General features: G+C 42.8%; 2 protein-coding genes across 5 annotated transcripts in view; one reads left to right on the top strand and one right to left on the bottom strand.

Annotated features, from left to right (window-relative positions):
* Window positions 1-30442: 30442 nt before the first annotated feature.
* On the bottom strand, window positions 30443-47919 carry LOC118385484 (TNF receptor-associated factor 2-like). 4 transcript variants are annotated; one of them, XM_035772655.2, is made up of 12 exons: window positions 47723-47919; window positions 44672-44882; window positions 43272-43350; window positions 41078-41176; window positions 40650-40811; window positions 40419-40493; window positions 40130-40204; window positions 39889-39975; window positions 38624-39100; window positions 34439-34616; window positions 34054-34202; window positions 30443-33852 (listed from the first exon to the last, which is right to left on the bottom strand). In XM_035772655.2, exons 2-12 carry the CDS (start codon window positions 44857-44859, stop codon window positions 33634-33636), a joined length of 1788 nt encoding a protein of 595 aa, XP_035628548.1. In that variant the 5' UTR covers window positions 44860-44882; window positions 47723-47919; the 3' UTR covers window positions 30443-33633. The 4 variants fall into 4 exon arrangements, with proteins under 4 accessions (XP_035628548.1, XP_035628546.1, XP_035628547.1 ...); XM_035772653.1 differs by lacking the exon at window positions 47723-47919 and adding an exon at window positions 47210-47405; XM_035772654.2 differs by lacking the exon at window positions 47723-47919 and adding an exon at window positions 47017-47112.
* Window positions 47920-68474: 20555 nt separating this feature from the next.
* The window catches only part of LOC118385699 (ankyrin repeat domain-containing protein 34B-like), a 13910-nt gene continuing 10295 nt past the window's right edge, over window positions 68475-72089 (top strand). Inside the window, exon 1 of the mRNA XM_035772910.2 lies at window positions 68475-68708. The gene's annotated coding sequence lies outside the window, so the exon portion shown is untranslated. The remainder of the gene's footprint in view (window positions 68709-72089) is intronic.

The raw sequence follows: 72089 nt of genomic DNA, 5'->3' as shown, positions 1-72089 counted from the left end.
AACGTTCAGGTGGGTAAATAAAGGCCTGAGTTGAATACATGTCTCATTGAGGATATTAGGGCCAAAGTTGAACAACATTTTGTTATGGTCAGAAACATGACCTTGACGACCTTGTGAAACTGCCTCTGTGCCTCGCTGCTGGGATTATGTTTGCAAAACTATAGAGGGATCAAATGTCTGTCACACACACACGCACACATAGAGAACACACACACACACAGAAAAGTGAACAATGGAATCTGAATATTAGGCGGGTGAACCACTCTCTGTCTCTCACTCTTTTGTCAAAACGTTGGCTTAGAGTCCCGACCACACACATACAGTGTTTCGTGTCAGTTTCACAGTCCCCTAACTGCCCTCTGATGCCTTAGTCCATCAGAAATATGATTAGGGAACCTCAAACATACAGCTGTGCTCTATAGTTGAGCACCTCTGGGCGACATTGTTTTGAATTCTACTTTTGACAAGTCACAGGCACGGCGGTAAATCTTAATGGTAAGCACTGTCATTACAGCATTGTCATTTTACAGCCTAAACTCATAAACCAGACAGATCCAGGTGTCTGATGACCTGTGAAAAGCTGGTGGTCATCCAATATAACTACTGCTGTACACGCTTTTTTCTATTCATTTTCTGTCCATACTGTTTATGCAAACCATTAAAAATAATATACAGTGCATTTGGAAAGTATTCAGACCCCTTACCTTTTTCCACATTTTGTTACGTTACAGCCTTGTACTAAAATGGATTAAATATTTTTTGCCCCTCATCAATCTACACACAATACCTCATAATGACAAAGTGAAAACAGGTTTTTATATATTTTTTTACAAATGTATTAAAAATAAAAACACAGAAACACCTTCTTTACATCAGTATTCAGACCCCGTGAGTCTCGAAATTGAGCTCAGGTGCATCCTGTTACCATTGATCATTCTTGAGATGTTTCCACAACTTGATTGGAGTCCACCTGCGGTAAATTCAATTGATTGGACATGATTTCGTAATGCACACACCTGTCAATATAAGGTTCCACAGTTGACAGTGCATGTCAGAGCAAAAACCAAGCCATAAGGTCTCAGGAATGTTTCGTAGCACTCCGAGACAGGATTGTAAGTATTGTGTCGAGGCACAGATCTGGGAAAGGGTACCAAAAGAATCTGAATGCCAAGTGTCAAGTCTGGAGGAAACCTGCCACAATCCCTACGGTGAAGCATGGTGGTGGCAGCATCATGCTGTGGAGATGTTTTTAAGCAGGGACTGGGAGACTAGTCAGGATCAAAGGAAAGATGAACGGAGCAAAGTACAGAGAGATCCTTGATGACCTCAGACTGGGGCGAAGGTTCACCTTCCAACAGGACAACAACCCTAAGCACACAGCCAAGATAATGCTGGAATGGCTTAGGGACAAGTCTCCGAATGTCCTTGAGTGTCCCAGCCAGAGCCCGATCGAGCATCTCTGGAGAGACCTGAAAATAGCTGTGCAGAGATGCTCCCCATCCAACCTGACAGAACTTGATAGGATCTGCAGAGAAGAATGGGAGAAACGACGAGCATGTCATCGAGGTAGATGAAGACGAACATCATTAACCAGAGCATGGAACACAGCAGAGGAGTTGGTAAGGACAAATGGCATGATACTCGTAGTGACCACTGACTGTGTAGAAGGCAGTCTTCCACTCGTCCCCTTCCCGTATCCGCACCGGGTGGTAGGCATTCTGTAGGTCCAGCTTGGAGAACACAGTGGCTCCCTGGAGTGGCTCGAAGGCCGATGGGGATGAGAGGTAGCGGGTAGCGGTTCTTCACCGTGATGTTGTTGAAACCTCGATAGTCGATGCATGGGCGCAGGGTTTTGTCCTTCTTTTCCACAAAGAAGAACCTTGCGCTGGTGGGGGAGGCAGAAGGACAGATGAACCCAGCAGCTAGGGAGTCCTTAATGTAGGTCTCCATAGCCTTGGTCCCCGGACCCAACAGAGAGTACTGTTGTCCCCGTGGCGGAGTGGTGTCTGGGAGAAGGTCAATCCAGCAGCCATATGGTCGGTGCGGCAGCGAAGTGGCCCGGGCCTTACTGAACACCTCCTGTCACATAGAGTAGCCAGAAGGCTAAACTGAAAAACCCAACCTCTATCAAATAAAAAGATGGCGGAGCCACAAAAGTACTTCTGTGCAAGTATGTTTATTTACAGACTGAATCTGGAAGAAAACAACAGTACTACCATCCAAAGTATACATTATGGGGACAGCTTAAAAACAATGCTGCCCCCATCTACAGCTCAATCCAAAATGGTTCCCCCCTTGAACTGAAAGAGAGGTTCCTTTTGTAGGGGAAGCCCCTGCCATTAGAACATTCCCAGCACTAATTAATTAAGCCCACATTCAAAGCCTACATTTTTCACTCAGCTAAACATAATGAATTGTATACTTCTTGTGACACAATATACCAATATAACACATTTACAAAATCCCATCCCTACTGACATAGAGCCTTTCAATTTGCCCATTCACATGAATGAGCCATTCGGGACAGGCACTACAAAAGCCAGCCCGATTATCGTAGCTCTGGTCCTTTTCCCAGCATACCCGGAAGCTACAGAGAGAGGAACAGAACCAAACAAACAACACGCTCATCCATAACATTGATAAGTACAATAAACGTTGCTTAAATTAAACATGAGTGCTTGTCTGTATATTCTATATACCATAAACTGTTACTGACGGGAGGTAAGAATAAAGTAAATAGTTTTTTTTACCAACATAGAGAAGTTAACTTGTTTGTCGACCCACATTGTTGACGTGGCTGATAACGGAGCAGGGAGGTGCAATAAATGTGTGTGTGTTAGTGTACCAAGCGCTTCCCACGGCCAGTGACGGACTTCTCCGTCACACCTCCCGAAGGTCCTGGTACTCCGCGGGAATAGAGAAGAGGTCCGGGGCAACTTCTCAGCCCCCAGGAAGACGTTCCGGGGCAGGCTGCACTGACGTCAGGCAATGGGTGTGGCAGAACGGGGTATTGGAGAATTCCAATACCCCGGGAACCTGGGTAGGTTGATAGGGGTGGTATTGTGGGTGACCCAGCCTATAGAGCGCCCGTCCAGTACTCTAACGTTCATGGGAATGGATAGGGGCTGAGTGGGGATATCCAGCTTGGAAGCCAGGGTAGCATCCAGAAAGCTCTCATCGGCCCCAGAATCGATGAGTACCCGGAGAGATTTTGACTGGTTCCCCCAAAGCAACATGGCATGAAATGGGATGCGAGTAAGGGGAGAGGAAAATGTCTCTCTCACCAGAGTACTCGCTTCTACCGTTGAGCCTGGTCTTTTAGTGGAAAGGTGGAGACTAAATGTAGTCCCGCAATACAGGCAGCTCTTAGTGTGAAGCCTTTACAGCCATTCAGCTGGAGACAGCCTAGCTCTGCCTCGTTGCATGGGCTTGGGAAGTGATGAATCGGCAGTCTTCGGAGGCTCTCGTGGAAACTTGGGTAGCCTCGGGTTCTCTCGGCAACGGAGCTGTTGTGGACTTCCGGGATATCTCCGAGGCGAGGTGGAATCGATTCTCCTCTCCTTCCTTCATTCCCGTAGTCGCCCATTGATCCGAATGGTCAAGGTAATGAGCGAGTCGAGATTCGTCTGTAGTTCCCGGGCTGCAAGCTAGTCCTTTACTTCCTCCGATACTCCGTGTAGGAACATGCCAAACAGAGCTTCCGGGTTCCAAGCACTCTCAGTTGCCAACGTGCGGAGATCCATTGCGTAGTCTGCCACACTACCGGAGTCTTGACATAGCTGGAGCAGCTTGCGAGTAGCCTCTCTCCGGGACAACGGAGAATCAAACACCTTCCAAACCTCCTCCCTGAACTCCTCCAGACTGAGGCAGACGGCCGATTGTTTCTCCCACACCGCCATGGCCCAGGCGAGTGCCCTCCCAGACATCAGCGTTATGATGTACGCTATCCTCCAATGGGCTCAGGGGAACGAAGAAGACTGCAGCTCGAAAATGAGGGAGCACTGGGAGATAAAAGTCCAGCAGGTTCCGAAATCTCCAGCGTAGCGCTCCGGAGGAGGTAAGTGGAGTTCTCGGGACACTGGGGTAGGCTGGGAGATCACCATTGTGGTAGGCTGCCTAACAGACAGACAGACGGAATTGCTCCATCAATGTGTTAAGCGCTCGGTCATGGCATTCGGCCAAGGTCTGGAACCCTTCCATGAGACCACTAAGCAACTGCTCGTGCCTTCCAATGATGGCTCCTTGGGAGGAGAGGGCGTTGCGGAGCTGGTCTGAGTCTGCTGCGTCAGTCATGGCCAGTTCGTACTATCAGATTTCAGGTATGACCCAGATGTAGACAGTGTCGAAGAAACAACAGTTATTTCTAATACATGGGCAGGCAAACGACAGTTCAAAGGCAGGCAGGGGTCAATAATCCAGTGAGGTGGGGCAAGGTATAGATCGGCAGGCGGGCTCAGGGTCAGGGCAGGCAAAACTGTCAAAACCGGGAAGGACTAAAAAACAGGTGTAAGAACAGACAGGATCAGGGAAACGAACGCTGGTAGGTTTCACGAAACAAAATGAACTGGCAACAGACAAACAGAGAACACTGGTATAAATACACAGGGGATAATGGGGAAGACAGGCGACACCTGGAGAGGGGTGGAGACAAGCACAAAGACAGGTGAAACAGATCAGGTTGTGACAGAATATTTACATTCATGCACTTCAAAATTCATTTCTTAACTTTGTCCAATAAGCATTTAACTGCAGGGTACTCCCACATCATATGAAGGATGATTTAGGGAACACAGTGAACAGTTGGGACTTGGGGCCAATTTCATCGTAAAACTGTGAACAAACTTAAAATGTAAGAGTTGATGGTTCGGATTACATCATATTGGTCCATATTCTATTCCAGTTAAAGGGTTATTCAGATTCACTTAGATCCGTGGACCATACTTTTTTAATGGCTAGCTCAGAATATGAGCTTTCCAAATGTTGTTTACATCAGTCATTTTGGGACCCAAGATAATTTATTTAGATAGTTTGGATGGTTCGGTAGTTGGATTTCCCAAGGGACTCCATAGGCCAGCATGCTGACCTAAATTCAGGGCCTAACTGTTACAATATTGTGTCTAGGTGTAGGTGAAAGAGTCAAGCGCAGAAGAGCAGAGATGTCCGAGTAGTGTTTTTTAATAGCCAAGTCCACAAAAACATATAGGTCAGGTACAATACCTAAATAAACGTTCTCGACAAAAGAGAAACCCGTTACTCACGGAAGGAGAAAAAAACAACGCTCCTAGCACTATTATACACACTCGGTATAATACATGAAAATAAACAGGCACAACCTCAACAAGCAACATAACACGAATTATCCCGCACAAACCTAAGCAGGCAACAGGGGTAATTATACACACATAAATTAAAGCAAATGAAACCAGGTGTGAAAGACAAGACAAAACTAATGGAAAAAGAAAAAGGATCGTTGATGGCTAGTAGGCCGAGCACTGCCCGAACAGGGAGAGGAACCACATTCGGTGGAAGTCGTCATTCAGTCAGGTTTTATACCAGCCCCAATTTTTTTGCCATAATTACAGACAAATGGATGGCCATGCTTAGTAATGTTTCTAAAACAATAAATGTATAACTAGTAAGAATAAATGTTGTTTATTGCTCGTTTCAATTTAATATTCTGTGACCCTGTCTTTTAAACAAAATATCAGAGACAAAAATGTTTTGTGTAAATTAGACCAACTTTTATGGCCATATGAATTTTGAAACTGCACTATTTCATCCCAATTTCCAGAAGGAGGAGACATGGGAAGCATTGAGCTACATTGTTTAGATATAGTAACATTTTGTCAGTGTATAATGAGATGAAGTGATCAGTGTATTTGAGGGAAATTGGTGTTGTTTCCTTCGATTAACAAATTGCTTGGGCCAGGGGTTCCATGGATAATAAAAATAGCAAAGCAGAAATCGGATCGCCTTGTCTGCTGCTTCTAGTGATTCTGAACTGAGCAGAACCGCTATTGCCTGGTATAACTATGGCTAAGAGACTGGCATATATTATTTTAATCATATTAATGAAATTGGAGACAATTCCTATATGTTCCAAGACAGACCAGATATATGACCATTCTAGTCTATCAAAAGCGTTTTCTGCATCGAGAGATAAAACAACCCAAGGAGCTATTGTTTCTGATGAAGCATTTAAGATATGCAATAGTTAACAAAGTTTATCCAACAACGTTTATTTAACTGCTTTGGTCAGTGTTACCAATTCGGGTAAATACGTTTCAAGACAGGATAACAACATTTTGGAAAACAGTTTATCTGTGTTTATCAAAGATAGGGTGTGATAGTGAGTACACTGGGTGGCATCCTTGTCTTAAAAAAAAGGTGAAATCTCTCCCAAATTAATAATTAAAAACTGGATATAATAAATGTATCACTAGTCACTTTAAAACAATGCCACTTTATATAATGTTTACATACCCTACATTACTCATATGTATATACTGTACTCTATACCATCTACTGCATCTTGCCTATGCCGTTCGGCCATCGCTCATCCATATATTTATATGTACATATTCTTATTCATTCCTTTACACTTGTGTGTGTATAAGGTAGTTGTTGTCAAATTGTTAGATTACTTGTTAGATATTACTGCATGGTCAGAACTAGAAGCATAAGCATTTCGCTACACTCGCATTAACATCTGCTAACCATGTGTATGTGACCAATAACATTTGATTTGATTTGAATTTTTACAGCCAGGTAATGGTAGGGCAATTTCTGCCATTGATGATTGTGAGGAGATAACCACGCCTCTAAGTGATGCTGATTGAAGAGAGGAGGGTGCAGCCTTCAGATTTGACCAGACAACTCAGCAAGACAAATAAAACAGACAGTAATCATTGGAAAATAGCAAATGGTAATGATAAATGATTCTATGGATTTTATTCTATGGTGACATTTGGCTCCTTCTACAGTGCATTCAGAAAAAATTCAGACGCCTTGACTTTTTCCATATTTTGTTACATTACAGCCTTATTCTAAAATGGATTACATTGTTTTTCCCCTCAATCTACACACAATACCCCAATCTTGAGTCTTCTTGGGTATGACGCTACAAGCTTGGCACACCTGTATTTGGGGAGTTTCTCCCATTCTTCTCTGCAGATCCTCTCAAGCTCTGCCAGGTTGGATGGTGAGCGTTGCTGCACAGCTTTTTCCAGGTCTCTCCAGAGATGTTTGATCCGGGCTCTGGCTGTGTCACTCAAGGACATTCAGAAACTTGTCCCGAAGCCACTCCTGCATTGTCTTGGCTGTGTGTTCAGGGTCGTTGTCCTGTTGGAAGGTGAACCTTCACCCCCAGTCTGAGGTCCTGAGTGCTCTGGAACAGGTTTTCATCAAGGATCTCTCTGTACAGTCTCCAAGTCCCTCTGCTGAAAAACATTCCTACAACATGATGCTGGCACCACCATGCTTCACCGTAGGGATGGTACCAGGTTTCTTCCAGATGTGACGCTTGGTATTCAGGCCAAACAGTTCAATCTTGGTTTCATCAAACCAGAGAATCTTGATTTGCATGTCGTTTAGGTGCCTTTTGGCAAACTCCAAGCAGGCTGTCATGTGCCTTTTACTGTGAAGTGGCTTCCGTCTGGCCACTCTACCATAACGGTCTGATTGGTAGAGTGCTGCAGAAATGGTTGTGCTTGTGGAAGGTTCTCCCATCTCCACAGAGGAACTCTGAAGTTCTGTCAGAGTGAAAATCAAGTTCTTCCTCCCTGACCAAGGCCCTTCTCCCCTGATTGCTCAGTTTGGCCGGGCTACCAGCTCTAGAAAGAGTCTTGGTGGTTCCAAACTTCTTCCATTTAAGAATGATGGAGGCCACTGCGTTCTTAGGGACCTTCAATGCTGCAGAAATGTTTTGGTACCCTTCCCCTGATCTGTGCCTCGACATAATCCTGTCTCAGAGCTCTATGGACAATTCCTTCGACCTCATGGCTTGGTTTTTGTTCTGACATGCACTGTCAACTATGGGACCTCACAGTATATAGACAGGTGTGTGCCTTTCCAAATCATGTCCAATCAATTGAATTTACTGGACTTGATTGGTGGACTCCAATCAAGTTGTAGAAACATCTAAAGGATGATCAATGGAAACAGGATGTACGTGAGCTCAATTTAGAGTCTGATAGCAAAGGGTATGAATACTTATTTGAATACATTTGCAAAATGTTTAATAGAAAAACTGTTTTTCGCTTTGTCATTATGGGGAACGTCCAGTCTCTAGATAACAAGGTCGACGAAATTAGGGCACGGGATTGTAACATACCCTGTTTCAAGGAAACATGGCTCTCTCGGGATATGCTGTCAAGGTCTATACAGTCACCTGGATTATTTGTATGTCGTGCAGACAGGAATAAACATCTCTCAAGGAAGAAGAAGGGCGGGGCTGTATGTTTTATGATTAACTACTCATGGTGTAATAGCAACAACATACCGGAACTCAAGTCCATTTGTTCACCTGACCTAGAATTTCTCAATCAAATGCCGACTGTATTATCTCCCAAGAGAATTCTCATCGGTTATTGTCACAGCAGTGTAAATTCCCCCTCAAGCCGATACCACAACGGTTCTGAAGGAACTTCACTGGACTTTATGCAAACTGGAAACCATATATCCTGAGGCTGCAGTTATTGTCGTTGGGGATTTTAACAAAACAAATTTGAGAACACGGCTACCTAAATTCTATCAGCATATAGAATTTAGTACTCGCACTGGCAATACTCTGGATCACTACTACTCTAACTTCCACGATGCATACAAGACCATCCCCCGCCCTCCCCCATTTTGCTCCTCCCTTCCTATAATCAGAAACTCAAACAGGATGTACCCGTGTTAAGAACTATTCAATGCTGGTCTGACCAATCGGAAACCACGCATCAAGAGAATAATATTGACGTATACGCTGGTTCGGTGAGTGAGTTTATATGGAAGGACAATAAGAGATGTAGTTATTCTGTTATTATTCCACTGCGACTATTCACGCAAAATTGAAAGTGCAAACCACCTCATTTAACCATGGAAAGGTGACTGGAATTATGGCTGAATACAAACTATGTAGTTATTCCCTCCGCAAGGCAATCAAACAAGCAAAATGCCAGTGTAGAGACAAAGTGGAGTCGCAATTCAACGGCTCAGACACGAGATGTATGTGGCAGGATCTACAGACAATCACGGACTACATAAAGAAAACCAGCCACGGACACCAACGTCTTGCTTCCAGACAAACTAAACACCTTCTTTGCTCGCTTTGGGCTCTCCTTCTCCATAGCCGATGTGAGTAAGATATTTAAAAGTGTTAACCCTCGCAAGGCTGCCGGCCCAGACACCATCCCTAGCCACGTCCTCAGAGCATGCTGGCTGTGTTTACGGACATGTGCTGTCCACACATGCTTCAAGATGGCCACTATTGTTCCTGTACCTAAGAAGTCAAAGATAACTGAACTAAATGACTATCGCCCCATAGCACTCACTTATGTCATCATGAAGTGCTTTGAGAGGCGAGTCAAGGATCATATCACCTCCACCTTACCTGTCACCCTAGACCCACTTCCATTTGCTTACCGCCCCAATAGGTCCACAGACGATGCAATCGTCATAACAATGCACAATGCCCTATCCCATCTGGACAAGAGGAATAACAATGTAAGAATGCTGTTCATTGACCATAGCTCAGCATTCAACACCATAGTACCCTCCAAGCTCATCATTAAGCTAGAGGCCATGGGTCTCAGCCCTGCCCTGTGTAATTGGGTCCCGGACTTCCTGACGGGCCGCCGCCAGGTGGTGAAGGTAGGAAACAACATCTTCACTTCGCTGATCCTCAACACTAGGGCCCTGTTCACCCATGACTGCATGGCCATGCACGCCTCCAACTCAATCATCAAGTTTGCAGACGACACAACAGTGGTAGGCTTGATTACCAACAACGACGAGACAGAGTACAGGGAGGAGGTGAGGGCACTCGGCGTGTGGTGTCAGCAAAACAACCTCTCACTCAACGTCAACAAAACAAAGGAGATGATCATAGACTTCAGGAAACAGCAGAGGGAGCAACCCCTATCCACATCAACGGGCCAGTAGTGGAGAAGATGGAAAGTTTTAAGTTTCTTGGCGTACACATCACAGACAAACTGAAATGGTCCACCCACACAGACAGTGTGGTGAAGAAGGCACAACAGTGCCTCTTCAACCTCAGGAGGCTGAAGAAATGAGGCTTGTCACCTAAAACCCACACAAACTTTTACAGATGAACAATCGAGAGCATCCTGTCGGGCTGCATCACCGCCTGGTACGGCAACTGTTCCGCCCACAACCAAAAGACTCTCCAGAGGGTGGTGCGGTCTGCACAACGCATCACCGGGGGCAAACGCATGCCCTCCATGACACCTACAGCACCCGATGTCACAGGAAGGCCAAAAAGATCATCAAGGACAACTACCACCTGAGTTACTGCCTGTTCACCCCACTACCATCCAAAAGGCGAGGTCAGTACAGGTGTTCAATGCTGGGACGGAGAGACTGAAAAACAGCTTCTATCTCATCTGACTGTTAAACAGCCATAACTAACACAGAGAGGCTGCTGCCTATATACAGACATGAAATCATTGGCCACTTTAATAAATGGATCACTTGTCACTAGAATAATGCCACTTTAATAATGTTTACATATCTTACATTACTCATCTCATATGTATATACTGTATTCTATTGCATCTTGCCTGTGCTGCTCTGTCATTGCTCATCCATATATATACATATTATTCTTATTCCATTCCTTTACTTAGATTTATGTTTTGTAGGTAGTTGTGGAATTGTTAGATTACATGTTAGATATTGCTGCACTGTCGGAACTAGAAGCACAAGCATTTCGCTACACTCACAATAACATCTGCTAACCATGTGTATTTTGACCAATATATTTTTATTTGATTTCTTGTGTGTAGATTGATGAGGAAAAAACGTTTATTTAATCCATTTTAGAATAAGGCTGTAGTGTAACAAAATGTGGGGAAAGTAAAGGGGTCTGAATACTTTCCGAATGCACTGCATACTCTACTGTTTGAATACTTTCTTAACTTATTCCAAAGGCATGATTGAGCCCTAGACTGATACCCACATAATCCTTCTGTCTATGATTCCAACCCAAGGACACACATTTTGCCAACGCAAGTCTATTTGGCAACCTTTCCCTGACAGTCTTACAGCGTCGGGGCTATGACTGGAAGTCACCTCAGCTGCCCTCTAACATCTCCCAGAGAGTGATACTCTAGCCTAGTAGTGGTTGGATGAGTCATGATTCATGATGAGACCGTGGAACTGAACTGGCAGTGCCAAGGCTTTCCTACAGGAAGTGGTGGGAAGGGAAGAGGACTGGCCCACACAAATGTTGAGGCTCCTGTAACTTTATTATTGGCAAACCTCCCCATTGGCCCTGGACTATAAGCGCTTGGAGGCTGGACTAATCCGTTTTTGTCCCTCAGGGAGCAGTATGTTTATTGCCTAATTGAAATGAACGAATGAGTTTGAAAAATGTCTAAAGATTTTTATAATCTCCTAGATTCATTTTTTCAACTTTGTTCTGGACATGCTAGAAAGGATGAAAGTACACTATATTACAAAAGTATGTGGCCACCCCTTCAAATTAATGGATTCTGCTATTTCAGCCACACCCATTGCTGACAGGTGTATAAAATTGAGCACAGAGCCATACAATCTCCATAGACAAAAATTGGCAGTAGTATGGCCTTACTGAGGAGAGCATACAATTACCTTCTAGACGATTTTGTGCTTCCAACTTTGTGGCAACAGTTTGCGGAAGGTCTTTTCCTGTTTCAGCATGACAATTCCTCCGTGCACAAAGCGAGGTCCATACAGAAATGGTTTGTGGACAGTGGTTTGAAGAACTTGACTGGCCTGCACAGAGCCCTGACCTCAACCCCGTCGAACACCATTGGATTGAATTGAAACACAGGTTGAGAGCCAGGCCACCCAACATCCAAACCTCACTAATGCTCTTGTGTCTGAATGGACGCAAGTCCCCGCAGCAATATCCCAACATTTAGTGGAAAGCATTCCCAGAAGAGTGGAGGCTGCTATAGCAGCAAAGGGGGACCAACTCCATATTAATGTCCATGATTTTGGAATGACCCGAGCAGGTGTCCACATACTTTTGGTCATATAGTGTATGTGTATGATGCATAACTGCGGTGGTCTTGTTAATAGCGCCACTTCTGTCTATTCTAGCATGGCCTATCTGTTGAGCCAATACCCAAGCCTTGGATAGGAGTCCAGTCCTCTGGCATTTTGTTGATGGGTAGGAGTCAGGGAATAATAAGGTTTGCAGGACTGCCTTCCAAAAAGAGATACCAGTTTGCTGATGATAATTGATTAACTCTGTACTAGACAAGTGGATGGACGGGACAATGAACTCACACCTGGTACCTATCATTATTGGGTTTACAGCACCAACTGGTTAGCAATGAGTCAGTAAGACATACAGTTGAAGTCCGAAGTTTACAATATACCTTAGCCAAATACATTTAAACTCAGTTTTTCACAATTCCTGACATTTAATCCTAGTAAAAATGTCCTGTTTATGGTCAGTTAGGATCACCACTTCATTTTAAGAATGTGACATGTCAGAATAATAGTAGAGAGAATTATTTATTTCAATTTTAATTTCTTTCATCCCATTCCCAGTGGGTCAGAAGTTTACATACACTCAATTAGTATTTGCTAGCATTGCCTTTAAATTGTTTAACTTGGGCCAAACGTTTTGGTTGCCTTCCACAATAAGTTGGGTGAATTTTGTCCCATTCCTCCTGACAGAGCTGGTGTAACTGAGTCAGGTTTGTAGGAATACTTGCTCGCACACACTTTTTCAGTTTTGCCCACAAATTATCTGTAGGATTGAGGTCAGGGCTTTGTGATGGCCACTCCAAAACCTTGACTGTTGTCCTTAAGCCATTTTGCCACAACTTTGGAAGTATGCTTGGGGTCATTGTCCATTTGGAAGAACCATTTTCTACCAAGCTTTAACTTCCTGACGTCTTGAGATGTTGTTTCAATATATCCACATAACTTTCCTTCCTCATGATGCCATCTATTTTGTGATGTGCACCAGTCCCTCCTGCAGCAAAGAACCCCCACAACATGGTGCTGCCACCCCCGTGCTTCACTGTTGGGAGGGTTTTCTTCGGCTTGCAAGTCTCCCCTTTTTCCTCCAAACATAACGATGGTCATTAGGGCCAAACAGTTCTATTTTTGTTTCATCAGACCAGAGGACATTTCTCCAAAAAGTACGATCTTTGTCCCCGTGTGCAGTTCCAAACCGTAGTCTGGCTTTTTTATGGCGGTTTTGGAGCAGTGGTTTCTTCCTTGCTGAGCGGCCTTTCGGGTTATGTTGATATATGACTCGTTTTACTGTGGATATAGATATTTTTGTACCGGTTTCCTCCAGCATCTTCACACGGTCCTTTGCTGTTGTTCTGGGATTGATTTGCACTTTTCGCACCAAAGTACGTTCATCTCTAGGAGACAGAACGCGTCTCCTTCCTGAGCGGTATGACGGCTGTGTGGTCCCATGGTGTTTATACTTGCGTACTATTGTTTGTTTGAACGTGGTACCTTCAGGCATTTGGAAATTGCTCCCGATGACGAACCAGACTTGTGGAGGTTTACAATGTTTTTTTTCTGAGGTCTTGGCTTATTTCTTTTGATTTTCCCATTATGTCAAGAAAAGAGGCACTGAGTTTGAAGGCAGGCCTTGAAATACATCCACAGGTACACCTCCAATTGACTCAAATGATGTCAATTAGCATATCAGAAGCTTCTGAAGCCATAACATAATTTTCTGGAATTTTCCAAGCTGTTTAAAGGCACAGTCAATTTAGTAAACTTCTGACCCATTGGAATTGTGATACAGGGAATTATAAGAGAAATAATCTGTCCGTAAACAATTGTTAGAAAAATTACTTGTGTCATACACAAAGGAAATGTCCTAACCGACTTGCCAAAACTATAGTTTGTTAACAAGACATTTGTGGAGTGGTTGAAAGACTCCAACCTAAGTGTATGTAAACTTCCGACTTAAGCTGTATGTGGCTCTATGCTAATGATAATTAATACGCAGATCTGGTTTCCCTACTCTGGTTGGAGGGCATTCTACCAGCAGATTACACCCTCAGCGGGCAGAAGCCATATGCCATTATGTCATTTTATCATTCATGTTTGTGTGCATGTCTGTGTGTGTCTGTGTACATGTGTGCGCACATACATGTTTTGTGTGCGTGTTCGTGTGAGAGCCACTATGACAGTGAGTCAAATCAACATCAAATCAAATGTTATTTGTCACAATAAGGTCTACACAATAGGTGTAGACATGACAGTGAAATGCTGACTTATACAAGCCCTTAACCAACAACAAACCAAAAAAAAAGAAATAGAAATATAACATATAATTAAGGAAGCAACAATAAAATAACAGTAGCAAGGCTATATTCAGGGGGTTCTGGTACAGGGTCAATGTGCGGGGGCACCGGTTATTCGAGGTAATTGAGGTAATATGTACATCTAGGTGGAGGTAAAGTGACTATGCATAGATGATAAACAGAGAACAACAGCAGCGTAAACATGGGGGGTGGGAACAATGCAAATAGTCTGGGTAGTCATTTCATTAACTGTTTAAGAGTCTTACGCCTTGGGGGTAGGAGCTGTTAAGAAGCCTTTTTGACCTAGACTAGGCACTCCGGTACCGCTTGCCGTGGGGTAGCAGAGAGAACAGTCTATGACTAGGGTGGCTGGAGTCGTTGGCAATTTCCTGGGCCTTCCTCTGACACCGCCTGGTGTAGAGGTCCTGGATAGCAGGAAGCTTAGCCCCAGTGATGTACTGGGCCGTACGGGGTTTCTGTGACAATGGTGTTGATGTGTGCCTTGACCAGCCTTTTCACTAACTCTGTGCAGCCTATAACCTCTTCATCTCATGCTAGCGGACAATTATACAGGCCCAGTATGGCTGTGGAATGGAGATTTTATTTTAATAGACATGTGAGTGGATATGATCCTCCTTGTACGTTGTGGTGGTTATTGTTCGTGAAATTGTTCCATTGAATTACTTATTGTCCATATTCACATATTCATCTTTTAACATCCAGCCAAAACAATATTACTGCAACATACTGTAAATCACCAACCCCATATACCAGCCATAGGAAATGAACCTGGGTTATATCAAGGCACGTTCCGATATCTTGCAGAGTGTTTCAAAGCTGCAGCCAGATGCCGGCCAATAGGTTTTACTGTTTGTTTCTGGGCAAACTTGAAAGGAGTTAGTCTGACCATCTGCGATGTATATTTCAATATGACAATGTTTTATTAGAGAACAACGTAAACTGTTTTTTTGAGTCTGAAATTTAAACCACAGGATTATGTCATCATCAAATCAAATTGTATTTGCCACATGCGCCGAATACAACAGACCTTACAGTGAAAAGCTTACTTACAAGCCCTTAACCAAAACAGTTTTAAGAAAAATAAGTGTTAAGAAACTATTTACGTAAAATAAACCGAAGTTAAATAAATAAAAAATAAAAAAGTAAAGGAGAAAATAAAAAATCATTAAGAATTAAAGAGCAACAATAAAATAAGAGTAGCAAGGCTATATACAGGGAGTACCGGTACAGAGTCAATGTACAGGGGCACAGGTTAGTCGAGGTGATGCAACCAGTCAGGATGCTCTCGATGGTACAGCTGTAGAACATTTTGAGGATCTGAGGACCGATGTCAAATCTTTTCAGTGTCCTGAGGGGGAATAGGTGTGTCATGCCCTCTTCACGCCTGTCTTGGTGTGTTTGGACCATGATAGTTTGTTGGTGATGTAGACGCCAAGGAACATGAAGCTCTCAACCTGCTCCACTACAGCCTCATCGATGAGAATGGGTCCAAACACACCAAGACAGTCGTGAAGAGTGCAATAGAGATTACATCATCGTTGGGGCGGTATGCAAATTGGAGTGAGTTTAGGGTTTCTGGAATAATACTGATGATGTGAGCCATGACCAGCCTTTCAAAACACTTCATGGCTACAGACATGAGTGCTACAGGTCATAGTCATTTAGGCAGGTTACCTTAGTGTGCTTGGGCACAGGGACTATCGTGGGCTGCTTGAAACATGTTGGTATTACAGACTCAGTCAGGGACAGGTTGAAAATGTCAGTGAAGACACTTGCTAGTTGGTCATTTAAGTTTCCCTGCATTAGTCCCCGGACACTAGGAGCGCCACCTCTGGATTATCATTTTCTTGTTTGCTTATGGCCTTATACAGCTCGTCAAGTGTGGTCTTAGTGCCAGCATCGGTTGGTGATGGTAAATAGACAGCTATGCAAAATATAGATGTAACCTCTCTTGGTAAATAGTGTTGTCTACAGCTTATCATGAGATACTCTACCTTAGGCGAGCAAAACCTTGAGACTTCCTTGATATTAGATTTCATCCATCAGCTGTTATTTAGAAATAGACACAAACCGCCACCCCTTGTCTTACTGGAGGCATCTGTCCTATCTTGCCGATACACGGAAAATCCAGCTAGCTCTATGTTATCCATGTCGTCGTTCAGCCACAACTCAGTGAAACATCAGATATTACAGTTTTTAATGTCCCGTTGGTAGGTTAGTCTTGATCGGAGCTCATCCATTTTATTATCCAATGATTGCACGTTGGCTAATAGGACTGATGGTAGAGGCAGATTACCCACTCGCTATCAGATCCAAAGCACCCCAACCTACGTCCCCGATATCCCCTTTTCCTCTTCATGCGAATCACGCGGATTTCGGCTTTGTCCAGTGTCTGAAGTAAATCCTTTGTGTCCGACTCGTTAAAGAAAGAATCTTTGTCCAGTATAAGGTGAGTAATCGCTGTCCTGATATCCAGAAGCTCTTTTTGGTCATAAGAGATGGTGGCAGAAATATTACATACAAAATAAGATACAAATAACGCAAAAAAAAAACACACAATGGCACAATTGGTTAGGAGCCCGTAAAACGGCAACCATTTCCTCCGTGAGGAAATGGTTCCGTGATCCCAAGATCATGGTAACCAATTTTCAACATAGGCAAACCTTATATAAAATATGTTGAATTTGTACCTTTGAAACAGCGTCAGATCTTCAACTTTATATTCACTATCAGAAAAAAACAATAGTCCATTATTAGAATTAAATGAATTCCATCTGGTTATTGGGACAGACATGAATGCCATTTTGGACATGTGAGACAATCCACACACAACCAAGGCTCTCCAGCATATCTGATTACAACCTCATTGATGCCTGCCGATCATATAATTCTAAAGCAAAAGAGTAAACACTTTTCTACTCAAACGGCATAAAACATTTTCACAAGTTGATTTATACTATCATCTACACCTCCATGTTCTTTAATGAAGAAAAATAGAAATTCAACATACGGAGAGAGTCACAAGATGGCGTTTCATGTTTCATTTCTACAAAATCCTACATTCTGTGATCAATTTGAAACAAACTAAATTAATTCATAGTGATGAATAAAAATTAAGTTGATGATCCCCAGCTTCAATAGGAAGCCACCAACGGTATAATAAAGAATAATGCAACTACATTTGCATCTGGCTTGAATAAATCACAATTAAAGAAGATATAAGAATTTGAAATGTTAACTGCATTCTCAACAAACAATATTTTCAGACCAGGTAGCTATTACTCTTTCCAAAGTCAAGACAGAACTTAATTTACTGATAGGACAGAGAGCAGCATTTTCCATCCATCAAGTTATACTCAACCATTACCTCCATGGTAACAGTCCTAGTCATTTACCGGCCAACAAGCTACGCAGTAATGATATAGTAATGATATAGCAACTATTGCATCTGAAACGGGGGAATTACTGATTACAAATTAATCAATCTAAGATTCTCCCGCTTCTATATGGAACTGATTGTAAATCACACTAAGCCAGACAAAGAGGAAGCCCCCTCACTGGAAACCCAAATCTCTCTCAATAAACTCCAAAGGGCATTGGATAGCATGAATAAAGGCAAATCTCCTGCGCATCGCCTGTTTTGTGCGTGTGTGTGTGTGTGTGTGTGTGTGTGTGTGTGTGTGTGTGTGTGTGTGTGTGTGTGTGTGTGTGTGTGTGTGTGTGTGTGTGTGTGTGTGTGTGTGTGTGTGTGTGTGTGTGTGTGTGTGTGTGTGTGAGAGAGAGAGACATTATGACATGGTCTCACTTGGGTCCCTGCTTATACTCACAACGTGGCGTCTTCAGTAACAGGCTTCCAGTGAGTCACTTCCTCTGTGCAGCCGACAACCTCTTCATCTCATGCTAGTGGACGATTACACAGGCCCAGTATGGCTGAGGAATAGAGCTTTCATTTCAGTAGACATGTAACTGGGGATGATTCTCCTTGTACGTTGTGGTGGTTATTGTTTGTGAAATTGTTCCATTCCATGACTTATTGTCCATATTCACATTTACACATATTCATCTTTTAACATCCAGCCAAAGCAATATACTGCAACATACTGTAAATCACCAACCCCATATACCAGCCATAGGAAATGAACCTGGGTTATATCAAGGCACGTTCCGATATCTTGCAGAGTGTTTCAAAGCTGCAGCCAGATGCCGGCCAATAGGTTTTACTGTTTGTTTCTGGGCAAACTTGAAAGGAGTTAGTCTGACCATCTGTCATGTATACTTCAATATGACAGCGTTTTATTAGAGACCATGAGAAGGAGCTGCCCACTGTCCACACACTGGATGAATAAACATTGTTTCAATGTAATTTGTCAATGTATTGTGATGTGGAATTGACACGGATAATACATTGGATTTGAAAAAAAGTAATCAACTGTTGTTTTGAGGGTGAAATTTAAACCACAGGATTACGTCAACATGGTAACCAATTTTCACCATAGACACTTGTACAGAGAATTTGTACCTTTGAAAAAATGTCAGTTATTCAACGTTATATCATTATCAGAAAAAAACTATAGCCTAACGTTAGAATTAACTGAATTGCATCTGGTTATAGGTACAGACATGAATGCCATTGCGGATATGTGAGACAAACCTAATAAGACAAACTACAACCCACACGCAACCAAGGCTCTCTAGCATATGCTCTCTAACTACAACCTCATTGATGCCTGGCGAGCACATAATCCTAATGCAAAAGAGTACACTTTCTACTCAAACAGGCACAAAACATCCTCACGAATTGATTTCATGCTATTATCTTCATGCTATTATTTAATCAAGAAAATAGAAATTCAATATATGCCTAGGCAATTTTTCAATCGATGGAATTAACAGCAATTTCCTAAAATGTACTGATCACTTCATCTCATGATGATATTTTAGTATTTTTTACTAGGCAAGTCAGTTAAGAACAAATTCTTCTTTTCAATGACGGCCTAGGAACAGTGGGCAGAACGACAGATTTGTACCTTGTCAGCTCGGGGATTTGAACTTGCAACCTTTCGGTTACTAGTCCAACGCTCTAACCACTAGGCTACCCTGCCGCCCCACTATGTCTACACAATGTATCTCAATTGCTCCAAAACACATTGAAGATCATAGATACATGCAGCTTCATCTCAAATGATAAAGTTAATTTGACAAATTCTGCCCTACTGCCTCTCAAGACCCTCTTGGAGGACCATCTCTACTTAAGGAATTACAATCGTTTCCCATTTTAAATATTTGGGAGTAGATGTATTTCCTTCCTAAGATAAAACCATTGACAGAAATAACAGAAAGCTCAAATCAATTAAATCCAACCTCAGTAGATTGAATAACATCCCATTTGTTTTACCTGGATAATACCTATTGACAAAATGTATTTCTTGCCAAGGCTGAATTTCTTTAGTTCAATGTTTACCATGGCTCCCTCTTCTGGCTATTGAGATGAAATTCATAGAAAAAAACAACTGTTATTTTCTATTTTTTTGTACCATCATCTTCGAAATGCAAGAGAAAGGCCATAATGTAGAATTCAAGCCCAGCTGCAATTTAAATGTGTGCCACTAGATGGCAGCAGTGTATGCGCAAAGTTTTAGACTGATCCAATGAACCATTATATTTCTGTTCAAAATATTGTATCAAGACTGCCCAAATGTGCCTAATTTGTTTATTAAAGGGTTGTTCCGATTCAGCTAGATCTGTGGACCATACTTGTTAAATGGCTAGCTCAGAGTATGAGCTTTCCAAAAGTTGTTTATGTTCAGGAGTTTGGTTTCTCAAGGGACTCCATAGACCAGCATAGCTGACTTAAGATGTAAATACAGAAAAAAAGGAGTTGCCTGGTAATGTGCATGTATCTTTCAAATCTTGGAATGTTCTTTCCATGACATTGGTAAGGGTATGGATTTCACATTTTGACCATTGGGGGGGGATGCAAAAGGCCACCCACCTGATCGCAAGGCATTATTGTGAAATATTGGAGTATGGGCATACCATTTAGAATCCGGTCTTATTAACTGTAACAGAAAATTAAAAATCTGACCTTGGCATCCCATAATCCGAACCATAAACTTGTACATTTTAAGTTGCTTCAGGGGCAAAGTTGGAAAATGTATTTCGAAGTGCATGAATTAAAATATTGAATGCTTTGCATCTATTATGTTACTTAACGACATCAATCAATCAGAGAAGATGACTGCTAGCAGGTAGCACTGCTGCAAAGTTTTTTGTTGTTGACCAAAACCAAAAGTAAAACGTTTTGGTACACCAGCTGAAAAACATATTTTTTGGTTTAGACTTTACAATGATTCCCTACACTATTCAGTGTTTGTTTTCTCACATAAACTGAAATTGAAGTGTAGAATTTTTTCAAACAGGAAATGATTTCCACTAAATAACACAGTCACAAAGTCAGAACTGAATTCCCATTTTGACAACATATGATGCTCCGGTGGGAGAAATCTTTCTCTGAAATTACAATTAAAACATTTTTAAATATCCTGTGTAGCACATTTAAAGAATAGGACGGAATCAAGTCAAACTTGATTTAAAGTGCATTTCAAGTTTGATTTCGATTTTTGTTTGAGATGGAAATGTGAATCCAACGTATCAATTATTAATTTGTAGAAAATCTGGATATTGAATTGAGTTTGGTTGTCAACGCAACCAAATATCAACATTTGAAGGAGATGTATCTTTGCTTGGATATTTCCATCTGTGCAGCTGTCTAAGTCCAGCTTTAATTCCAGTTTGTCTACAAATGAACTATTGATATGTTGGATTCACATCTCCATCAAAAATCTGAGTTAAAGAAGTACGACTAAATAAAAATCTAACTTTAAATACATTTTTTCCCCAGAGGGACACATGATGCTGTTTGGATAACGCATTGGAATGATAGAACCTTTTCAGCTAGTTGTGTTATACAGATCATGGGAAAAGAAAAGCATGTGCGTGTGTGTGTGCTTGTTTGAAAAGGCAAATGAATAAGTATGGAAATGATGTGTCTAGTTACACTATCTGATTCAAACTGCGCACTGTGAAGTTCAAACAAGTTCAAAACACCTACAGTAACTCATCCTCTTCAAAAGTGACATTTAAAAACAGCTACAAAAAGTGCACACAATATGAGACTGTATTGAAGAAGCAATAACTATACAGCTGATAGGGTAGTGACACTAACATTTGATCACACTTTGGGCAGTTGCTTAAAGTTTTCTAAGAAAATGTCCTTTCCTAAGGCTCTACACAAAACTTTCAGTCTCAAATCACCTTATTATCCAGGTCGCAATTGTAAATGAGAACTTGTTCTCAACTTGCATACCTGGTTAAATAAAGGTGAAATCAAAATAAATAAATAAAATCATGTAACACCCTCAGTCGCCAACCCCCATCTTTATTAGGGCAATAACCAGCCCCAGGTATGGTCATTAAGAGGCGCTGTTCCCTCTAACAAGCACTCTGATTGGCACTCAGAGAAAACGTGATATCACAGACTGCCCTCTATATTACTTCCAGGTCACAGGTCAGCCATGAAATTGGGATACAACTGAGCGTTTGTTTTAAAAGAGGTAGTTGTTTCTAAAGTGTCAGCAGGTTTCTTGGAGTTGAGGGACCTTGGTTTTGGGATAGGAGAGATACCTAGTTGGTTTAGAGGACCGGTGTCTTTCATAAAATCAAGTTGAGGGACCTTGGTTTTGGGATAGGAGAGATACCTAGTTGGTTTAGAGGACCGGTGTCTTTCATAAAATCGAGTTGAGGGACCTTGGTTTTGGGATAGGAGAGATACCTAGTTGGTTTAGAGGACCGGTGTCTTTCATAAAATCAAGTTGAGGGACCTTGGTTTTGGGATAGGAGAAATTACCTAGTTGGTTTAGAGGACCGGTGTCTTTCATAAAATCGAGTTGAGGGACCTTGGTTTTGGGATAGGAGAGATACCTAGTTGGTTTAGAGGACCGGTGTCAATCATAAAATCAAATACAATTTTACAGGTGTAGACTAACAGTGAAACACTTACTTATAGGTCCATTTCCAACCACGTAGAGTTAAAGATAAGATAAAGAATTGAATACAAATAATACAAAAAAAGTGACACAAATAATAAATAACAAATCAAAATGGCAAGTGGAAGAAAACAGACTGAAATAGAGAATGACTACTGGATTTGTCCAATTAATTAACATACTGTATTTTTTTATTTTTATGTTCCATTGCATGCCCTAATGAACACAATAATGGCTTGCTGGGTTTCACTTTCTGTTCGAGAGAGAGAGAGTAACTTGATCTGCAGCAGTCAGAAGCTAAAGGCTCTACTAAATCCATTCAGAGTTACTGGATGATTTCAATGTAACGGCTAACGTAGCGGAGACTGCATTCACAGCTGCATATGACGGCTCAATCGGAAATGACGGCTCAATCGGAAATTACCTTTAAAGTGTCAATCAGCAGTTGAAACTAGGACAAAGCTTATTCCCCGCCCCTGTTTCAGTAAAAAACTGAGGGATGGGGCTGGAGAAATGTAACCACTCATAGACAGAGCACTGGATGCAAAGTCTGACCATCGACGATATCAAAATTGTAGTTTTTATCATGTTTTTAGGCTACATAGTGTTTGTTTACATTTACATTGTTTACCAAAAATTGGAGTAAAACAAGCTTATGTTTTGGGTTCTGATGGGGTACGATAGTTTAACTAATAACTCATAAATCTCATAAATTATATTCTTCAAGAATAAATGGGTACATTTCAATAAATGTATGTAGCAACTGCAGATTTCCCCTTTCAATTGCGCAACCTGTAATGCTTCAGCGATACAGATGAAATAGTCTCAAGTTCCATAGGAACACTGCTTGCAAAGCCATACTTTTCATGGAATCTCTATGTAACATGGTTAGCTGGCAAAAATAGGGATATCTTTGAAGTGTGCTGTATGTCACCATAATGAGGCAGTCGGAAAATGGAAAAACAGAATGCGTGTAAGTCCCTAGTGCGATAATGATCCCATAAGACTGCCATATATCTATGGTTCCACATGCAGGGGCCGGGTGGGAAACCTCCGTTTTTGGCCTGCATACTAGACCTACGGGCCCTCCTCAAATTAATGAGTGGGAGCACTGGGGTGATAGGCCCTGACACAGTCCCCCATTCCTCATGGAAATAACACATGGTTACCCATAGCAACCACTTTTACAAGCCCTCTTCCCAAATGTAAAACACCTGGCTGAGTTTTCCAGTGCTTTGGGTCTCATTTTAGACCTCAGTAGAGAGAGGCGAGAAGGAGGGTCAGTCGCTCATACACTATCAGCAATTCCTAGACCAAAAAAGTGACATGTCAAAGGCAATAAAGCATGAGTTCCCCACTGTGATGATTGGGTACGTGTTCAGGTCCAGGCACCAGATGTACTGTACTGAGGTGAGGAGGGCTATAGAGGGTACATTGTTGATTTATTTGCCAGCATTTTAAAATTGGTTTCACTGTAGATTATTCATACATGGCTATGTTCCAAAAGGAATTAAAATGTTTTATTTACCGTGGATGGTTATTTGAGAAATACTAACTGTTTCCGTCTGAATTCTCAGTACAGTTGAGTTATTTAGGAAAAAAGAAAGTCAATGTTTTTCCACTTTCGAACCGACAGGTTCCTTGTCTTAATTCCCTGATAATTCCACCACCTTAACGGACAAAGGGAATTGTGAGTAAGGTCAAGGAACCTGTCGGTTTGAAGTGGAAAAACATTGACTTTATTTTTTCCTAAATAACTCTAATCTCCATGCACTGTCATTTTTAAATTGATAAGAGCTAGGTAAATGGGTACAGCATTGGATACAGCATTATTCTTTTCCCCTTTGAGAACTTTACTTATTTGTTTTATTTATTGATACCTTAAAGGGAAATCAACGTCATACCCTACATCAACGTATGTGAAAATGTTTTGTATTAAAAAATATAGAGTATTTACAGTAACAGTCAAAAGTTTGGACACACCTACTCATTCAATGGTTTTTAATTGAGTTTGACTATATTCTACATTGTAAAATGATAGTGAAGACATCAACACTATTAAATAACACATATGGAATCATGTCGTGACCAAATAAGTGTAAAACAAATCCAAATATATTTTATGTTTGAGATTCTTCAAAGTAGCCAACTTTTGCCTTGACGACAGCTTTGCACACTCTGGGCATTTTCTCAACCAGCTTCATGAGGTAGTCACCTGGAATGCATTTCAATTAACAGGTATGCCTTGTTAAAAGTTAATTTGTGGAATTTCTTTCCCTAATGTGTTTGAGCCAATCAGCTGTGTTGTGACAAGGTAGGGGTGGTATACAGAAAGACCTATTTGGTAAAAGAGCAAGTCCATATTACGGCAAGAACAGCTCAAACAAACAAAAGGAAGCTCCAGTCCATCATTACTTTAAGACGTGAAGGTCAGTCAATGCGGAAAGTTAAACATTTTGTGCAATTGCAAAAACCCTCAAGCGCTATGATGAAACTCGCTCTCATGAGGACTGCCAAAGAAAAGGAAGAGTTACCTCTGCTGCAGAGGATAAGTTCATTAGAGTTACCAGCCTCAGAAACTGCAGCCCAAATAAATGTTTCACAGAGTTCAAGTACCAGACACATCTCAACATCAACTGTTCAGAGGAGACTGCGTGAATCAGGCCTTCATGGTTGAATTTCTGCAAAGAAAACGCTACTCCCTCATTAAGGTGCTCCATCACGCTGGAAAATGCATTGTTCATCACCAAACTGTTCCTGGATGGTTGGGTGAAGTTGCTCTCGGAGGATGTGTTGGTTCCTCTCTTTATTCATGGCTGTGTTCTTAGGCAATATTGTGAGTGAGCCCACTCCCTTGGCTGAGAAGCAACCCCACACATGAATGGTCTCAGGATGTTTTACTGTTGGCATGACACAGGACTGATGGTAGCGCTCACCTTGTCTTCTCCAGACAAGCTTTTTTTCCGGATGCCCCAAACAATCGGAAAGGGGATTCATTAGAGAAAATGACTTTACCCCAGTCCTCAGCAGTCCAATCTATGTACATTTTGCAGAATATCAGTCTGTCCCTGATGTTCTTCCTGGAGAGAAGTGGCTTCTTTGCTGCCCTTCTTGACACCAGGCCATCCTCCAAAAGTCTTTGCCTCACTGTGTGTGCAGATGCACTCACACCTGCCTGCTGCCATTCCTGAGCAAGCTCTTTACTGGCGGTGTCCGATCCCGCAGCTGAATCAACCTTAGGAGACGGTCCTGGCGCTTGCTCGACTTTCCTGGGCACCCTGAAGCCTTGTTCACAACAATTGAACCGCTCTCCTTGAAGTTCTTGATGATCCGATAAATGGTTGATTTAGGTGCAATCTTACTGGCAGCAACAGCCCTTTTTGTGCAAAGCAATGATGGTGGCACGTGTTCCCTTGCATGTAACCATGTTTGACAGAGGAAGAACAATGATTCCAAGCACCACCCTCCTTTTGAAGCGTCCAGTCTGTTGTTCGAACTCAATCAGCATGACAGAGTGATCTCCAGCCTTGTCCTCGTCAACACTCACACCTGTGTTAACGAGAGAATCACTGACATGATGTCAGCTGGTCCTTTTGTGGCAGGGCTGAAATGTAGTGGAAATGTTGTTGGGGGATTCAGTTCATTTGCATGGCAAAGAGGGACTTTGCAATTAATTGCAATTCATCTGATCACTCTTCATAACATTCTGGAGTATATGGAAATTTCCATCATACAAACTGAGGCAGCAGACTTTGTGAAAATAAATATTTGTGTCAGTCTCAAAACGTTTGGCTATGACTGTACATTCCATTGGAAGAGCATGGGCTCTCAATTTTTTTTTTCCGGTTAGTTTTTTTCTCACCATAATTTGCAAATAAATTCATAAAAAATCCTACAATGTGATTTTCTGGATTTTTTTTCTCATTTTGTCTGTTATAGTTGAAGTGTACCTATGATGAAAATTACAGGCCTCTCTCATCTTTTAAATGGGAGAACTTGCACAATTGGTGGCTGACTAAATACTTTTTTGCCCCACTGTATACATCGGCTTAAAGATAAACTTCTTGTTAATCCAGCCGCAGTGTCAGATTTCAAAAAGGCTTTACGGCGAAAGCATACCATGCGATTATCTGAGGACAGCGCCACGCTTACAAAAAACATTTTCAAGCCAAGTAGAGGAGTCACGAAAGTCAGAAATAGCGATAAAATTAATCGCTTACCTTTGATGATCTTCATCTGGTTGCAGTCACAAGAGTCCCTGTTACACAATAAATGTTTGTTTTGTTCGATAAAGTCCCTCAAAAACTCAGTTTTGTTGACGCGTTTTGTTCAGTAATCCACTGGCTCAAAGGTGGTCACAACATGCAGACGAATACATCCTAGTAGCACCGGTAAAGTTCGTCGAAACATGTCAAACGTTGTTTATAATTAATCCTCAGGTTGTGTTCAATAGAAAGGAAAAAAACGAAGGACGCGCAATCGGTCACGCACGCAAACCAGCTCTGCTTCATTCTACAGTCCACTTACAAAATGGTCTCATTCTTCCTCATTTTTCAGATACAAGCCTGAAACAATGTCTAAAGACTGTTGACATCTAGTGGAAGCCATAGGAACTGCAATGTGTGTCCTAACCCATTACATACTGCATGGGCATTCAATTGAAAAGTTTTTTTTTTTAAATATCCCACTTCCTGAATGGATTTTCCTCAGGTTTTCACCTGCTATATCAGTTCTGTTATACTCACATACATTATTTCAACAGGTTTGGAAACTTTAGAGTGTTTTCTATGCACATCTACCAATTATATGCATATCCTAGCTTCTGGGCCTCAGTAACAGGCAGTTTACTTTGGGCACCTCAGTCATCCAAACTTCCGAATACTGCCGCCTATTCCAAAAAAGTTAACAGTCTGATGGCCTTGAGATAGAAGCTGTTTTTCAGTGTCTCGGTCCCAGCTTTGATGCACCTGTACTGACATCGCCTTCTGGATGATAGCGGGGTGAACAGGCAGTGGCTCGGGTGGTTGTTGTCCTTGATGATCTTTATGGCCTTCCTGTGACATGGGGTGGTGTAGGTGTCCTGGAGGGCAGGTAGTTTGCCCCCGGTGATGCGTTGTGCAGACCTCACTACCCTCTGGAGAGCCTTGCGGTTGTGGGCGGAGTGGCTGCCATACCAGGCGGTGATACAGCCCGACAGGATGCTCTCGATTGTGCATCTGTAAACGTTTGTGAGGGTTTTTGGTGACAAGCCTAATTATTTCAGCCTCCTGATGTTGAAGAGGCGCTATTGCGCATTCTTCACCACGTTGTCTGTGTGGGTGGACCATTTCAGTTTGTCTGTGATGTGTACACCGAGGAACATAAATCTTTCCACCTCCTCCACTACTGTCCCGTCGATGTGGATAGGGGGGGTGCTCCCTCTGCTGTTTCCTGAAGTCCACGATCATCTCCTTTGTTTTGTTGACGTTGGGTGTGAGGTTATTTTCCTGACCTGGATCTAGGGTGACAGGTAGGGTGTAGGTGATATGATCCTTGACTAGTCTCTTAAAGCACTTCATGATGACGTAAGTGAGTGCTACGGGGCGATAGTCATTTTGCTCAGTTACCTTAGCTTTCTTGGGAACAGGAACAATGGTGGCCCTCTTGAAGCATTTGGGAACAGCAGACTAGTATAGGGATTGATTGAATATGTCTGTCACGATTTTCATATGATGAAGGAGAGTCGGACCAAACTGCAGCGTGTCGATTGCGATCCATGTTTATTTAAACAAACGTAAACACGACTAAACACGAACACTACAAAACAATAAACGAAAACCGAAAACAGCCTATACTTGTGTCAACTAACATCGAACAAGGACATCAAGACACTCAGGACAATCACCCACAATACAACCAAAGAATATGGCTGCCTAAATATGGTTCCCAATCAGAGACAACGATAAACACTTCAGACAGCCATAGACTAACCTAGAACACCCCACTAAGCTACAATCCCACTATCTACACACCACATACAAAACCCATGTCACACCCTGGCCTGACCAAATACATGAAGAAAAACACAAAATACTACGACCAGGGCGTGACAATGTCCGTAAACACACCAGCCAGCTGGTCTGCGCATGCTCTGAGGACGCGGCTCGGGATGCCGTCTGAACCGGCAGCCTTGCCAGGGTTAACACATTTAAATGTTTTACTCAAGTTAGCTGCGATGAAGGAGAGTCCCCAGGTTTTGGTAGCGGGCTGTGTCGGTGGCACTGCATTGTCCTCAGAGCGAACATGAAGTTGTTTAGTTTGTCTGGAAGCAAGACATTGTGGTCTGTGACGGGGCTGGTTTTCTTTTTGTTGAATTGCGACTCTACTTTGTCTCTATACTGACACTTGTATGATTGCCTTGTGGAGGGAATAGCAACACTGTATTCGGTCATGTTTCCGGTCGCCTTGCCCAAATTAAAAGCAGTGGTTCGTGCTTTCAGTTTTGCGCGAATGCTGCCATCGATCCAGTTTCTGGTTGGGGAACATTTTAATTGTCGCCGTGAGTACAACATCACCGATACACTTGCTTATAAACTCGCTCACCGAATCAGCGTATACACCAATGTTGTTTGATGCTATCCGGAACATATCCCAGTCCATGTGATCGAAGCAATCTTGAAGCGTGGAATCAGATTGGTCGGACCAGCGTTGAACAGACCTGAGCACGGGCGTTTCCTGTTTTAGTTTCTGTCTATAGGCTGGGAGCAACAAATGGAGTCGTGGTCAGATTTTCCAAAAGAAGGGCGAGGGAGGGCTTTGTATGATTCGTGTAAGTTTGAGTAACAGTGATCCAGAATGTTTCCAGCCCAGGTCGCTCATTCGATATGCTGATAACATTTAGGGAGCCGTGTTTTCAGATTAGCCTCATTAAAATCCCCAGCTACAATAAATGCAGCCTCAGGAAATGTGGTTTCCAGTTTACATAGAGTCCAATGAAGTTCTTTCAGGGCCGTCGAGGTGTCTGCTTTGGGGGGAGATGTACACAACTGTGATTATAATCTAAGAGAATTCTCTTGGTAGATAGTGCGTTCGGCATTTGATTGTAAGGAATTATATATTGTTCGCCTAACTCCTATATAATTCTATATTGTTCACCTAATTTCAGTGTATGTGAAAAAACAAGCAATGTGTAGAGAATCATAGTACCATCTAAACCGCTGTGAAATATATTTTCAATAACCGAAAGTAAGACTGAAAAGTGTGGGAGGGGATGGGGAGTAAATCCAGGAGGGGGGAAGAGTTGTTTGAATTCAGGTAAGTATTGTTGCAACTTGCCTAGCTTCCACAAGGGGCTGCGTGTAGACAAAGGGCTCTATTCAATCCACATCTTGGAAGTTCCGCTTTAATATGGTAATTTGAACAGCAACGTTCCCGCTTTTGCAGAGATTACATTCCTGATAAATGCTGCATTACCTTTACATTTCTATTGCATAATCTGTAACACCTCAATCAGTTTTACAGAGTGAACAGAGCACATAGTTCCTTTAGAAGGTACAGAATACGGTCAAGGGGATATTTGCCTCAGAATCTCTGGCAGATGACCAAATCTCATCAAAAGGAATGAAATAATTCCTGTTTGAAGATCATGCATGATAACTGTAGTGATGGTGACCAGTGACAAATAATGGTGAGCAGCACCCCCTTCTGGTTGAATACAGGAACAGCAAAAATCAATGACAACTACCTCCCTCTAACATGGAGGAAGAGATGGAACTCAGAGGCTGTCCTACTGTAAATGGCACCCTATTGGCCAGGGCCGATAGGGGTCAGATCAAAAGTAGTGCACTATAGGTTCCATTTGGGACACAGGCAGACGGTTGGTAAAAGACAAAACAAAACCCAGAAATCCAAAGACAAATTTATTGCATACTGCATGTTCTGTAAGAGCCTTTATAGCGTATATAGAGAACATCAATGAACACATTAGAATGTATATAGATCTGACTTCACAGTTTACCAATCACAGAACAAAGTTGTACCCTGTGGATACCTTTAAATTATACAAAGTGCACAATTAAAGTTAATTCAATTCAGCTGCATCAACAACTGTTAAAACGGAACTGCCGACCTGTTTTCCTCTCACAGAAACAGTGGAGAGGACCACTGCATTAAGGCTTTACATTCAGACACCTAAAGATATATGATTGTACTGTAAGGAGATATTTTGCTTAACATACTAAGTTGATGTCTTCATCAATCTAGCTGGTTCCAAAAGTGACCCATGCATCATACTGGAATGAAACGAGAATACAAACCATAAACCTTAAATACACATTATTCTCCAAGCATATTTGGCACCATATTTGAGCATAGAATACAAGTACAACTTACAATACATCGTTTGTAATAATATGGAGGTAATATAGCATTTTGGCACAACACAAGAATAAGTATTTATGCAAAAGACTGATCGTTGATGTGCACTATACTTACTGATCAACTTTCCGTTTCAAGCTAAAAAGCTGCAGTAACGATTCTTCCTATAATAAACATGGTCAGAATATACAGAACCAAACCCTGTCTATAACCATCAGAGGACCAAACAACAATGTATTCACTGACTGAGGCCAAATACTACCCATTTAACAACCAAAGCACCCTTTCTCAGAGGAGAATTATATCAGTGGTCCTCAACCTCTGGTCCGAGGACCGGCACTGGTCTCTGGGATGCTGCTGACTGGTCCCTCAGGTTGTTAGCTGACAACAACGTAGCCAGAAGTGCCTTCAAGGACCATAGCAGCTTGTCAGTTCTTGGTACAAGAGGGTCCGTTGTTTTCTGGTCCCAGTGGCATATAAAAGGTTGAGAAACAGAGTTAAATTACACAGAATTACTGCAGGAACCTTTAAAGGGTCATTTTGATGAATGTAAATATTGTGTTTTTTCCCCACCCACAGTTAACCCAGAAGAATAGGGTGCCATGGTTGGTATTATGTGGCAGAGCTTTTGTTGTTGCACCATAATATGGCAATTCAACTTTACGGGGGTTTCCAGACCTGTCTTAAACCATCTCATAAAAACAAAAAGTAGGTATATAGATATCATTAATAATATATTCAACAATACTATGTTTATTAATAACAATATGTGTATAGTAACATCAATATATTGAATTGCTCAACATTATGATATTATATCTATAAATTCTTATGAATATATATAGGCATCTGCTTGTGTTATACAGAAGCAGTGAGAGATATGACATAATAATAAGTTATCTTTATTTATACTCCTCCAAACGAATGCAAATCAATGCGTTCGCCATTGGTCTACAAGGTAAGACAATAACGAACTGCGATACTGAATATGAATTGAACCCTCCCATGCACAGAGAGGTTTCAACACAGGTCAAGACTGGTTTCAAAACAGGCCTGTGAAAACCCTGGCGCAAGTCCAGAGGGGGAAAACTATTGGGGTAAATCAGCACCCCCTGGTGGACATGCATAGAACCTACCTATATTCAGATCTAAAGGATTTCCTCTGATTTAGCATTTTGGTCAGTGCCATTTGTGGGGCTTCATGAATAATAACACCACCTAGGCTAAGAGGATTCACTGTCACCCACAGGTTAATGGGATTTATGTAGAGTTACATCAAACATCAATGAATGATTTTCAACCACTATGGTCCAATGGAAAATTATACCATCACATTCACTTGTTTTCACTTCGAGGCTACATCCCTCGTTATCCTTCCACTTTAACCTCTTCAACTAACGCTCAACTGTCTATGCCAAAATTCGCATTGATCGCCACACATTTGTTTTACACCGGAAACAAAGCTGAGAGAGCAGCAAAACTACATACAAATGTACCGTACTGTAATATGGACAGAAAACAAGGAACACACCATTCCTTCAGTTCATTGAACCTGTATTAACCTCCATCTGTGGTGGGGCACAGTACTATGTGTTGAGATGTGAGCTACTGTACTGAGCATATCCTGGGGGGGAAAGCTCTTCCAGGTTGGTGTATTTACCAGTGACAGAAATACACTTGTCGTATGCCTCAGGCTTTGATTGGCAAGCTGCCTTATAACACCCTGATAACTCCACTGTATCTTCCACAGATGTACCGAACCACCAATCCCGTAACCCTCGACCCCTAAAGAGAAACAAGAAACGCAACACTAAGTATATGTAAAAAGTATATGCCTGGATACAAGACATGCAGGCAATGTCCACCATCACAGGTGGTTTAACTCACTAACAAGTGTAACAACTAACAAGGAAGAGCCCTCCAGCAACTCAATGAAGGGAGAGAGAGCACTTCAACACGAACAGGCCAATAAAAGGTAGCAGGCATGCAATTTGCGCAAAAAGGCAAACAAATGCCCATATTCTTATTCATAACATAACTCCACGTTTGTCTATGCAAATGTACTCAACAATGGCATTGAGAAGCTCACGAAATCCACAATCAAAATCACTCGCGTTGAGATCGGAAACAAGAAAGAACATGTTAATACCCTGCTACGCCAAGACCAAGCTCTACTTCTACGATAAGCAGTGGGTCAGTTTTATACACTGACAGGGAAAACAGGGTTCATATCCCTCTTTTTACTATCCTCTAAAGGCTACAAGTCACTCACTCCAAGGTCTTATGAAAAACAAAGAGAGAGAAAAAAGATGTCCTCCAACCGCAACATATCCCCAATTCAATACCACAGGTTCTGTCCTACTCAATATTGGGACTATATTCTGGAGTCACTTGTTTGTTCAGTTGCCTTTTCCATGGATTCAAATAATATAGAGCTAAAGTGGGGTTCAAGCACCATGAGGAACCAATATGTAGAGCTACAACAGAATTGCTCTGCAAAGGACCGCCTTGTACAACAGTGCAAGGGCCTCCGGAGCTGGGCAAACTGGAGCCGCATGCAGCACACAGTAGCAAACATGTCAGTCTCCCTACAACTGGAGGGGACTGAAAGAGGCCAGAATGGATCCCAAATGGACCCAAATGGAGCCAAAATGGAGCCTGCCTGAATTGCCACAATGCTGCTTAGTTGCCTTGCACTTCCACTTCAAAGGTTGCATCTAAAGGCCTGTGAGATCCACAATGGCCTTGATGAAGATTATGTCGTCGCGGATGTAGGAGTTCTTGGCGTCAAGCTTTGAGAGCGGGCAGAACAGCGGGCAGCCGCTGGCGATGTTCATCTCGCTCACAGGCCTCTGGAAGGAGGAGGAAGTGATGTCAGGCCGGAAGGCGTCGATGATGTGCTCCCTGCTACTCTGGTCCAGCAGCATCAGAGTCACCTGGTGAGAGGGAGAGAGAGAGAGAGACAGAAAGTGTGAATTCCACATGAGCATGTCTGATTTATTCATCAGAAATCTTCATGCAAAATCTACATTTATTATACATTTAGATTTATAAATTACAAGATTGCCGTGAATTTCAGTATGTAAAAAAATCTGATCAAATCTGTGCATTTTATAAATGAGTTCACCGGTCCTTGCCTTCTGGTTAAAGGGCCATTTTAGCAGAGCATCACTCAGTCCTCTCATCACCACAAAGAAAAGAGAAAGGTGACTGCCACGCCCCGTCCCGTCCCCATTCAGGTAGATCCGCAGACACATCTTATAGCCGTATTTACTGGTGTAGAATGCTGTTGGGGAAAAATACATATTTTATAGCCATATTTATTGGTGTGGAAGGCTGAAAGAGGAAAATTGGGATCGGAAACACAATAGACTACGTTGTGTGCTGTTCTCATGACTTGCACCACTACGGAACAATGTGGTCTCGAATTAGACTCTGTTTGTTCTGGCTCCAGTCTTGACTCGGACTGGAATAGCTCTGGTCTCACTTAAGCTGGTCTATAGCACTGGTTCTGGGAGATACCTGGTGAGAACATGGCGGGGGCTCGGCCAGCGATGGCGTCCTGTCTCTTCTTGGTGAAGTCAGAGATCCTCCAGACGAAGACGCCGTCGAATGTGGTGGCCGACATCTCTCTCAGCCTGCCCTCCATCTCCGCTACCGTCAGGTCCTTCAGTCCCACCGTCCTCTCCAGCTGCCGCACCTGAGACACACGCACGCACGCACACACACACACACACAACAGTGTGCTAGCTTCTATGAATAAAAAATAAAAAAACTCTGAATCTCCAGCTTTATACCCCATTATACAACACGTGGTTTGGAATTCCCATTGTTAGAGCCTCTCCCACCCATGATATATGAGACAACACACACATGGCCACATTCATATGAAGTGGCATCGCTTAAGTCGTGACCTAGAAACCCCACTACCACTAGTCTTAGCACCTGCCATTCGTCATGGATGGTTTTAAAAGTTACTTTTGATTTGTCTTATCTACTAATGTTTAATGAATGGTGCCAAGAAGAAGAGTAAGGAGGATTTTAAAAATAAATTAAACAAGAAGAAGAGCAAGTGGACCAGCAACCTGAGCCTAGCGTTAACATTAGACATGCAGAAATCAGTAACATTTAGCACTGCTATAGACGACATAGAAAAATAGAGAAAATTAAGAAGCTAGCTCCATCAAGACAGAACAACTGGGCAGTGTAGTGCTTTCTGGAATGGCTATCAGACAAGGGAATAAACATCAATCTGGCAACCGTTTCAAAACACGAGATGGGTGAGTTTCTACGCCACCTACTGAATAAGGTGTGGTTTGATTTGCAGTTGAACTTTGGCCGAAAAGGCAATGAAGGAAATCGCAAACTGAAGCCAGACTCATTCGTAATAAAAGAATGAGCTCTGTCCCACGTAGAACTGTGCAATTCAGCATCAGAAATAAAGCTGTCGATGCTGTGATCATCTGAAAAACGATGTCATTGTGGTTTCTTTTCTGATCTGCCTCATCAATGTCTTTGCTACAATGTTTCAGCTCTGTTTTCAGAACCATGGACGGCGTCCGTAGAAACCAAAGTTCTGGAACTATCAACATGGCAGTCAATACGAATATTACTAACAACCAGAGAACGCCTAAAATGTCACTTGACAACCAGTGTTAGTGAATATAGCATCAAGTATTGTTGAAAAATGTATGGTTTGGGAAATAATCTAGATTTTTAATGCTGGTAACCCATTGTATAAAAGCAATAATACACTCAAGGTCATGTGTTATGACATTTTTATCATGGCTGTGGTTTGTACGCCCCTCGGCTTCGCCTCGGGACTATGCTCATATCATTGCCATGATAGAAATGTAATAGCACTTGGCCTCTCATGTATTATTGCTTAAGTGAGTGATGCCATTGAATTTAAAGTGGCACTGCAGTCCCCTTTTCACCATATTTAACACATGATTTACTTAACAAAATGGCACATCTCAATAGGTGGTCCAGGTACAGTTGAAGTCGCTATTTCTGAAACTATCTGCCGCCATTGTCGCAACCCCTATTACCAGCCTGTTCAACCTCTCTTTCATATCGTCTGAGATCCCCAAGGATTGGAAAGCTGCCGCAGTCATCCCCCTCTTCAAAGGGGGAGACACCCTGGACCCAAACTGCTATAGACCTATATCCATCCTGCCCTGCCTATCTAAGGTCTTCGAAAGCCAAGTCAACAAACAGGTCACTGACCATCTCGAATCCCACCGTACCTTCTCCGCTGTGCAATCTGGTTTCCGAGCCGGTCACGGGTGCACCTCAGCCACACTCAAGGTACTAAATGATATCATAACCGCCATCGATAAAAGACAGTACTGTGCAGCCGTCTTCATCGACCTCGCCAAGGCTTTCGACTCTGTCAATCACCAAATTCTTATCGGCAGACTCAACAGCCTCGGTTTTTCGGATGACTGCCTTGCCTGGTTCACCAATTACTTTGCAGACAGAGTTCAGTGTGTCAAATCAGAGGGCATGCTGTCCGGTCCTCTGGCAGTCTCTATGGGGGTGCCACAGGGTTCAATTCTCGGGCCGACTCTTTTCTCTGTATATATCAATGATGTTGCTCTTGCTGCGGGCGATTCCCTGATCCACCTCTACGCAGACGACACCATTCTATATACTTTCGGCCCGTCATTGGACACTGTGCTATCCAACCTCCAAACGAGCTTCAATGCCATACAGCACTCCTTCCGTGGCCTCCAACTGCTCTTAAACGCGAGTAAAACCAAATGCATGCTTTTCAACCGATCGCTGCCTGCACCCGCATGCCCGACTAGCATCACCACCCTGGATGGTTCCAACCTTGAATATGTGGACATCTATAAGTACCTAGGTGTCTGGCTAGACTGCAAACTCTCCTTCCAGACTCACATCAAACATCTCCAATCAAAAATCAAATCCAGAGTCGGCTTTCTATTCCGCAACAAAGCCTCCTTCACTCACGCTGCCAAGCTTACCCTAGTAAAACTGACTATCCTACCGATCCTCGACTTCGGCGATGTCATCTACAAAATGGCTTCCAACACTCTACTCAGCAAACTGGATGCAGTCTATCACAGTGCCATCCGTTTTGTCACTAAAGCACCTTATACCACCCACCACTGCGACTTGTATGCTCTAGTCGGCTGGCCCTCACTACATATTCGTCGCCAGACCCACTGGCTCCAGGTCATCTACAAGTCCATGCTAGGTAAAGCTCCGCCTTATCTCAGTTCACTGGTCACGATGGCAACACCCATCCGTAGCACGCGCTCCAGCAGGTGTATCTCACTGATCATCCCTAAAGCCAACACCTCATTTGGCCGCCTTTCGTTCCAGTACTCTGCTGCCTGTGACTGGAACGAATTGCAAAAATCGCTGAAGTTGGAGACTTTTATCTCCCTCTCCAACTTCAAACATCAGCTATCCGAGCAGCTAACCGATCGCTGCAGCTGTACATAGTCTATAGGTAAATAGCTCACCCTTTTTCACCTACCTCATTCCCATACTGTTTTATACTGTTTTTATTTATTTACTTTTCTGCTCTTTTGCACACCAATATCTCTACCTGTACATGCCCATCTGATCATTTATCACTCCAGTGTTAATCTGCAAAATTGTATTATTCGCCTACCTCCTCATGCCTTTTGCACACATTGTATATAGACTGCCCATTTTTTTCTACTGTGTTATTGACTTGCTAATTGTTTACTCCATGTGTAACTCTGTGTTGTCTGTTCACACTGCTATGCTTTATCTTGGCCAGGTCGCAGTTGCAAATGAGAACTTGTTCTCAACTAGCCTACCTGGTTAAATAAAGGTGAAATAAAAAAATTTAAAAAAAAACAGTTGAAGTCGGAAGTTTACATACACTTAGGTTGGAGTCATTATAATTCGTTTTTCAACCACTCCACAAATTTCAATCCCATAGAAAATTTGTGGGCAAAACTGAAAAAGCGTGTGCGAGCAAGGAGGCCTATACAAACCTGACTCAGTTACACCAGCTCTGTCAGGAGGAATGGGCCAAAATTCACCCAACTTATTATGGGAAGCTGGTGGAATGCAACCTGAAACGTTTGACCCAATTTAAAGGCAATGCTAACAAATACTAATTGAGTGTATATAAACTTCTGATCCACTGGGAATGTGCTGAAAGAAATAAAAGCTTAAATAAATCATTCTCTCTACTATTATTCTGACAATTCTCATCCTTAAAATAAAGTGGTTATCCTAACTGACCTAAAACAGGGAATTTTTATGAGGATTAAATATCAGAAATTGTGAAAAACTGAGTTTAAATGTATTTGGCTAAGGTGTATGTAAACTTCTGACTTCAACTGTACATGTAAGTCATGACATAGGACCAGTTAGGGGGTGGGGCCTGTTTTGCTCTTTATTTATCCTCTTTGGTTCATCAAGTAAGGAGAAGGCTGATGACATCACAGATTCCAATCAGACCAACTCCTTGAATGCCCTACTGTTTGAGGTTTGCAGTTGTGTAAAATCAAAATACCTATTTTTCTCAAAAAAACGTTTTACCCTAGTGTGTGTACTTTACTGTATTTATACTTGGGAAATCGCTTTTCAACAATAAAAGTAAAACAAATCGCTGGAGGACATCTTTAAATGTTGGAAAGGGACTCTATAAAGCAAATGACAATTTAATCTCTGCTTCAGGGTCCTCATTCCTACCTTGTTGCTCAGGGCCTCAATCTTATCCTGGTCCAGTCGATGCTGTCTGTTACCTGCCTCCATGGTGGTGGTGAAGCGTTCTACCTCTCGGTTCAACACACACACCACATTCTCAAACGTCCCCACCTTCACCTCCAGGTCAGTGCACCTGCGTCCCAGCTCCGCCACCTTGGTCTTCTCACTGTGGAGCTGCAGCTCCAGGGCCGCCCCCACCGAGCTAGGCAGGGGGGTGAAGGAGGTGGACACGGTCAGGGTTGGGACCGGGGCGGGAGGTGGAGGCAAAGGAAGAGCCGGGGTAGGAGGCCCCGGGAGACCTAAGGAGGAAGAGGAGGAGGTGACCCCCTGCACGGGAGGCCCGATCGAGGTGGTGCTGATCTGGGAGACACGGACCTCCAGCTCCCTGAGGGAACGGTGGAGGTCCAGGAGCTTGTGTCCAGCTAGCTCCAGTCCCTGCGGCTGCAGGCCCTCCATGCTCACCTTCAGGGATACATAAGTAAACACTGAGAAAATAACCACTCCCTCAACAAAATAAAAAGGAGTTGATAGTAGACTAGGAGACAGAAGATACTGTGTTATTTAAATACTGTATTCTCGACAAAGCTCATTCTAATACTTCTCGACATAGTTCACTCGAATATATCTACTGCGTACATACCATTTTTAGTATATCTTGGGGGAACCCATCCGGTGTACATACATATAGATTGCATTTGGATTACTGTTACTGTGCTATTTCGTGTTAATTCAATTTGTCTTCCGATGTTTCTTGATTTACAATTTTTTATTTGAATTATTTGTCTACTTCATTGACATTTTACTGCATTGTTAGGAACTAGTAACAAACATTCTGCTGCACCCGCTATAACATCTGCTAAACTGTGCACGCGACCAATAAACTGATTTGACGAGGCAAGTAAATGCTAAAGCTAATCTAAATGCTAACGCTAATGTAACTGCTAAGTAAATGCTAAAGCTAATCTAAATGCTAACGCTAACGTAACTGCTAAGTAAATGCTAAAGCTAATCTAAATGCTAACGCGAACATAACTGCAAAGTAAATGTTAAAGCTAATCTAAATGCTAACGCGAACGTAACTGCTAAGTAAATGCTAAAGCTAATCTAAATGCTAACGCTAACGTAACTGCTAAGTAAATGCTAATGCCACCAACCATAATTTAGCGTAATAGGTGTGTACACTGCTATTCACCAAACAAAAAGGTATACAAACAGCATTTCCGCTCCACTACATCCATGCTCACCCTCACCTTCATGCCCATAATGTAGTGTAGCAGCAGGTTGAGGTGTTCGTAAGCGCAGGCCCTCTCGTGGTCGTGGATCCTCTCCTTCTCCACCTGCACAGAGAGCAGGGGAGAGGACAGCTGTTTTAACAGTAGCACCTTAACCAGGTATTAACATGGTCAAATGGTAATTACACAGTAACAACCTTGTTTGTTTCATTAGGATTGGTTAAAACCATAGCTCTGAAAAGCTAAAAAAGTTACTTACTGACATATCACACCCAACAACATGGAATCTGCACGGCGTTCTGAATTTGCTGCAGAACTTAATGTGGTCTACATACTTGGGGAAAAAGCCAAAGAAGAAAAAAAGACAATGATTTGACAAGTTCTACAGCCATTTCAAACATCATCCTTCTTAAAATAGTGTGGATTATTTTTCTCTCAATACTGTGCTTCCTTTTCTGTCATGCATTTTCCAAATGCATTCAGTCACAAGTTCCCAATGACAATATAAAATTGGCTATATTGTGTGTGTTGAAGATTTAAGAACTCACCTTCTCCCTGGGGATTTTCTTCTTGGCACAGCCTTCACAGATCATGGGGTACTTGGGGCAGATCTCGTCGTGGGCCTAAAAAGGACATGTTTTTGTATAGCTTCTTACACAAATTGACGCTAATACTCCTTGCAATCTTGACGCGATCATAAACCAGCCATTTGAGAGATTGAACAACCAACAGACGGATGGATGGGTGGGTGTTCTCTCAGAGCCTGCGTTATTTCTCACCTTGATGTTTTTGAAATGAAATGGTTCCTTGCAGTACTTGCAGTTGAGGGTTCTCTCAGGGCACTCTCGCTCGTTGTGGCGTTCCTGTTCGTTGAAGCGGATCCGCTCTTTACAGGAAGGGCAGGGGATGATCATGAACTCACACTTCTCTTCGTGGCTCAACTGTAAGAGACCGAAAATAAAGTTAGGATTCACTTGGCTTTAGTATATACATTCATAACAGTGTAACCAAGGATCTTCGGTCAAACTGATCATGACAAAAGAGCAAAGCAAAACCCAGACATACACTACAGTACTGAGATGCATTGCTTACAAGCATTTCTGGCACATTGGTGGTGCTCCTTCTTTTCAAGAACGCATGTCTGTCTAAATGCCTCGTCTGAACGATGAAAAGGTTGATTAATCAGTCTAAAAAACAAGCAACTAACCTCGTATTCTTTAATATTGCCTTTCCAAGTGCAACCTTCGTTGATGCAGACAGCAGAGAGGTTTTCGACCTCTCTTCGAGCTGCGTTGTCAGGAAAAGCCTGCAGAAGTGAGAGCAAACAAAAATGGAGGCTTTTGCTGTTACAGTTAATCTGTCCTGTTTTCCAAACGCATCATTTATGATTGTGAGGTGTGTGTGTGTGTGTGTGTGTGTGTGTGTGTGTGTGTGTGTGTGTGTGTGTGTGTGTGTGTGTGTGTGTGTGTGTGTGTGTGTGTGTGTGTGTGTGTGTGTGTGTGTGTGTGATAGAGATAAGTGCACACGCTCCAAATAGCGAGGACGCACTGGCACTACCTTTGCATTATACAACACAAGGAGAAGCTACTGTACACACGGATAACACCAGCTAGACATTACTTCTGAATGACAGGGCTTTTATAAAACCAGTGTAAACAAGGTCCGATTCAAAAGTTGAATGACATCACCAGTATTTAAAGGATACATTTAGATCTCACTTTTTCTTTGGGACGATGAACTGACAATGGAATAAAAGACTGAAGAAGAAGCTCCTAGAGATTAACATATTTCAAATACAGTGCATTTGAATACCCCTTGATTTTTCCCCACATTTTGTTACGTTATAGCCTTATTCTAAAATGTATTAAATCGTTTTTTCCCCCTCCTCAATCAACAAACAATACCACATAATGACAAAGCAAAAACTGTAAGATATTTTTGCACATTTCAAAAAAATGTTTTTACTGAAATATCACATTTACATAAGTATTCAGACCCTTTACTCAGTACTTTGTTGAAGCACCGTTTGGCAGCGATTACAGCCTCTAGTCTTCTTGAGTATGACGCTACAAGCTTGGCACACCTGTATTTGGGGAGTTTCTCCCATTCTTCTCTGCAGATTCTCTCAAGCTCTGTCAGGTAGGGTGGGGAGTGTCGATGCACAGCTATTTTAAGGTCTCTCCAGAGATGTCTGATCAGGTTCAAGTCCGGGCTCTGGCTGGGCCACTAAAGGACATGCTGAGACTTATCCCAAAGCCACTCCTGCGTTGTCTTGGCTGTGTGTTTAGGGTCATTGTCCTGTTGGAAGGTGAACCTTTGTCCTGAGCTCTCTGGAGCAGGTTTTCATCAAGGATCTCTTGGTACTTTGCTCCGTTCATCTTTCCCTCAATCCTGTTTAGTCTCTCAGTCCCTGCCGCTGAAAGAAATCCCCACAACATGATGCTGCCACCACTATGCTTCACCGTAGGGATGGTGCCAGGTTTCCTCCAGACGTGATGCTTGGCATTCAGGCCAAAGAGTTCAATCTGTTTCATCAGACCAGACAATCTTGTATCTCATGGTCTGAGTCTTTAGGTGTCTTTTGGCAAACTCCAAGCGGGCTGTCATGTGCCTTTTACTGAGGAGTGGCTTCCATCTGGCCACTCTATCACAAAGGCCTGATTGGTGGTTGTCCTTCTGGAAGGTCCCCCCTTCTCTACAGAGGAGCTCTGGTCACCTCCCTGAGGCCCTTCTCCCCCGATTGCTTAGTTTGGCTGGGTGGCCAGCTCTAGGAAGAGTCTTGGTGGTTCCAAACTTATTCCATTTAAGAATGATGGAGGCCACTGTGCTCTTTGGGACCTTCAATGCTGCAGACATTTTTTAGTACCCTTCCCCAGATCTGTGCCTCGACACAATCCTGTCTCAGAGCTCTACAGATAATTTGTTCGACCTCGTGGGTTGGTTTTTGCTCTGACATGTACTGTCAACTGTGGGACCTTATATAGACGTGTGTGTGCCTTTCCAAATCATGTCCAATCAATCGAATTTACCTCAGGTGGACTCCAATCAAGTTGTAGAAACATCTCAAGGATGATCAATGGAAACAGGATGCACCAGAGCTCAATTTCAAGTCTCATAACAAAGGGTCTGAATACTTATGAAAATAATGTATTTCTGTTTTTTATTTTTAATATATTGGTAAACAATTCTAAAAACCTGTTTTCACTTTTTCAATTATTGGATGTTATGTGTGGACTGATTAGGATTTTTTGTTTTTTTTAACATCCATTGTAGAATACGGTTGTAACGTAACAAAATGTGGAAAAAGCCAAGGGGCCTGAATACTTTCCTAATGCACTGTATGTATTCAAGAGCAAGTGTGTTGTGTTATGTTCACAAAGACCAACATTGTAGACACTTACGCAGCCTTGTTTTAGAATTGACGTGGGCTCTTCAAAAATGTCCTCTTTGATACAAGCATTGCATTTCTGAGGTCCATCTCTGCAATGGGAATATGTTGTCAACAAACAGTACAAAAGAACAGTACAGTGTGTCATATTGTCAAATGTGTAATATACACTGAGTGTACAAAACACTCCTTACATTGAGTTGCACCCCGCCCCCCTCTTTTGCCCTCAGAACATCCTCAATTCGTCGGGGCATGGATTCTACAAGGTGTCGAAAGCATTCCACAGGGATGCTGGCCCATGTTGACTCCAATGCTTCCCACAATTGTGTCAAGTTGGCTGGATGCAGTGGTGGAGAAAGTACCCAATTGTCATACTTGAGTAAAAGTAAAGATACCTTAACAGAAAATGACTCACCCAGTAAAATACTACTTGAGTAAAAGTCTAAAAGTATTTGGTTTTACATATACTTAAGTATCAAAAGTAAATTGAATTGCTAAAATATACTTAAGCATTAAAAGTAGGTAAAAATAATTTCAAATTCCTTATATTAAGCAAACCAGATGTCACCATTACATTTTTTTTTAAATGTACGGATAGCCAGGGGCACACTCCAACATCATTTACAAACGAAGCATTTGTGTTTAGTGAGTCTGCCAGATCAGAGGCAGTAGGGATGATAAGAGATGTTCTCTTGAGAAGTGTGTGAATTGGACCATTTTCCTGTCCTGCTAAGCATTCAAAATGTAACTAGTACTTTTGGGTGTCAGGGAACATGTATGGAGTAAAAAGTACATAATCGTCTTTAGGAATGTAGTGAAGTAAAAGTTGTCCAAAATATAAATAGTAAAGTAAAGTACAGATACCCTCAAAAAATACTTAAGTAGTACTTTAAAGTATTTTTACTTAACTACTTTACACCACTGGCTGGATATCCTTTGGGTAGTGGACCCTTATTGATACAGGAAACTGTAATGAGTGAAAAACTCAGCAGTGTTGCAGTTCTTGACACAAACCGGTGCACCTGGCACCTACTACCATACCCCGTTCAAAGGCACTTAAATATATTGTCTTGCCATTCATCTTCTGAATGCCACACATACACAATCCATGTCTCAAGGCCTAAAAATCCTTATTTAACCCATCTCCTCCCCTTCATCTACACTGATTAAAGTGGATTTAACAATTGACATCAATAAGGCATCATAGGTTTCACCTGGATTCACCTGGGCAGTCTGTCATGGAAAGAGCAGGTGTCCTTAATGTTTTGTACAATCAGTGTATTCATCAAGCATCATATGTTGGGGGGCATTCCAATAGTCTAAAGTTTTACCAGACCAGCACATACACATTACAGGGAAAGGAGACAATAAAGACGATTGTATACAATTGAGATACACTCTTTGAACTCCTACCTGACAGTCATATTGAAGCAGTAGGAACAGAAGCGGTGTCCACACTGGGCTTGGAAGGGCCTCCGCAGCAGGTTGTGACAGCAGTTACACAGGTGCTTATCCTCCAGCTTATTGGCCAGGATCTTCTTGGGGAAGCCGGGTTTGTTGCTCTCCATGGACGATGGAGGGGATGGTTCTTGCGTGGCCATGTTTCACTCAGTACGCCTCAGACCTGGCAACAACAATGTCCAAATAAATATGAAAACACTACTATGAGGTATTGACATGACAAGGCGGGTTTTTCTATGTGTTGATGACATGATAAAGCTAGAATGATCCGTGTGCGCAGGTCTCCATTTGCCATCTTCTTCTGAGTCTCTTTTTGAAATCAAACTATAATACTGGTTAATAAAGGTGCAGAAGGTACACTACATACTGATTTTTCTTGATATGACACTAAGGTCATTCCACCAATTCAGTGCCTTTTGAGAAGCATAACTTTGTCCATTTGTTTTGTAAAAAATACATTTTCCCATCAAGGGGTTAAAGGGGAAAAAACTATAGTAAGTGACAATTAAGTGCCGAAAAAAATAACATAACATGGTTGACTGTAACAGGTTTGACAAATTAATCTAAATAAGACATAAATCCCCTTGTGACAGGGGGAACGGGAAGCATGTTGTGTGCAACAGGGAGGGGCAATAGAATGCAAGCTTCACAAAGGATTGTTAAAACATTTATAGCCTATCTATAGGTAACAGGGTTGATATGTTATGCTCGACCCGCTCAGCTTTCCACCGCTACAGGCATTGTGTTTTCCATGTATATTTCGAGGTTGGACGTTAGCTCTTTAGCTGCACTGATAGGCGTCACCTCGTTAGTCAGTGTGCTAGCTTGTCATCTCGTTAGTTGGAAGGTGTTCCACCTGTGCTGGCTCAGTGCTCTTGAGAGATGTGGAGGGTTAACAGCTTTAGTTGGGAGTGCCCTATTTGATTTCTCGAAAAACAATCCTTTATCTGATCGTCCCTGTTTTGCACCACTTTTTGGTTTGCTTCCTGTCTTCAAGGTGTGGGTAATTATTTTGTTTGCCTGTTACATTTACATTTAAGTCATTTAGCAGACGCTCTTATCCAGAGCGACTTACAAATTGGTGCATACACCTTATGACAACCAGTGGAACAGCCACTTGCATCTAAATCTTGTTGGGGGGGGGGGTGCTCATGGTAGGTCTTTTAGGTCCCAGATGTTGTTAGTCAACTTCAGTGAATACCCACATGAGTCTATTAGAACTCCTCCTAAAACCCTACATTTTCTGTTTTGGTTGTTGTCAGTGACTCTGTTGATAGTTCCTCCTTCTGTTTGAGTGACAATTTTTCATTTTCTTGTTGGGGAACGTAACACCACAAAATACTAGAAAATGGCCAATATGAGTAGAACCATCTAACCTGCTTTTACACTATGATTTGACTATTAGATGTTCAATGTTTTTTTGAGAAACCAATTTAAAAAGGAATAGTTCTACCATATTATAACAAGCAGTTCACGTAACTGGGTTAACCTTAAAATGAGACGGGAGTAAATTAATCACATGATAAATAATACTCTTCAGAAATGACTCAAAGCAACAAAATAACCAGGGCTTTACGATGGTGAAAACCTGGGAGTTGGGATTCAAATCTTCCTAGAAGGTAGAGGGTGTGTGGAGGGACATGTCAAAATGCTGAGATTGTAATTAATTCTTCATGAGGTCTATATTAAATGGCACTTCATTGAATATAACATGCTTTTAAAATTGAAGAATTGTGCACAAGTTCTACTTAAAATATCAAAGGGATGTTAAATGCACTCTTTTCGTGGAACAACCCACTAATATAATACTACTTCAGTTATGTCAGAGAGAGACAATTGGGCAGATCTGATAGGTTACAAACGCGAGCCAATATTGCTTGTTTAAATGGTGGCATTATAGCCAAATAACTGCAAGGTATGGCATCTAGCCTAATCCTTTGACATTCCAAAAAGCTTGACATTGTTGCACTAGAAAATATAGGAAAAAAATCATTTTAACACCCATTTGAAACATTACGGTACAACTGACACACGATCCATCACATGACATGGTATGCTTGTACTAGTACATGCACCGTGCATTAAGACAGTCACTGACACTATCAACGACAACTTCAATGCAGCTAGCCAGGCCTATAGAGAGAGATGGCATAAGGCCCGTCTCCCTTTGTTTACATTTCGCGTCAGCAGTCATAGCGCCATGTCGCTCGAGCTACATTCGTGTCGGGAACAGTTGATCTTCATGTCACGCACAAACGAAATGCTCGGCGTAGTCAGACAATCCGAATGATGCTTACAAATCGTAAATCCATTGTTGTCGCCCTCCTCTTTCCCCTGTTGTCGTTGCTATAGCTATCAGCATCTTTAGCTGGAAGCGGTACCCTACACGTCTAACCGCCACGCCCCTTTAAAAAGCAGGTGCACAAACCAGTTTGATGTCGATAAGGTTTCCTATTGAAAATGGACGATGGGCAATTACATGACATTTACCAGCGTTTTAAACCCTCATCGCTTGCAGGGGTAGTAGAATGCTCCTTCTCGTCGCAGCCCCACGGGCGTTAAATGTACAAATGTTGCATGTGACTCTGCAGAAGAATGATTCCGTTTTCTTTAACGTTAACGACATAATACATATGGTACGGAGAAGCTAGCTAGGGCTGTTATTGTTCAACTTCGCCATTGCACTGTGCTGTGTGGGTGTTACGTCATGTGCAGCCTGAACATGGGTTGACCAATGATGTGTCGGCTACATATAAATCATTAGGATTGACTTGACAGGCAGACCAAACGTGAGCCTGTATAGGGGGGGGGGGGTGCATTCCTAACCGTATTCCTTTCCTAAAAGTTTCATATTAGACTCAAATTAAAATACATTCATACAAAAAAATATAGAGATGGATCAATTCTACAGTTATAGATTTGCATAATTATATATGTTATACATTTTATAACTATTGACTATTATTTCTACCACATTCCAGTATAGTTACTATATTAGCATACCTCATGAGATACAGTTCCTCAAGTCAGCATTTGAGGTAGCTATAACTTGTAGGCCTAGCAACTGCTACCGCAACTGGTAAAACAAAAACATTCAAAGTAATCGATCAACGGGACGATCTTCAGAAGTGAAACGTGACCTGTATCAAGGTTGTGTGAGGTGTTTCCCCGGTAAATCAACAGTGCTCTGTGTATTCAGAGATATGGACACTGAAAGAGGATGCAACTATGTCATTCACTTGACACTGTCAAAAAGTACTAAGTCAATATGAAGCAAGTCTATAGTTTGCTCTGTGGGAAGGTTGAATGGCCGCACGCGAGGTTAATTAGCAGTTAACCCACTGTTCCCCGGGCGCCGATGACGTGGATGTCGAATAAAGCACCTCTCTGATTCAGAGGGGTTGTGTTAAACATTTCAGTTGAATGCATTCAGTTGTACAAATGACTAGGTATCCCCCTTTCCCTGCTTTGCCTGAATGCAAATGCTACTCAAAGTAGGGGACCATTGTTGGTGAGGGAGCCACCCATCACTATTGAGATGCACCCCATCCTCCTATGCATCTGTGCCACTCCAGTAGAAAGGGGAGTAGTAGGGTCACTGACAGGACAGAGGTCCGTATCTGGGCGTTCACTCTGACAAAGATTTAAAAAGGAAATTAGGAAAGGAGTAATGAGAGAAACAAACAAAAAATATTGATAAATGAGAATTAGCAGCATCTGCTGGTTCGGAGGTGCTACGCCTCGACACATGGCATTGCACTATTATGTTAAATCCTTAAGGGCTTGGTGAATAGCTTTTCAATGAGTTATTAGCGGCATTTAGGCATGTTGAATGGCAGTTTGAGATGAAAAATGAAGCAAGAACTATAAATATTGTATTGGCAATGCATCTGTAACAAAAGGGAACATGAACAGCAGGCCTTACATTTTGTCTTTCGAAAAACATTGAAATAGATGGGTCCTTGGGACCTGAAAAAAACACTTTTAATATTGAAAATGTTCAGATACAGTATTACACATAGGCTAAAGCTTATGGCTTGTCTTCACTAAGGGTTGCATCTTGACTTCAAATCTGCACACTAATCGCTAATTTAAATGACAATCTCCCATTGACCTCCAGGCATGATTTAAGCGAAATTCTGAGTTATTAGCCGCATGAGTTTGAAGTTAGGATTCGGACCAAACTAGCTACATTTGCTGAAATGTCTCGATTACTCTGGCACGCAATCAGATACAAAATAATGGGTTTTGTCCTAAGTAGAGAGAGAAGGAAGATACTGCTATTGCGCAGAGAGAGAAGGAAGATACTGCTATTGCGCAGAGAGAGAAGGAAGATACTGCTATTGCGCAGAGAGAGAAGGAAGATACTGCTATTGCGCAGAGAGAGAAGGAAGATACTGCTATTGCGCAGAGAGAGAAGGAAGATACTGCTATTGCGCAGAGAGAGAAGGAAGATACTGCTATTGCGCAGAGAGAGAAGGAAGATACTGCTATTGCGCAGAGAGAGAAGGAAGATACTGCTATTGCGCAGAGAGAGAAGGAAGATACTGCTATTGCGCAGAGAGAGAAGGAAGATACTGCTATTGCGCAGAGAGAGAAGGAAAATACTGCTATTGCGCAGAGAGAGAAGGAAGATACTGCTATTGCGCAGAGAGAGAAGGAAGATACTGCTATTGCACAATTAAGAAATGCTCTCTTTTCCAAAGTGTCCATCTGTTATTTGGCAACAGATCGCAGATCAAATCTGCAGTGTTTTCACCCGAGTTTTAAGAAGGAACTGCTTCGGTCCAGCGATGCGATCAGTCAGGTCTCTTCAAGAAGCTTCCTGAGATTTCACTGAATCTGGTTTGGTTGGATTATAGACCTGTTAAATGCATATAATTTGATAACAATAGAATGCATTAGAGGCTGATGAGCGAAGAACACTCCCACAATGGACTCTTGACAATCCCCAACAAGATCATTATACTATTCACCCATTATGTAACCAAATGGAGAATGGTCACACAAAAAAAGATGCTATTGTGAAAGCAGAGCTATTGTCCCACTTAATTAAAAGTTGTTAGCTCAGTGACAGAGCTGACTGCGTGGCATGTTTGAGCAGTTTCATGGAGAGTGGCAAGGTGACAATGACAGTATTTACAGTGCCTTCAGATAGTGTTCACACAATTTGACTTCCCATATTTTATTGTGTTACAGCCTGAATTTAAGATCTATTTAATTGAGATTGTGTCACTGACCTACACACATCATGTAAAAGTGGATTTTTTTTTTATTTTATTTTTTTTTACAAATTTGTTAAAAATGAAAAGTTGAAATGTCCTGTGTCAAGTATTCAAAGCCTTCATTATGGCAAGCCTTAAGTTCAGGGGTAAAAATGTGCTTAACAAGTCACATAATAAGTTGCATGGACTCACTGTGTCCAATAACAGTGTTTAACATTTAAAAAATTATGACTACATCATCTCTGTACCCCACACATACAATTATCTGATCATCCCTAGTCATCCCTAAAGCCAACACCTCATTTGGCCGCCTTTCGTTCCAGTTCTCTGCTGCCTGTGACTGGAACGAATTGCAAAAATCGCTGAAGTTGGAGACTTATATCTCCCTCACCAACTTCAAACATCTGCTATCTGAGCAGCTAACCAATCGCTGCAGCTGTACATAGTCTATCGGTAAATAAATAGCCCACCCATTTTTACCTACCTCATCCCCATACTGTTTTTATTTATTTACTTTTCTGCTCTTTTGCACGCCTATATCTCTACCTGTACATGACCATCTGATCATTTATCACTCCAGTGTTAATCTGCAAAATTGTAATTGTTCGCCTACCTCCTCATGCCTTTTGCACACAATGTATATAGACTCTTTTTTTTTCGTTTTTTTTCTACTTTGTTATTGACTTGTTAATTGTTTACTCCATGTGTAACTCTGTGTTGTCTGTTCACACTGCTATGCTTTATCTTGGCCAGGTCGCAGTTGCAAATGAGAACTTGTTCTCAACTAGCCTACCTGGTTAAATAAAGGGGAAATAAATAAATAAATAAATCTGTTAGGTCCGTAAGTCGAGCAGTGAATTTCATACAGATTCAACCACAAAGACCAGGGAGGTTTTCCAATGCCTCACAAAGAAGGGCACCTATTTGTAGATGGGTAAATGCGGCATGGTGTTGTTATTAAGTGCACATTGTAGTGACTGGTTGTATTGATACAACATACAAAGGTAAGCATCCTTCCTAACTCAGTTGCCAGAGAGGAAGGAAACCACTCAGGGATTTCACCATGAGGACAATGGCGACTTTAAAAAGAGTTAGCATTTAATGCCTGTGATAGGAGCGTTGGATTTTGGGTGAAACTTTGAACATTGTTATACTGAGAAGTATAGGAACATTAGTTACAAAAGAGACATGAGGGGTGCCATAAAGAAGCTTGGGAGGGGCTGAGTGCAGGGAACACAATTGCATGTGGCAGTACTGATAAGGGGAGAACTTGTTGAAGGCTCATGTGACTTAGCTCCCTGCTCAGCAATAATGATGCAATGTTTAGAGATAAGGAGGAGACTCCACCCAAAGTGGGGTATGAATACCACCACGGGGGAAGCCATGTCTGTGTCTGAATTACAGCTGTATCGACCATTTGGGAAGAATTCAACTTGGTTCACCTTCTCTAGTGTCCGTGAGTTATCTACTCTGAAAATAAGAACCTAACAGGAGAAAACAGAGGATGGATCAACATTGTAGTTACTCCACAATACTAACCTCAATAACAGAATGAAAAGAAGGAAGGAAGCCTATTCCAAAAACATACATCCTGTTTGCAATAAGGCCCTGAAGTAAAACTGCAAAAAATGTGGCAAAGAAATTAACTTTATGTCCTGAATACAAGTGTTAACTTTGGGGCAAATCCAACAAAACACATCACTGAGTACCACTTCATATTTTCAAGCATAGTGGTGGCTGCTTCATGTTATGGGTATGCTTGTCATCGGCAAGGACTAGGGAGTTTTATAAGGATAGAAATAAATGGAATAGAGTTAAGCACAGGCAAAATCCTATAGGAAAACCTGGTTCAGTCTGCTTTCCAACAGACACTGGGAGACAAATTCACCTTTCTGCAAGACAATAGCCTAAAGCACAAGGCCAAATATACACTGGAGTTGCATACCAAGATGACATTGAATGTTCCTGAGTGGCCTAGTTACAGTTTTGACTTAAATCGTCTTGAAAATCTATGTCAAGACTTAAAAATGGCTGTCTAGCAATGATCAACAAACAACTTGACAGAGTTTGACGAATTTTCAAAGAATAATGTTGTACAATCCAGGTGTGCAAAGCTCTTGCAGACTTACCCAGAAACACTCACAGGTGTATTCACTACCAAAGGGGATTCTAACATGTATTGGCTCAGGGGTGTGAATACTTATATAAATTATATTTCTGTATTTAAACATTTTTTAAATAGCTTTTTTTGGTTTGTTGCAAAAATGTCTAAAAACACGTTTTCAATTTGTCATTATGGGGTATTGTCTGTAGATTGAATTTTTTTTAATCCATTTTGAATTTAGGTTGTGACACAACAAAATGTGGAATAAGACAAGGGGTATGAATACTTTCTGAAGGTGCTGTACACACCCACCCAAACATGGCACAGGAGCTGGGTAAACCAGGACAAGCTAGATTAGTAACGACTAGCTACTCCCAAAGAGTAACCTTTAATGAAGTGGATGAAATTACTTTTAGGAGTAGCAAACAGTGAGCAGATGTTGACAGTCTTTTGTTGGCAAGGCGACTAACCTTTTCTAGCTTGAAAAGGTTTTTGTCGACAACTCCCCATAGATTTCTGCATTGAAGTCGGCTTGTGATCTGTGTTGCACAACGTGTCTGAAACAAAATATGCTCCGAATTAGCCTTCATGTCTGAATCCAGGTGAATTCAGTTCCAGCTCGTTCCCATGGCATGATGCAAATGAAAGACGACAAAACGCAAAGGTCCATTTTATTTTATCCCGTCATGGGAAATGTTTGTGGAAAATGACATCAAAACCCACGTATTACACATATCCATAACATGATATAGAATGACAGAGATTCTTGACTGACCAAGTCATTCTTTGGGTTTTCCAACTGTTTGTTAAGATACATTCCAGATGTATCATGCATTATAACGCCATCTACTGTATAACAGGGCTAATATGGCTGGATTCTTATTGGATTGCAGTTGTTAATATGTTAACTAATTCCCATTGCTGCACTGTTATCTCAGACAAAGCTCTAGTGGCAGCTCTTACTCGGTGCGTGCATAGTCCCCTACGGAACCCAACAAGTTCAACTGCTTCTCAAGAACCACAATCTTGTAGTCCATGTAAGTCCATGTAACACGAGGACAAGACAAGGACACTTTCTCTGCAAAGACAACACAAAAACGTCACACACCCATACGAGGGCTGGAATCCCCAGGAACCCCTTTGGCTTTCAGTAAGTAACAAGTATTTACAATTCAACTCCCATTGTTGAATCATCTCCCACATGACACAAAATTACACAATCCCACAACCAAGTTAACACCCAGGCCGTGACAAAACGGCCAGGTCACTTGCCTTGTTGCGACATTCCCAGCGACAAGTGAAATGATTAGGGAAATGACTTGTCAGGTGACTTTGACACCATCACCCACAATGAGAGGTTACTCACAGGAAGTAGATGGGTGTTCAATGATGTCGGCTGTGGCGATTTCACTTTGAATTCAACCCCCCTGGGCAGGCTTGGACAGCCCTACAGATGAGACAGGATTAGTGCACAGGTCAACGACACAGATGGACAGATTTATGAAGCATTTGCACCTGTGAAAGGTTTCTTTTTTTCTTCTTCTCCACAATGGATTAAAATCTCAAATAGAAAAAGCTAAACAAATCTTTATCGACACTTGCAGAACTGCATCTTTACGATCTTAACCTTTCTATTAATGTTTATTTTACATTATGTTCCATTCTTCAGCTTCCATTCCCTCTGGAAAATGATCGGTGCCTGGCCTGGAGAATGGATCATTATCAAAAGGTTCTGTTTCCATTGCGTCGAGCTCATGGGTAGGGGCATCATGCAATTCTGGTGAGCGGCTCGGTGCTTTTGGTTCGGGGTCTAGAGGTGGATGTCCGCATGCACCGCCATCTCTCTGTTCTTCACCGCGCCCAGGAGCGTGCCTGGGATGCTGGGAAACTCTGCACAAACGAACACAGAATGCTCTCTGTGAACACTACAGACCGCTAAGCATGTAAACATTATTAACGTCGCTTCTCATCCCCTTTCGATTCAACTAACTACTAACATTATCAGATGTGGCCTTGTTAATGGGTATCTAATCCGGCTCGCTTGTGCGCACTGAGACCATGTTAGCCCACTGAGCTAAAGCCTAGGCATTCTCTTGGGGGGGCGAACAGGAGTCTTTAGGTCTCAGGCAAGATTACACTTCCCGTGCATGTGGCTCACTTAACCACCTTTGTGTTATACTCAGCCCTCCAATAAGCACATGCAGTGAACAGGTGAAATTACGTACAGGTCTTGATAGTTGTACGAGGACAATCCGCCTACAACCAATCAGTACTTTATCTTTGCAAATAGATGTTATTGATTTGTTTAAACAAACCATAAAGTCATGACTGTATCACCATGTAAAAACTAAATAGTGTCTGTTTAAATACAGTTGAACTCTTAGGTCTACAGGCTACAAGACAAAGTGAGCCTGAAACAGTAAAATTTTACTACAACTGTGTTTGGGCAAAGAAGCGTAAGTACCTGAAAGCATCTGATTGCACCTGGCAGTCCAACACATGACTCAATACTACTTGTGATTCCAACTTAGCTTCTTTTATTTCATGTTTTAAATGTTTTTATTTCACCTTTATTCAACCAGGTAGGCTAGTTCTCATTTACGACTGTGACCTGGCCAAGATAAAGCATAGCAGTGTGACACAGACAACAACACAGAGTTACACATGGAGTAAACAAGCCAATAACACAATAAACAAGTCAATGACACATTAGGGAAAAAAAGTCAATATACAGTGTGTGCAAAAGGCATGAGGAGGTAGGCAATAAATAGGCCATAGTAGCGAACAATTACAATTTAGCAGATTAACACTGGAGTGATAAATGAGTAGATCATGATGTGCAAGTAGAGATACTGGTGTGCAAAAGAGCAGAAAAGTAAATAAAAACAGTATGGGGATGAGGTAGGTAGATTGGGTGGGCTATTTACAGATGGACTATGTACAGCTGCAGCGATTGGTTAGCTGCTCAGATAGCTGATGTTTAAAGTTGGTGAAGGAAATATAAGTCTACAGCTTCAGCGATTCCAGTCACTGGCAGCAGAGAACTAAAAGGAAAGGCAGCCAAATTAGATGTTGGCTTTGGGGATGATCAGTGAGATTTTCCTGCTGGAACGTGTGCTACGGGTGGGTGTTATCGTAACCATTGAACTGAGATAAGGCGGAGCTTTACCTAGCATAGACTTATAGATGACCTGGAGCCAGTGGGTCTGGTGACGAATATGTAGCGAGGGCCAGCCGACTAGAGCATACAGGTCGCAGTGGTGGGTAGTATGAGGTGATTTGGTAACAAAACAGGAGGCACTGTGATAGACTGCATCCAGTTTGCTGAGTAGAGTATTGGAAGCTATTTTGTAGATGACATCGCCGATGTCGAGGAATGGTAGGATAGTCAGTTTTACTAGGGTATGTTTGGCGGCGTGAGTGAAGGAGGCTTTGTTGCAAAATAGAAAGCAGATTCTAGATTTGATTTTGGATATGAGTCTGGAAGGAGAGTTTGCAGTCTAGCCAGACACCTAGCTATTTATAGTTGTCCACATATTCTAGGTCAGAACCGTCCAGGGTGGTGATGCTAGTCGGGCGGGCGTGTGTGGGCAGCGAACGGTTGAAAAGCATGCATTTGTTTTTACTAGCGTTTAAGGGCAGTTGGAGGCCACAGAGGAGTGTCGTATGGCATTGATGCTCATTTGGAGGTTAGTTAGCACAGTGTCCAAAGAAGGGACAGAAGTATACAGAATGGTGTCCTCTGCGTAGAGGTGGATCAGGGAATCACCCGCAGCAAGAGCGACATCATTGATATATACAGAAAAGAGTCGGCCTGAGAATTGAACCCTGTGGTACCCCCATAGAGACTGCCAGAGTTCCCAACAACCGGCCATCCGATTTGACACACTGAACTCTGTCTGCAAAGTAGTTGGTGAACCAGGCGAGGCAGTCATTAGAGAAACCAAGGCTATTGAGTCTGCCGATAAGAATACAGTGATTGACAGAGTCGAAAGCCTTGACCAGGTCGATGAAGATGGCTGCACAGTACTGTCTTTTATCAATGGCGGTTATGATATCGTTTAGTACCTTGAGCGTGGCTGAGGTGCACCCGTGACCGGCTCGGAAACCGGATTGCACAGCAGAGAAGTTACGGTGGGATTCGAAATGGTCAGTGATTTGTTTATTAACTTTGCTTTCGAAGACTTTAGAGAGGCAGGATAGGATAGATATAGGTCTATAGTAGTTTGGGTCTAGAGTGTCACCCCCTTTGAAGAGGGGGATGACCACGGCAGCATTCCAATCTTTAGGGATCTCGGACGATACGAAAGAGAAGTTTAACAGGCTGGTAATAGAGGTTGCAACAATGGCGGCGGATAGTTTTAGAAATAGAGGGTCCAGATTGTCTAGCCCAGCTAATTTGTATGGGTCCAGGTTTTGCAGCTCTTTCAGAACATCTGCTATCTGGATTTGGGTGAAGGAGAAGCTGGGGAGGCTCGGGCGAGTAGCTGCGGGGGGGCTGTTGGCCGGGGTTGGAGTAGCCAGGAGGAAGGCATGGCCAGCCGTAGAGAAATGCTTATTGAAATGTTCGATTATCATGGATTTATTGGTGGTGACCGTGTTACCTAGCCAACAGTACAGTGGGCAGCTGGGAGGAGGTGCTCTTGTTCTCCATGGACTTTACAGTTGCATTTACGCTATTTACACTATTAGGCTATTGGATGCTGTTAGTACTGCTCTTTGTTAATCTGTATAGATAAGATTCCTAACTCAGGGACAATTTCTTCAATTTCTCTTTTAATCTTTCTCTCCACTTATATAAGGGTATAGTCATCGTTTATTTCTGTCTCCATGATGTTGCATATCTCTGTCTTTGTGTGTTATGATTGTATTGTCTTTCACCAGGAGGATGGTTGGATACCCCTGCCATCATAGAGGGATAACCAACCGGCCCTTTTCTCATAGTCTGGGGTCTGAGAGCCCGAGCTGCTGCTCTCCAACATGTCCTGCCTCCTGTGGCGCACCACCCCATCTAGGTCTGAGAAGTCTCCAGAGAAATCTTACACACACACAGAATATTTACGTTATTTTGATCCAATTTTTAAAAATTGTCCAGACACAGAGGGTACAATAGAACAATTACAACATGCAAACACAATTTGCTGTATGGTCATATATGAGGAAGATTTGGGAGAAAGGCAACAGTCTCAGTACTGACCAGAGGAAGTGATGAGGGACAATCGGCTCTGAAGCTGTTCTCAGCAGAGGAAGTTATGGGGCTGCTCCCTGTATTGTCCCCCTACAATGGTGTCCAATGAGTTAGACTTGAAAAGGCCAACTGCACAATACTAACACTATAGTTTAAGAATATGTTAAGCCACACAATGCTGTTGTCTGTGACAGAAAGACTGTGAAATAATTTTAAAAAAGGGAGGAAGAACTTACATCCAGATGAATGCATCTGAAGCATGCACGAGAGCACCAGCTGTTCTGGATGACTGTGTGATAACGATCTCGGTAGCTGATGTGAGCAAGACCTTAAAACAGGTCAACATTCACAAAGCCGCGGGGCCAGATGGATTACCAGGATGTGTACTCAAAGCATGCGCTGACCAACTGGCAAGTGTCTTCACTGACATTTTCAACCTCTCCCTGACCAAGTATGTATTACCTACATGTTTCAAGCAGACCACCATAGTCCTTGTGCCCAAGAAAGCGAAGGGAACCTGCCTAAATGATTACCGCCCCGTAGCACTCACATCGGTAGCCATGAAGTGCTTTGAAAGGCTGGTCATGGCTCACATCAACAGCATCGTCCCGGATATCCTAGACCCACTCCAATGCGCATACCGCCCCAACAGATCTCAATTGCACTCCACACTGCCCTTTCCCACCTGGACAACGGGAACACCTACATGAGAATGCTGTTCATTGACTACAGCTCAGTGTTCAACACCATAGTGCCCACGAAGCTCATCACTAAGCTAAGGACCCTGGGACTAAAAACCTCCCTCTGCAACTGGATCCTGGACTTCCTGACATGCCACCCCCAGGTGGTAAGGGTAGGCAACTACACACTGATTCCCCAACACTAGGGCCCCTCAGGGGTGTGTACTTAGTCCCCTCTTGTACTCTCTGTTCACCCACGACTGCGTGGCCAAACACGACTCCAACAACACCATCATTATGTTTGCTGACGACACAACCGTGGTAGGCTTGATCCCCGACAACGATGAGGCAGCCTATAGGGTGGAGGTCAGAGAACTGGCAGTGTGGTGACAGGACAACAACCTCTCCCCAAATGTGAGCAAGACAAAGGAGCTGATTGTGGACTACAGGAAAAGGCGGGCCAAACAGGCCCCCATTAACATCAATGGGGCTGTAGTGGAGGGGGTCGAGAGTTTCAAGTTCCTTGGTGTCCACATCACCAACGATCTATCATGGTCCAAACACACCAAGACAGTCACGAAGAGGGCACGCCAAAATCTTATCCCCCTCAGGAGACTGAAAATATTTGGCATGGGTCACCAGATTCTCAAAAAGTTCTACAACTGCAGCATTGAGAGCATCCTGATCAGTTACATCACCGCCTGGTACGGCAACTGCTCTGGCATCTGACCGTAAGGTGCTACAGAGGGTAGTGCGTACGGCCCAGTACATCACTGTGACCAAGATTCCTGCAATCCAGGACCTATATAATAGGCGTGTCAGAGGAAAGCCCATAAAATTGTCAGAGACTCCAGTCACCCAAGTCATAGACTGTTCTTTCTGCTACCACACGGCAAGCAGTACCGGAGCTCCAAGTCTAGAACCAAAAGGCTCCTTAACAGCTTCTAACCCCAAGCCATAAGACTGCTGAACAGCTTCTAACCCCAAGCCATAAGACTGCTGAACAGCTTATACCCACAAGCCATAAGACTGCTGAACAGCTTCTACCCCCAAGCCATAAGACTGCTGAACAGATTCTAACCCCAAGCCATAAGACTGCTGAACAGCTTCTACCCCCAAGCCATAAGACTGCTGAACAGCTTCTACCCCCAAGCCATAAGACTGCTGAACAGCTTCTACCCCCAAGCCATAAGACTGCTGAACAGCTTCTACCCCCAAGCCATAAGACTGCTGAACAGCTTCTACCCCCAAGCCATAAGACTGCTGAACAGCTTCTACCCCCAAGCCATAAGACTGCTGAACAGCTTCTACCCCCAAGCCATAAGACTGCTGAACAGCTTCTACCCCCAAGCCATAAGACTGCTGAACAGCTTCTACCCCCAAGCCATAAGACTGCTGAACAGCTTCTACCCCCAAGCCATAAGACTGCTGAACAGATTCTACCCCCAAGCCATAAGACTGCTGAACAGCTTCTACCCCCAAGCCATAAGACTGCTGAACAGCTTCTACCCCCAAGCCATAAGACTGCTGAACAGCTTCTACCCCCAAGCCATAAGACTGCTGAACAGCTTCTACCCCCAAGCCATAAGACTGCTGAACAGCTTCTACCCCCAAGCCATAAGACTGCTGAACAGCTTCTACCCCCAGGCCATAAGACTGCTGAACAGCTTCTACCCCCAGGCCATAAGACTGCTGAACAGCTTCTACCCCCAAGCCATAAGACTGCTGAACAGCTTCTACCCCCAAGCCATAAGACTGCTGAACAGCTTCTACCCCCAAGCCATAAGACTGCTGAACAGCTTCTACCCCCAAGCCATAAGACTGCTGAACAGCTTCTACCCCCAAGCCATAAGACTGCTGAACAGCTTCTACCCCCAAGCCATAAGACTGCTGAACAGCTTCTACCCCCAAGCCATAAGACTGCTGAACAGCTTCTACCCCCAAGCCATAAGACTGCTGAACAGCTTCTACCCCCAAGCCATAAGACTGCTGAACAGCTTCTACCCCCAAGCCATAAGACTGCTGAACAGCTTCTACCCCCAAGCCATAAGACTGCTGAACAGCTTCTACCCCCAAGCCATAAGACTGCTGAACAGCTTCTACCCCCAAGCCATAAGACTGCTGAACAGCTTCTACCCCCAAGCCATAAGACTGCTGAACAGCTTCTACCCCCAAGCAATAAGACTGCTGAACAGCTTCTACCCCCAAGCCATAAGACTGCTGAACAGTTAATCAAATGGCCACTGGACTATTACATTGACCCCCCTCCTTTTGTTTTGTACACTGCTGCTACTCACTGTTTATTATCTATGCACAGTCACTTCACCCCTACCTACAAATGACCTCTAACCTGTACCTCTGCACACTGACTCAGTATCAGTACCCCCTGTATATAGCCTCGTTATTGTTATGTTATTATGTTATTTTTTTGAATTTTTTTACTTTAGTTTATTTGGTAAATATTTTCTTAACTCTTCTTACACTGCACTGTTGGGTTAAGGGTTTGTCAGTAAGGCCTACACTTGTATTCGGCGCATGTGACAAAGTTTGATTTGATGTTGTATCTCGGGACAGGAAGGATGCAAATACATGCTGGAAAAAACAGATGTCACATGACAAATTACAATGAAAGAATAATATTGTTACTAATTAAGAACAAACTTGACAATTGAATATCTACAAATAAAACTGGTCTAACCGCTCATTTGTGCTTGTGATAACGAGCACCAAAATAGCAGTTTTAGACTTTAACTATTTAACTAGGCAAATGTCAGTTAAGAACAATATCTTATTTACAATGATGGCCTACCCCACAGCCACTGGGACTACCGATCACAGACGGCTGTGACACAGCCTGGGAACTAACCAGGGTCTGTAGTGACGCCTCTAGCACCGCAATATGGTGCCTTAGACTGCTGCACTGATACAGCATGTCGATCTACCTGAGAAGAGACAGAGGATGTCAAGCAAAATGTATTCTGCAGACACAACAACACCGTGTGGCTAATCAAGTGAAATAAGAACGCAGTTTCTTTTAAAGATGAAACTGGAGAAAATAGTCACCCTATGTCTTTTGTGTGTGAAACGGCATGATTTATTCATTGATTAACGTTTTATTGTCATTTAATGGACTACTCCATTGACTTTGTCTGAGTAACTAATCCTTACTGATGTATTTGAATATGTCACTGTACTGGGAATTTGTCTTGAATATCTACAAGAAGACAATACATGAAAATGTTGACAAATTTGACTTTAAAAAAAAATCAAAATGTATATGACTTTCTTTACACCCTAAAACCTAACTTTGCAAATGACCAAACCTATCGACATTGAGGTGCATGTGCAACTAGGTCATGTCAAATATATGCATCCACCCAAAGATCATTAGGGTTGTCAGTTAAACCTGGTCAGGATAAAAGACTATTGTGAGCTCAAATTTGTAATCAGTACCTCAACCTGGGATAGGGTTGCACAATGCTAGTTTTGCAAGTCGCTACTAAGCTACCATGCTAATTCTGAACAAACAATATTAACATTGTGGAGACCAATTGAAAATGTGTGGATGGTCCGATATACAGTACAGTATAAACACACCTGGTTGGACTGGGGTTTATTTCTTCCTTCAAACTTAGTTTCACCGTCACTTAGAGTTTGCATTGGGGAAGGCATTGGGGAAAAGCTGTTCCCCGGCTTTAGATCTGAAAAGGGGGACACGATTTACACACGTAAGCACAGTGGCAAACCATACATCAAGTGCTTGGTACAAAAACAACGATGTAGACAGACAACTTCAGTAGAATAGCTCAAAACAAGTTGACTCGGCTGTGTCCTTACTCTCAATGACACATCCGCTTTGAATGACTTTTAAGTCAAATATTGTTTCCACTAGGTCTACTGAAGTCAAAAGGAACAAGCAGCTCTCATGGGGACAGCCGGTCACGTCCCCTGCAGCATGGTTGTGTAAGCTGTGTTGTCTTTAGAGCAACGTCAAGGCTCGTCGACACAACACCGGGCCAAGCTTCTGCAGGTTTGCGAACAGGTCACAAAAAAAGGACATACAAAAAATGTGTGTTTCTTATTAGTAAAAACAACTCACACATTTATGGTATTACAACAAATGAGAAAGTCATTGACTAAAGCACGTGTCAAAGTCATTCCACGGAGGGCCGAGTGTCTGCGTGTTTTCGCTCCACTTAATTAATCAATCAATCAATCAGGGTCACTAACTCCCCCAGGTCTTAATTGACAGGAAAAAAGCAAAGCACAGCAGTGTTTCTGCCCTCTGTGGAATGAAGCAATGTTTCTACATCCCTGGGGTGTGCCCATTTTTATTCTAGACCAGGACTTAAACACTTGATTAAACTAATCTACTGGAGATTAGTTTAATCAAGTATGTCAGTGCTGGGCTAAAACAAAAATGTGCACCCAGTTTGCTAAAGCAGACATATTCACATAATTACACATAATATGGTATGACATATGAGTCTCACCTCATGAGCGGCGGTTTCTTCCTGCTCTCTAAAAGGTCTGACTCAGGAGCCAATGACAGCTGAGTGCCCACAAACAGACCTCCCACTGGCAAGCGTCCTGGGCCTGTCCTCTCCTCCATTCTCTGCCTCAGACCTAGACACAGGATTGTGACAGTCAATGATATCTTTTAGCTAGCTGAACTCAGGTTGTTTCTCATTTCAGACCTGTAGAGATGTACTATTAAAACATTTAGCTACTTTTTAAATCGTGGTGTTGAAAACAGGAGGGCAGAAGTGATAGAGATATGGCACCACACAGTCAGTAAATGTCGAATCTATTTCACTTCTTGCATGGACATTGATTCAACTTACCACGGGGGAAACATTTTGAAAAAAAATCCCAATTTAAACTCTTTCAAAAAGAGGTTCAAATCTGACTAACCATTTGAAATTGCACATTTACCAATGTATACAGTGCATTCGCAAAGTGTTCAGACCTCTTCACTTTTTCCACATTTTGTTACATTACACAGCCTTATACTAAAATGGATGAAATCATTTTTCCCCTCATCAATCTACACACAATGCATCATAATGACAAAGCGAAAACAGAAATACCTTATTTACATAATTATTCAGACCCTTTGCTATGAAACTCGACATTGAGCTCAGGTGCATCCTGTTTCCATTGATCATCCTTGAGATGTTTCTACAACTTGATTGGAGTCCACCTGTGTGATAAATTCAAATGATTGGACATGATTTGGAAAGGCACACACCTGTCTATACAAGGTCCCACAGTTGACAGTGCATGTCAGAGCAAAAACCAAGCAATGAGGTTGAAGGAATTGTCCGTAGAGCTTTGAGACAGGATTGTATCGAGGCACAGATCTGGGGATGGGTACCAAAACATTTCTACAGCATTGAAGGTCCCCAAGAACACAGAGGCCTCCATCATTCTTAAGTTTAAGTTTGGAACCAACAAGACTCTTTGGCCGCCCGGCCAAACTGAGCAATCGTGGGAGAAGGGCCTCAGGGAGATGACCAAGAACCCGATGGTCACTCTGACAGAGCTCCAGAGTTCCTCTGTGAAGATGGGGAAAACCTTCCAGAAGGACAACCATCTCTGCAGCGCTCCACCCATCAGGCCTTTATGGTAGAGTGACCAGACGGAAGCCACTCCTCAGTAACAAAGCTCCGTTGTCATGAGTCTGCGCAACACTGCCACGACCTAGGATTAAAGGAGACACTCAAGGTTTTTAATCCTATATCTCTTGACACACTCGTGAAAAATAGTCATGACTTCAGTGAAAATGTTATTTAAATAACGGCACAAAAGCCCAGTGAATTGAATGTTTCATTCCATTTGAGTTAGTAGTTTATACGGTCTAGAAAGGCAGGCAAGTCTGGCTGTATTTTAACTTCTGATACTGAGATGCACTGTCTGTTGTGGCTCATCATTCTCCCAAGTCATTCTATATAATGTGGCCACGTATGCTCCCAGCAGGCCCAGTTCTTAAGGAAAGCTTTGTAAACACATGCTCTGCCTCCTCTCCAAAACGAGTGGCTATTCCTCACGCACCTAGAATCTAGCATTTCAATATAGCCTAAATATTTGAAAACGTATTAGCTTTTTATATATGACATAAAGACAACCCGGTCACAATCTTTAAATCAGATTAGGTTCCTTCAAAAGTCCCCTGTAGGCTACCTGCACACGTCCGTCCAAAATACATAGCCGTGGGAATTAACAATTCATTTAAAAAAAAAATGTCTCAAAGGGTATTGTCAAAATGTTTTAGACACCCCTGTTTTCAATACTTCACGAGGATCATTTTTTATTTTTCTAAAATGTCTTATGTGTTGGAGAGGGAGGGATCTCAGAACATTCCTCCATACAGAATCCTTCCAGGTCCTTGATATCCTTCATCTGCACTTATGGACTGCGCTCTTCAATTCAAACCACTGGTTTTCAATGGGTTTCAAGTCCGGAGACTGAGGTGGCCATTGCAAAATTAGATTTTGTGGCCAATTAGCCTTTTCTTTGTGTATTTAATGTGTGCTCTGGGTTATTGTCTTGCTGGAAAATCCACTCAGTTTTAGCTTCCTGGCAGAGGCAACCTGGTTTTTGGCAAAAATATCCTGGTACTGGGTAAAGTTAATTTAAGCAATAAGGCCTGGGGGGGTGTGGTATATGGCCAAGGGCTGTATCCTGGCACACCGCGTTGTGTTGTACATAAGAACAGCCCTTAGCAGTGGTATATTGGCCAGTTACCACTAACCCCCGAGCTGCCTTATTGCTATTATAAACTAGTTACCAACGTAAGTAGAGCAGTAAAAATGTTTTGTCATACTCATGGCATACGGCTGCCAGCTAATCAGCATTCAGGGCTCGAGCCACTGTTTTTAACATGCAGTTAACCTTAACAAGGGCCCCAGGACTAGTATAAGTAAAATAGCCCCATAACATCCAAGGCTGTGACCCAAAATGCCCAGTTTTAATCAGTATTTGTTTATTTTACAACACATCATTTTGTACTTATGTGCTTATTTAAACTTGCAAGACGCAAGAGAAGTTTTCACAATGAACAATCAATGAATCAGAAGATAAATTGGGAAATATTTGCTGTAGGACCCAATATTGCCACCAGGTGGCACTATTGTCCAGTTTTGTGTGCTAAGGAAGACGACGTTTGCCCTGACAAACACTGACCTAATGTCTGTTTAGGTTATTCAAATCTTTCTCTTTCTCTCTGTCATATCCAGAAGAAGTGTGAGGCTTCTTACCGGAGGGTACTATAACCAGTCCTCCAATGCCAAGTCCTCCAAAGACCAGACCTACTCAAGCATCTCCTACAGGGAGAGCCCAGTGAAGAAGTGTGTGTGTCAATGATACACACACACACACACACACACCAGGAGGTTGATGGCACCTTAATTGAGGAGAACGGGCTCATCGTAATTGAATACATGGAATGATCATCCAACTCATCAAACACAGGGTTTCCATGTGGTTGATACTATTCCATTCACTTCATTTCAGCCATTATTATGAGCTGTCCTCCCCTCTGCAGCCTCCTGTGATGTACACAGTTATGTACTGCAAACTCCTGTGTGTGTGTGTCATGAAATCTACCCCAATCCCAGAATGATTACTTTTTAGTGTAGCATATATTTGGCCTCTAATTAAATCTCTCTATTTGGCCAAATTTGTGTGGTTTGATTATTGTTCTAATACTGCTGTGATTAAATCAGATTTTATCAACCAAAGCCCCAAAATATGCTAATTCCACATTATCTGCTGAGGCAGCCAGGTGGGTGATTTTCATTCGGACTCGCTATTGTTAATAAAACAGATTACTCATTCATGTGTGATTTACATGTGGATTTACGTGGCTGTCTGGCTGTCTTTTCAGAGTTAGTGAAAAGAAGGTGTTGTGCCTGTCAGGGTCTTTCAGCGGTGGATGAACAGTTTCCTCTGCATCATAGCCACAGAGGAACAGTTTCCACTGCATCATAGCCACAGAGGAACAGTTTCCACTGCATCATAGCCACAGAGGAACAGTTTCCACTGCATCATAGCCACAGAGGAACAGTTTCCACTGCATCATAGCCACAGAGGAACAGTTTCCACTGCATCATAGCCACAGAGGAACAGTTTCCACTGCATCATAGCCACAGAGGAACAGTTTCCACTGCATCATAGCCACAGAGGAACAGTTTCCACTGCATCATAGCCACAGAGGAACAGTTTCCACTGCATCATAGCCACAGAGGAACAGTTTCCACTGCATCATAGCCACAGAGGAACAGTTTCCACTGCATCATAGCCACAGAGGAACAGTTTCCACTGCATCATAGCCACAGAGGAACAGTTTCCACTGCATCATAGCCACAGAGGAACAGTTTCCACTGCATCATAGCCACAGAGGAACAGTTTCCACTGCATCATAGCCACAGAGGAACAGTTTCCACTGCATCATAGCCACAGAGGAACAGTTTCAGAGGAACAGTTTCTCTGCATCATAGCCACAGAGGAACAGTTTCCACTGCATCTGCATCATAGCCACAGAGGAACAGTTTCCACTGCATCATAGCCACAGAGGAACAGTTTCCACAGCATCATAGCCACAGAGGAACAGTTTCCACTGCATCATAGCCACAGAGGAACAGTTTCCACTGCATCATAGCCACAGAGGAACAGTTTCCACTGCATCATAGCCACAGAGGAACAGTTTCCTCTGCATCATAGCCACAGAGGAACAGTTTCCACTGCATCATAGCCACAGAGGAACAGTTTCCACTGCATCATAGCCACAGAGGAACAGTTTCCACTGCATCATAGCCACAGAGGAACAGTTTCCACTGCATCATAGCCACAGAGGAACAGTTTCCACTGCATCATAGCCACAGAGGAACAGTTTCCTCTGCATCATAGCCACAGAGGAACAGTTTCCTCTGCATCATAGCCACAGAGGAACAGTTTCCACTGCATCATAGCCACAGAGGAACAGTTTCCACTGCATCATAGCCACAGAGGAACAGTTTCCACTGCATCATAGCCACAGAGGAACAGTTTCCTCTGCATCATAGCCACAGAGGAACAGTTTCCACTGCATCATAGCCACAGAGGAACAGTTTCCACTGCATCATAGCCACAGAGGAACAGTTTCCTCTGCATCATAGCCACAGAGGAACAGTTTCCACTGCATCATAGCCACAGAGGAACAGTTTCCACTGCATCATAGCCACGGAGGAACAGTTTCCTCTGCATCATAGCCGTGGGGCCAACAAAGGACTGATCTTAGTCATGCACAGCACAGAGCACTGCCTGCCTGTCTGTCTCTTCATCCATATAGCACTATGCCAGTGAAGACTTGCTTGATATTGTCATGAGATCTCCTTGAAAACCCCTAATTATTCACGATGACCTACCCACACGTGTCCAGGAAACCTTGAGGATCTATTACCAAAGGTAACCTACACATGCATGAGCAAACACACACTACGGGCTCGAGTGTGTCTGGTAGAAGTCAAATATCAGTGAATACAACCTGCGAACACAATCTCCTTGCAGACTGTTGTCATGGAAACATTGATGAAATGCACAAACAAATGTCTTTTAGCCTGTATATTTCACCCCTCTACTGCCAATTCACCTCTCCAAGGGCCCTGCTTAATTCTAGGGCTGTAAATTTAATTTTGTATTTTTTATTTTACCTTTATTTAACCAGGCAAGTCAGTTAAGAACACATTCTTATTTTCAATGACGGCCTGGGAACAGTGGGTTAACTGCCTGTTCAGGGGCAGAACGACAGATTTGTACCTTGTCAGCTCGGGGGTTTGAACTCGCAACCTTCCGGTTACTAGTCCAACGCTCTAGCCACTAGGCTACGCTGCCTAGTGGCTAGAGAGTAGTTTGGCCATTCTGCTTTCAATAAAAAAAAACGTGATGATGCTCTCTCAGGTGACAGTATGTCAATCACAGGAGGTTGGTGGCATCTTAATTGGGGAGGACGGGTTCGTGGTAACGGCTGGAACGGCATCGGTGAAATGGTATCAGATACAGTACACCAAACACATGGTTTCCATGGTTTCCAGGTGTTTGGTGCCATTCCATCTGCGCCACTCCGTCCACTACTATGAGCCGCCCTCCCCTCAGCAGCCTCCACTGACATCCATGCATAACAGACACGTTTAATGAGATGGACTTACAGGGCAGAAGTGAAGTGCCCCTCTGTAGGTCTCTCTCCTGGTGAGTGCAGCTGTTTAATGCAGACCTCCAAAGGACAAGTCGGGATAACGCTGTAATGTTGGTAGTGCAATAGAGCGTGGACAGAATACATTTTATATGAGTCTGAATTGATCGTCGTTTATCTACAGCTGGTACGTAGATGCCACAATTATTACCCCCTCTTTTTTTCATTCTTCCGCTATTTCTCATCTCCTCCCTTACCTCATCACATCAATCTCTCTCTTTCTCTTTCACCCTCTCTCTCCCCTTCTCTCTGTTCTCCTGAGCAGCTCGCAGGCAAGCGATTGATTGCTTCCCAGACCTGACTAACGTCACAGCTGTTTCTCTCTCTCTCTCTCACTCACTCACTCAATCACTCAATCACTCACTCAGTCACTTACACACACTCGCACAAAGAAAGAAAGAGGCACACACACACATCCTCCTAACTATCTTCTCACGCATTTCCAGGTACACAGTCATACACACAGCACTGTCCTCCTCTCACAAACTGGATAGTTCCTGCAAGATTTCCACAGTGTGCACGAAGTGTCAAGGAGCGCTGCTGCCTGCTGCCGGTAGACTGGTAAGTAACAATAACTTGTCACGAGCACAATGTTACTGTTCCGAATAATTCAGGCAATTGTTTTTGAGTGTCACACAATAATTAGAATCTCGATGACGACTTGAGATGAACATATCCAGCTTCCCATTGAGTTGCCCTTGTGTTGTACATCTCGTTTTGTCCTTGGATAACCACGGCAACTGCATAACGTGTAAAACAACTACCGCTGTATGGTAGTGACCACCATCCACTGGTGGAGAATGGAGTGAAACCCTGGGTGCTGATCTGCATGTTGTTGCCAATTGAATTGTTGTGTTGCGCCAATCATGACAACTACAAGGCAGTAGGCTATAGCAGAAAAGACTAGCAACCAGGCTAGTGAGCGATTCTCTCAGTGGCTCTGAATGCTATGCCTTTTGAGTTTGGTTAGGGAGAACAGCATGAGTGGGCTCTAGGGCCCTCTTTACCACACTCACACACACACAGACACACACACACACACACACACGTACACACACAAACTGTTTGGTGCGTTCTTCTAACATTAGAGCTGGCCTCTTCACTCTGGAGTGGATCTTCCCACTGAATCCCCTACGGAGGGGTGGAGCGTGACATTACTCTGCTGACAGGGCAGGTAGTCACACACACACATACACACGGATGAGTGGAAGACACTCACACACACACACACACACACACACACACACACACACACACACACACACACACACACACGGATGAGTGGAAGACACTCACAGGCTTGCAAGCACACACACACACAGGCCAACAGGGCTGGGGTCCATTTGAATTGAAGTCCAATTTTGGAAGTCAACTTAAATAACCGTTGAAAGTAAATAAAAAAACAGCATCTATTTTCAATGACTTCTCAATAAACTGAGGAGTAGAAGAAATGTATTTCAAAAGTCTCAACATTTTAGAATATTTCATAAAAATCACTTCCTGAATTGACTGCCTTCAATTCAAACTGACCCCAACCCTGCAGGCCAAGGAGTCCCCAGAACAGTCACGGAGCTGCACAACTCCATGGAAACCGGAGCACTGCTAATCACACGCAACATGTGTTATAAAAACACATACAGTGTGCTGAACAGCATGTTCTAATGAAACATATTGCTATTCAACTCCAATAAGAACATAGTGCGCCGGACAATGTGGTAAAACAACGCTGTGTCTGATTTGAACACCCACACACACTATTTGCTAATATCATGAACAACAGATGAAAGTCATCAGCAGCCATCACCCATCTCAGAGGAGAAATAGAACTTCATTATGTCAATACTTAACTGCATATATTTCGGCAACGACTTCAACTTGCCTTTGGAAAATAGTGACAATAGCCTTTACATCTTTGTAAAATGATCATTTGACTTTTTTTTGTGTTTTCCCTGTTTAATGTTCAAGAATATAATGACAGAAATTAATTCGTTTTCAGGAGGAAGCATCACATAATAAGACAGGGGAAGTTAGATATGTTTTTTCTAGGCCATGAGACATCAGTTCTGCTGGATAGCTTTGCATACAGGGCCTTCGGGAAGTATTCATACCCCTTGACTTTTTCTACATTTTGTTACGTTACAGCCTTATTCTAAAACTGATTAAATTACAATCTACACACAATACCTTAAAATGACAAATCAGAAACAACTTTTTAGAAATGGTTGCTAATTTATAAAAATCTAAAAAATGAAATATCACATTTACATAACTATTCAGACTCTTTACTCAGTTCTTTGTTGAAGCACCTTTGGCAGCGATTACGGCATCAAGGCCTGATCGCCGACAACAATGAGACCTATAGGGAGGAGGTCAGAGAACTGTCAGTGTGGTGCCAGAACAACAACCTCTCCCTCAATGTGAGCAAGACAAAGGAGCTGATGGTGGACTACAGGAAAAGGCGGGCCGTAACAGGCCCCCATTAACATCGACTGGGGGCTGTAGTGGAGCGGGTCGAGAGTTTCAAGTTCCTTGGTGTCCACATCTCCAATGAACTATCATGGTCCAAACACACCAAGACAGTCGTGAAGAGGGCACAACAAAACCTTTTCCCCATCAGGAGACTGAAAAGATTTGGCATGGGTCTCCGGATCCTCAAGAAGTTCTACAGCTGCACCATTGAGAGCATCCTGACCGGTTGCATCACCACCTGGTATGGCAACTGAGGGTAGTGCGTACTGCCCAGTACATCACTGGGGCCAAGCTTCCTGCCACCCAGGACCTATATAATACAAAGTGACAAAGTTTGATTTAAAGGGTATGACGCTACAAGTTTGGCACACCTGTATTTGGGGAGTCTCCCAGAGATGTTCAATCAGGTTCAAGTCCGGGCTCTGGCTGGGCCACTCAAGGACATTCAGAGAATTTTCCCAAAACCACTCCTGCGTTGTCTTGGCTGTGTGCTTAGGGTCGTTGTCCTGTTGGAAGGTGAACCTTTGTCCCAGTCTGGAGCAGGTTTTCATCAAGGATCTTTCTGTACTTTACTTCGTTCATCTTTCCCTTGATCCTGTCTAGTCTCCCAGTTCCTGCCGCTGAAAAACAACCCCACAGAATGATGCTGCCACCACCATGCTTCACCTTAGGGATGGTGCCAGTTGTCCTGCAGACACGATGCTTGGCATTCTGACCAAAGAGTTCAAACCTTCTCCCCCGATTACTCAGTTTGGCCGGGCGGCCAGCTCTAGGAAGAGTCTTGGTGGTTCCAAAATTCTTCTTGACCTTCAATGCTGCAGACATTTTTTGGTACCCTTCCCCAGATCTGTGCCTCGACACTATCCTGCTACTATCCTGATATGCACTGTCAATTGTGGGACCTTATATAGACAGGTGTGTGCCTTTCTAATCAATTAAATTTACCACAGGTGGACTCCAAGTTATAGAAACATCTCCAGGATGATCAAACACACCGACCAGCTGGCCGGTGTGTTTACGGACATATTCAATCAATCCCTATACCAGTCTCCTGTTCCCACATGCTTCAAGAGGGCCACCATTGTTCCTGTTCCCAAGAAAGCTAAGGTAACTGAGCTAAACGACTACCGCCCCGTAGCACTCACTTCCGTCATCATGAAGTGCTTTGAGAGACTAGTCAAGGACCATATCACCTCCACCCTACCTGACACCCTAGACCCACTCCAATTTGCTTACCGCCCAAATAGGTCCACAGACGATGCAATCTCAACCACACTGCACACTGCCCTAACCCATCTGGACAAGAGGAATACCTATGTGAGAATGCTGTTCATCGACTACAGCTCGGCATTCAACACCATAGTACCCTCCAAGCTCGTCATCAAGCTCGAGACCCTGGGTCTCGACCCCGCCCTGTGCAACTGGGTACTGGACTTCCTGACGGGCCGCCCCCAGGTGGTGAGGGTAGGTAAC

The sequence above is a fragment of the Oncorhynchus keta genome, chromosome 6 (assembly GCF_023373465.1).
Source record: "Oncorhynchus keta strain PuntledgeMale-10-30-2019 chromosome 6, Oket_V2, whole genome shotgun sequence".
Lineage (NCBI taxonomy): Eukaryota > Metazoa > Chordata > Actinopteri > Salmoniformes > Salmonidae > Oncorhynchus > Oncorhynchus keta.
This window is presented reverse-complemented; position numbering and strand designations above follow the sequence as displayed.

Bases quoted from the DNA above. Each gene is read 5' to 3' on its own strand.
- LOC118385484 (XM_035772655.2), bottom strand. From the start codon at position 44,859: ATGGCCACGCAAGAACCATCCCCTCCATCGTCCATGGAGAGCAACAAA. The intron at 40,494-40,649 runs GTGAGAAATAAC...TGTCCTTTTTAG, and splicing joins TTCATTTCAAAAACATCAAG to GCCCACGACGAGATCTGCCC. The intron at 34,617-38,623 runs GTAGGAATGAGG...CGTGTGTCTCAG, and splicing joins TTGAGGCCCTGAGCAACAAG to GTGCGGCAGCTGGAGAGGAC.